This window comes from Arachis ipaensis, chromosome B4, assembly GCF_059453495.1.
Source record: "Arachis ipaensis isolate K30076 ecotype BB chromosome B4, ASM5945349v1, whole genome shotgun sequence".
Lineage (NCBI taxonomy): Eukaryota > Viridiplantae > Streptophyta > Magnoliopsida > Fabales > Fabaceae > Arachis > Arachis ipaensis.
The window spans coordinates 135,366,109-135,436,190 of record NC_142439.1 but is presented as its reverse complement, the minus strand read 5'-3'; the positions used below and the strand labels follow the sequence as shown (position 1 = coordinate 135,436,190).

The following is a 70,082-nucleotide window of genomic DNA, read 5'->3' as shown; positions in this document are numbered from 1 at the left end:
ACTGAGCTTGTCTTCAACCTTGTCAATCACCGGTTTCCATGTCTTTACCAGCCTCGGATTTGCTCCCAGGGGAATACCCAAATATCTTACTGGCAGTGATGCCTCCTTGCACCCCAACAACCGACACATCCTCCGGACCCACATCCGATCACAATTAATCGGAATAAGGTTGGACTTTTCACAATTAATGTTTCTTATTTTTAATTTTTTATATTTAATAGCAATTTATTATATTATTGTTAAATAATGAATGGGTACCTGAAAGATGATGATATTGATAAAATCTATTCTTAATATATAAAAGTAGATACATAAGTTTACCCACATTATTTTTAAGCTTTTTTTTTTATTATTAACGTTATGTCAGCAGCATCGCTTACTTGGCAAAATTTTAGAATCAACTACTTAAATCTTGTCAAATTAACTATTATTTCTAAATCAGCAAAAAAATAAAGGGGCCTGCTACACATATAACCAAAAAGGCCTTACAAGTGATACAAGCCCCCAGCCTACAAACCTTCAACACGCGCAGTGAATAACATTGAATGGAGCGTCATTTACACGCGCTCTACTCAAACAGTTGCACTTTGCGTAAACCGCTCCTTAATGGCGCACTCTTCCACTTCTCAAAGCCATTCAAAGAAAACACAACCGTTCCATTTTCAAGCAACATTCGAAAGCGAAGATATACAACTCGTCGCTAACATTCGAAAATTCCATCAACACAACATAGAACTCTCGATCGAGAATCACCAGAAAAAATGAAGTTATAATACTGAAGGTACATTACGTTACTATTTTAGTCATCCTGTATATTTTTCACATTTCGAAATAGAAGAACTAGGTTTTACTGTTCTTCTACGTTGTTGTACGTTTTACTGTTCTTCTTGTTCTACGTCTCATTTTACAGTTTATAATGTTCTACTTGTTCTAGGTTTTACTGTTATTCTTGGTTCTATGTTACACTATTCTTCTTAGTTCTTCTAATTGTTACTGTTCTTGTTGTTGTAGTTATTCTGGTAACTGATTTTTGGGGGTATATTCCGTAGTTTGGTGGGTGTATATGGAGTAATCTGTTGGGTATATATGGCATAAATTGTTGAGTGTATATTTCTGAACTGATATATTGTAATAGTCAGCAGTTGCAACTGTTCTTATATTTGCTTGTCCATGGGTGTATATTGCTTGACCTTGTAATGTTGCTTGACCTTGTAATGTTGCTTGACATTGTATATTAATGCATGTTTGAGTGATATCTGACTGATATATATGGGTGTATCTGAATCATATCTATGGGTGTATCTTACTGATATCTATGGGTGTATCTGACTCATATCTATGGGTGTATCTTACTGATATCTATGGGTGTATTTTTTATTTCAGAAAAAATGGCAGCGAGAAATCAAGCTGGAAAAAATGTAAGAACAAATATATGTCTTAGATGAAATCAGTTTTATATAATAGAAATATATCTGACTATAATTTTGTTTTTGTTTACAGCAAACCAAAGACCTTAAATGTGCAACACATTTACTAAGTGAGAAATTCATAAACATGAGTGAGAAGAAGAAAACGATTGTGAGGGATTTGGGATTCGGTGGCTTGATGCACATCCCAGCACTAAGGGTGCATCACCAACTATTAAGGGAATTGGCTAACAACTTCAAATTAGGGGAGAACATACTGGAAACCGGATACGGTTCTTTTAAAATAAAACTAAAAACAATAGGTGATGCGCTTGGCATCAATGCATCAGGTAACTCGCTAAAAATTATAGGTGTATATTAACTGATGATTGGGTGTATTTATGTTGATGCTTGGGTGTATTTGAACTGATTTTCATACTCTGTTGTTATCCTTTTTGTAGGAGATCTATTTCCTCAAAAAGTCAATTATAAGAAACTTTCTGAGGATGATAAAGAAATTTTTAGAAGATTCCAGGGTAAGACCCTGAAAAATCTTACAGATGAGATGATGGATATTGGCGTTGGTAACGAAGAGGATCGCCTAATATTCAAGAGGATTTTCATCCTCTATATACAGATGACTTCCTTTTACCAACGACAATAAACAAAATCTCACCTGTGCACCTGGCCCCAATTTTTGAGATGGACACCATAACAGAGCGAAACTGGGGAGGGCATGTTTTGAGTTTTATCATCAAGGGCATAACCGATTATAAGGAGAAAAAGAAAAAGGCAATTGATGGCTGCCTCTTTGCCCCGATGATAATTTACTTTCATCTTTCTAAAAATAAAGACAAGAAGAGGGCAGAAAGACCTCCAAAACCATGGATTGCCAACTGGAGTAAGGAGCAGTTGATCGAAAGAATGAGTGCGGAAATAGAGGAAAATATGGTAAGTGAACATAATATGTTGGGTGTATTTTATTTACCTGAATGCTGCTAACTAAAATTTCTAATGTTTCAGGGGATTGTAAAGATGGCACAAACAAGAGAAAAAATGAAAAAAATAGAGAAAAAAGAAAAAAAAGAAATAAAAAAAACAAAAAAAGGAAGGCAAGTTCAACATCGTCTTCGGAGACGGAAACAACTGATAGTGACAGTTCTACCTCTGAGTCTGAGACTCAAGAAGACTCAGAGGATTCACCAAGAAAACAACCCAGTAAAAAAGGAAAAAAGTAAGTACCATACTTGGGTGTATTTTCTTCATCAAGTTCGGTGTATTTTGTTGAACCATTTGGGTGTATTTTGTTTATATAGTTGGGTGTATGTTGTTTATTAAGTTGGGTTTATTTTGTTTATTGTGTTGAATGTATATTGTACATTCAGTTGGGTGTATCTTGTGCATTCATTTGGGTGTATTTTATATCTTTAGTATGTTTTAAATAATGATTGTTTGCCTTCCAGAATGGACTCCAAAAAAAGAAAGAAGAGTCAAGAGGATTCTAATTCAGAATTTGAATCAACTGATGAGTAATGTTCTTGAATTATTACTCCTTTCTTTTGGCTTTATTTATTATCAAGATTTCATGTATTAACAGAAGTGTCTCTTATTAACTTATAGAAGTGAAGAATCATCATCGGTGAAGAAGCAAAAAAAAAAAAAAAGAAAGAAAAAGACACAAAGAACACCAAAAAAGTAAGCACTTCTTTCGATAATATTTTGTGATAAAATTAATTTTTTATTTCTGATTCATACTTGTTTTTTTCACCCAAAACACAATCCAAAAAGAAAAAGGTTGTTGTTAAGCATTCATCTCCTGAAGAAGATCAATCCTATCATGGGTACAGTACTTTGTAAGTTGTATTACCGTCTATCATCAAGATTATTTTTGTTAACATCTTTTATGAATGTAGTGACAGATATGAAATAGGAAGTGAAGATCTAGATGAATTGTTAAGGGAAAACAATGAAAATTCTGCTGCACAGGGGTATGTCTTGTTGGGGTGTATATTTCAGATTTTAGGGTGTTTTCTTTGCTAATAATTGTTTCTTGTTTCGCAGGGAGAAGGAAGCTGACCTGCCATCGACGGAAGGTCACTATGTCTCCTCTGAAACGTAAGAAGCTTTATTTGATAAAATCTTGTTATAATGATTTAACTGTATGATATTTTGTCTAAATAACATGAACTCTGTTTAGAATGCCGGACGTAAACTTGGGAAGTAATGATCCTTCCTCTCAAGGACACAGAACAAAGTAGCGTAAACAGACCAGCTGAGAGCATGTAATTTCTCTTTCAAAATAACCATTACCTTTGTTCTTTTATTAACTTCTACTTCTAATTCTGTATATATTTTTTTTTAGAAAAAAAGCCCTTTATTGTTTTATTCGAGAAAAAAAAGGCAGGAAAAAAAAAAGCAAAAACTGCAAGTATGTAAGTTCTCAAAAAAGCAAAGCCTGTCTTTCTTTTAAATTGTTCGGGTGTATTTTTGACTTCGTTTGGGTGTATTTTAGGTTGAGTCTCGTTGAAGAGTCAGCCAGTGAGCCGGCTGATTCAAATATGATGGTTGTGAGGAAAGAGACACCGTCCGAAGGGCTTGCAATGTGAGTTTTTCAAGAATATTTCAACCTTATAACCTTTTTATTTTCAAAAGCATTGTTAACCTTTCATTTTTCTTCTTGTTTAGAGTTCCGATTCAAGTTTGTCTGCCAGTGTCCCAAACAACAACTGTTCCGGAATTTGAAGAAACACCTGAGACAGAATATGAACCAACCCCTCTGCTACAAATTGAAGGACCTAGAATAACGTAAGAAATAGTATTGGGTGTATATTTTATTACAGTATGGGTGTATATTGGGTTACACTTTGGGTGTATATTGGCTTACATTTTTGGTGTATATTGCCCCTGAATAGTTTTTTTTCGTTATGATTAATTTTATGTGCCGTGCAGCACTCCTGAACCCCCCCCCCCAACAACTTGAAGAAAGCATAGCCACACTTCCCCCAACTCCATCTAAAATGTAAGTTCATTAGAGTAAAATCAATGTACGGGTGTATATTGGGTTACCCTTTGGGTGTATATTGCCCCTGAATAGTTTTTTTTATGTCATGATTAATTTTATGTGCCGTGCAGTACTCCTGAAACCCCCCAACAACTTAAAGAAAGCACACCCACACTTCCCCCAGCTCCATCTAAAACGTAAGTTCATCAGAGTAAAATCAATGTTTCGGTTATCATCCGTATATTCTTATTGTTATAATATGTTATATATGATCACGCAGTAATCCAGCCCCAAAAGACGCTGCTGCGTTGATGATGATGGCACGGACAGCATTGTACGTTCCTAAAAAAGATCTGATGCCATCATTCAGCCTTGGCTTTACTGATTCCAGCCAAGAAGAAACAACAACGCAGGAGGGACCGTCAACGCAAGATGAACAAAGGGCAAAAACTCCAGAAACCCCAAAACTGCTGGAACAGTTAGAGGATCTGGTACATAAAATTGCAAGTGGTGGGGTGACAAAAAAAGAAAAAAGTCCGCCGATTCCAAAGGAGAGTGGGGCAGAGAGTTTCGAGGAGTTTGAAACTCCTGTCAGGCCGAATTTAAATACTACTGACATGAAACAGAAATGCTACCACTGGGCTATACGAGTGAAGACCTACTCAAATGGGCGAACTAATGAGTTTGACGACGTCTGTAAACTCCAAGCCCAAGATATATACACTCTGTGAAAATTCCACCTTGCATCACTCGCGCCTAAATCGCATATAGAAGCTGAGGTAATATTACAACAACATTAAGTTTTTTATCACCAAAATTAACTACAATCCTGATTGATGTAAAATTGATTTCGGCATCTTTTTCTAGATTGTCACTGTCATGTGCTTTATCATAAACCAACAAAATATTCCAAGGTTTCAAGAAGAAGTATACTGTCTCCCCCCTGATATTGTGGTAAGGGTTGCTTCAACGAATTTTGGGTGTATTTTCTTCATATCTTTGGGTGTATTTTTTTTCTTTCATTGGGTGTATTCTGTTTATTCATTTAGGTGTATTTTCTGTATTTATTTGGTTGTTCTCAATTTTTGCAGAACATGGCCCTTTCAAATCATCCAGACGGCGTATTCTTACAGCCTAAAAACAACAAGCCATTCAGGGTGGAAGACTACCCAATGTTCATACCCTTCTTGGACCTTCAAAAATTAAAATCACATCGTTATGTGAGTTTTCATTTCTAAAACTACTCATTACCATTTTTTACTTATGTGCCAAATAAACTAAAACAGTGTTCAATCTGAACATATTTTAGATATTTGCACTTGTTTGCCATTCACAACATCGGTGGTTATGGTTCACTGATACAAGAAAGAGGAAATTTTATATAGTCGACCCATATCACACAAAATCTCCTTCCGATGAGAGAACTGCGCTGAATACATTTGTTGTAAGTTGGTTCTATATTCTGTATATATATATAGTTGGGTGTGTTTCTGTTTAATATAAGGTGTAACTGTTAACTCCTTTGGGTGTATCCTTTTATTGAAATTTTGTTTTGTATTTTAAGGGATACGTAATTTCACGAATTAAAGTATATGCTGGGGGCACCACTGAAATCAAAGGACAAGGACAGGGAAATTGTAGCACCATACCTTCACATCTCGGGCCAAAAGACAAGGTATAAATCTTTCAATTTGAAAATTAAAATTTCCTATATGTTGTTTATTAAGTTGGGTGTATGTTGTTTATTAAGTTGGGTGTATGTTTTTTATCAAGTTTGGGTGTATTCTGTTTTCAGCTATGACTGTGCTATCTATGTAATGAAGTGGCTTGAGATATTTGAGCCCGCAAACCATAAGAGGCGGAAGTATGAGTGGGACAATTGGACTCAGGTAAATATGTTTAAAACTAAATAACTCTGTATTACATTACTCAATTAACATGGTTGATTAAACAGAATATTCTTTTTTACTGTAGGACGAGGTGGACCACTTTAGGGTAGAATATGCTTTCCGGATTCTATTTCATGACATGAATTTAGACAAAGATGAAGCCATTAGGGGAAGTAATGCAATCAGACTGTCCAAGCCATCCTCGTTGTTATTGAGTCCATATTGTCAGATAAATTCTCAGGATGTTGACACTGCTTAATGTAAATGTATGACAAATGGAAGACATGTTGTAACAAATCGAAGACATGTTGTAAATATTTGACAATTATAATACAGTTTATTGTGAAATTTCTTTCAATAATTAAACTCTGTCTGCTGTATTTAAAATGTATGAATTACAGGTACTTTAATATGAAGGAAAACATCAAATCAAATATACACCCATAACTTGCCATTTTTTACACCCAAAGAAAGTTGATTATACACCCTGAAATCTATCACCCCTGATACTTTATCCCTAAAACTCTGAACCTTAAACACTTAATACCATCCATATGCAAACTGTATTTTATAACATAAAACCCATAAAACGTTGTAAAAAAAAAACAGTATTTTATAACATAAAAATAAGGTTCTGAAGTATAGATATGTATATATATGTAAAATGTGAAATACAAGAAAATTCAGAAATACACCCAAACGAACAGTATTTTTACACCCATATTCTATAACTATATACCCAAAGAGTTATCCCCTGCTGCTGGTACCCTGAACTGATAAATTCATAACATGTCCTTGATATTGGCTGGAATTTGAATACACCACTGATGCAGCATCAAACAGGTTTATCTAAATATAACAAACTCACATTTTAGCTAAACTATTAACAAGAAAAATAAACTCAATCACCACAAATTTAAAGAACATCACTTTTACCTCGGTTAAAACTTTTGTTTTCTTCTTCTTTGTGGCATTTGCAATCTGTTTGTCCAATTTTGAACCTAGCCTATTTTTTGGACGTCCTCTTGTTCAAATCTTTGGGGGGCTTTGAAGCTCGTTAACGGATTCCAAGTTGGCGTCTTCGTGAGATAAAGAATATGTGCCCTTCCTTTTGGCTTTGAATGATTCCATCTCAGCCATTACGTTATCGTACGCACGGTGCAGAATTGCAGTCAGCTCCTCAGATTCGGATGCAAATTCACAAATATTTTGCGAACGAAAAACAAATTGGTCAAACCTCTTGCTTCTTGGCTCCAACAGTGGCTCGTCATGGCTGCTTTTGATGTGTGTGTGTCGCCTCTTTACCTTCTTGCTCCATCGTTCCAGTATATATCTCGGTGACACTTGGCTTACTCGTTCAAAGCTTAACACGCTTAGTGCGTGACGGCACAGTATCCCTCTCAACTCGAATAATAAGCATTGGCATTTTACCTCAGCTACTACTGAGTCGTAAGTAACCACAAACTTGTTGAATATTGAGCTGGAAACTTGTTCTCCGACTTCGTATACTGAATAGCCTAGAGCGGAATTCATTAATCTAGTGATACAATTCACCTTTCCTCTGAATTGTGCTTGCACTTCCCTAAACTTTTGATGAGTGTACACATCTTGAAACTGAGCTTCAACAGAGGATTTGGTTGCACACGGTATGACCGTATGGAAATCTGCAGCATCTGATTCTCTCTCTGCTTGCTCCCTGCTTCCGAGGCAATTATCGTATTGTTTGACGAATTGAATAAGCGAGCTGTTCCGGGTAATAAACTTGTTAAAAAATGAATGCATGCTCTCGCTCCTTTGTGTGCTTCTCATCCCTGCCCAGAAGTGGAGATCCAGATAGATTGGAACCCATATATGACGGTCTTCATAGAGATCTGCAGAATACACCCAAACATACACTATGAATACACCCCAAAAAACATGCAATTTACACCTCTGCTGCATATTTTAAACAAACATTACCTGAAAGCCACTTGTTGTCCACAAGACCAAAATTCAGCAGAAAATCATTCCAATTCCTATCAAATGAGTCTTTGCTATGAGAGTTCCAAACAACTTGGCCCATTTCTTGTTCGATTTCTGCATGTCCCTTGTACCTGTTTAATTTGCTTGGAATCTTCTTCATGATGTGCCAAATACACCAACGGTGAATTGTTGTTGGCATACAGGCCTCTAAAGCCCTTTTCATTGATGCGCATTGATTGGTGAGAAACCCTTTCGGAGCATTTCCTCCTAGGGGTATACATGGGCCGGGCCACACCGGGTTTGGCCTGACCCAGACCCGGCCCGAAATATAGACCGAGCCTAATTTCATGACCCTAACCCGACTTTAAACCCGATGAAACCTATGCATCTTCGGGCCAGGTGAAAATCGGGTAAAAACCGGATGAAAACCGGGTCTTCAACATGTAAAAATCACCTAATGTCCAATCATTATTTCACAATTCACATAGTAAAATTCACTTAAAAAATTATAACAAGAACCAACCATTTTCTAAAATTAAAATATAACCACAATCAATACTAATATTGTCTAATAACACCAAATATTTAAATCAATACAAATAAGACAATATTATGAATTAGTCTAAAGTCTTATGCATTTTAAACATAAAACATTAACTTATAGTCTTATAATGACTAATAACACAAAATATTAAGGTTTACAATACTTAAATTTTACATAAAAATAATCATCATCCATCACTAATAACACAAAATATTAATTGTGTACGATAACCGGGCCACCGGGCCGAGTTCGGGTGACCCGAGCTATGACCTGGACCCGACCCGAAATAATGACCGGGTCTATTTTTGAGACCCTTACCCGACCCTAGACCTGATGAAATCACACTAAATTAGCCCCTAAAAGGTTCGGGACCAGGCCGGGTCTTCGGGCCGGGCCGGGCCATGAACACCCCTATTTCCTCCCATGCAACGAAGCCAACATTGAAATAACCATTTGAATGATTCAATTTCTTCGTTTTTCATCAAAGAGCATCCGAGAAGTGTTGACTGACCGTGGTGATTCACCCCGACAAAAGAACCACAAACCAAGTTATACCTGAAACAAATTAACATAGTGCAGAATGGAAAATCAATAGATACACCCAAAAACACCCAATATACACCTCTGCCGTGGATTCATAAAAATACATTAATTTAGCATCATAAACAGCAACGGTTTGTCACCTGTTTGTATTGTAGGTGGTGTCAAATGAAATAACATCTCCGAAATACTCAAATGCAGCTCTACTTCTTGCATCGGCCCAAAAACCCAGCTTAATCGATTGATCCTCCTCGAGTTCAAGCTCAAAAAAGAAATTCTGATTCTTCTCTTTCATTCTTAACAAATATTTCCCGAATTCCTTTGCATCTTCTTGTTCGGAAATATTCTGCACTTCTTTCGTAATGTAATTCCTCACGTCCTTTTCAATAAAATTTAACTCACGGTGACCCCCGGTAGCCGCAACAAATGATTGGTAGGTTTTGCTTGGTCTAATACCGGCCTCCTCGTTATTCTCTATTGTACGACGAATGGACATGCTTAGTTCCCTGTGCTGTTTGAGCATCTCTGCTTTACTTGGACAGCAAGGGTGTGAATGATCCAGCACAACCTTTGAAATGATCCAAGCACTAACATCCTTCAATGTGTGTATATAAATTCTTGCAGGACAGTTTAAACCGGCTGTCGGATTGGTCTTCTCGGTCGGAGATATTTTAGATTTCCATTTTCTCTCTCTGCTACATGTAATCAATTGATTCTTAATGTCGTTTCCCTCCCTATTTTTGCTTCGAACTCTTGTAGAAAAACTTGCAGTCTTGGCGTAGTTCCTGTAAAATTTTCCAGCATCTTCAAGGGTGGTAAAGGTCATTCCAACCTTCGGAACAAATTGGTCATCAACAACAGAGAGAGGCTGCAGAATACACCATGTCAAAAACTAAAAATACACCCAATCATTGATGATATAATACACTCGAACCGCAACAACTCAACTAAAATAATAAAAAAAACCATAAACTGTAAATACAAAGGCTGCAGAATACACCATGTCAAAAACTAAAAACACACCCAGTCATGTCTGATATAATACACCCGAACGACAACAACTCAGCTAACATAACAGAAAAAGCCATAAACTGTAAATACACCCACATTTCTCGCAAAAATACACCGAAAAAAGTTCTAATCTACACCCGAGCGTCTGCTATAAATTCCAGATAATTAATCAAAACTAACACAGATTCATGTTAACGTGTTAGTTTCACAGTCAATGTTCACGAATTATTCAGCTACACAATGCTATTCAAATGACTGCAACAGAATTCAGAGTAATCGTATGTAAACCAAATCTCAGGAACTTCGTTAGATTCAAATTCATAATCCACTTTGCCCTGATTCAGCTGACAATCTGAGGTTGAATCATCCACAATCTTCAAAAACGAGTTCAAACTTTGATTTCAGAAAACAACAAATCGAATAGAAAACGAAGCTGGAGTTGCAGAGAGAGGAACTAACGTAAATGACAAAGAACATACCAGTGAGAAATGAGGGGAAAAGAACGATCGAGAAGAAGGAGGGAAGACGCGCGAGAAGAAGAACGAGCAAATATGAAAATAAGGAGAACGAAGAAGGAAACAAATCTTTTAAATTTGGTAGTTATATATACGCGGGATCTTTATATAGCGCGTGTATTGGACGTATGTGTAGCAGCGCATTTTTTGGGTTTATTCCTTAATGAACTTGTAAAGCATACAAGCCCTAATGGCTTGTATGCAGAGCTTTTCTGAAAAATAAAATATACAAAAAAAAAAAAATACAAATGATAAAAATATATGCAAATTAGGCTGCAAAATTATCAATGACAATAATTAGAAATTAATAGTGTCTAACCAAATTTGTAACCTACAAGAATTTATTTTCCTATATTTATTATATCTTACCATTATAAACAATCTATTCTTAATAAATATCCATATTACAAATGCTATAATAATCTATTAATCATAATAAATTTTACCTTACAAATATTCAAATTCCATACTATTTGAACTACTTATATAAGTTTCTTATCACTATTTCTTCCGATAACATCAAATTTAGCACAAGAAATTTATTTTCGCTCTCAAACTTACTCAATAGAGCATTATTTTTTGGATAATATCACCAAACAAACAGACAATTGGTTTATCAAAGTTTGCGTGGTTTGTCTATAAAATACATTAACACCCACAAATGAAGAAGAGTCTCTTTGCTTAGAAGTTAGAAATGATTATATTGAATGAAAAGGTACAAAGCAAACATATTTATTGTATTTTTAAATTAAATTTACAAAAAAAAATACTTTAATTATTTTTATTTTTTATACTTTTTATATTATTTTATAATACTTTATATATAATTATATTTTAATATCATTAAAATTATACTTCTTTCAATATACTATTCATTGTTCCTTTTTAACTAATTATTAACTATGATTTACTAACACTGCAAAGAATACATCTTCATGTAATTGTGAAGACAAATATGATAAACAAATTCAAACATTTGTTACAAAAAGGAAAAATCTATACTATAAAAATTTAAAAATAAATAATTTGTATAGACCAATTAAAAGTATAATGAAAGCAAATTTTTTACTTACAACTGTTGTGAAAGAAATTAAAGATCCAATTTCAAATATTTTTCAATACTATTTTGAATTTGCATCACTTGAGACATTGTCTGAGAGAGTGGGTCAAAGAAAAATACTAACAGGTAATTTTACTTTATACTATTTCAATTGTTCTTATTAAAAATAACTTATTCAAAAAAAAATCTACACATTTTTGTTCTTTTTATTGTAGATATCATTGAAAAACTACATCAAGAAATTAAGGAAAAAAAATCATACAAATTCAAGACACATCTTCGGAAAAAGAACATACATGCAAAGATGGAACAAACAACATAATAGAAAGTGCATACAACACAACCATTCATAAAGAACATGCCTTCACAGGAACCTACGACAGAAAGAAGAAAACAACTCTAACAATAACCAATAAAGAAAAAGGATGACAAACGTCACATAAAAAGACTAAGTCCATCAACTAAAACAAATACGTACAAAAATCAAACCACCAAATAAAAATATCACTTTGTACAATTCCAACATCCAAAATTTTTGTACGACAAATTATTTTTAAAAAAAAAATTTTAAAATTTAATTTTAGTTTACATATATTTAATTTAATTCTACAAAATATAATCATTTTTAATATTTATTATATACTATCATTAATTTACCGTCTGCGCATTGCGCAGGTCTCATTCTAATAATATTTCATTTTTGTTATTAACAAAATGATATCTAAATAATTTTAAAATTTAATAAAGGTACCCCTGATTTTACTGGAATATTTCTCTAATCAACATGATATTGATGTGGCCACCATATTTTGCTCATTTAGCTATTTTGTTAATCTAATTACTTAGCTATAATTAACATGTAAATTAAACTAAAAGTCAATATGAAAAATTCCTAATCACACCAAATGTTGTCCTAATTTCATACTTAGAATTATTAAGTTATCCTTATTAATACTTACTGTTTCTAATTCACTTCATTTTTTTATTGAGAGTTAAATTCAATGGTCACAGAGGTGGAGAAATGTTGCTCTCAAAGTGAATTTTGGCACCAACGGTAACCAATCAATGTGGAAGACATTGTTGATTGGCGATCTTCGAGTGCAAGGGCTTGCAAGGAGCATCGAGCATCATCGCGACGCCATTGACGAGAGGTAGGTTTCACTTCTTGTCTTTGTTGTATGAAGGTTGCTTTTGATAGTGAATGAGTCCTTACATTGAGGGTTTTGTGTTAAGTTGTTCTTTTTTGGCCAAATTTCTTTCCGTAACAATTATAGTGTATTTCGAATCGGAAATGTTTGGTAACCAAAGAAAATCAACCAAAAACAGCCATAACTTGCCTTATTTAGCATTCATTAATTGTTGCAACAATTAATGAATGCTAAATAAGGCAAGTTCTGGCTATTTTTTTTGTCTCCCTAGCAATACCCATTTTTCGAATATTGTCTGTTAGAAAATTCTGAAAATTGACTATTTCATTACTAGTGCTTTCGTCGTGGTTCATAGTCCACATCTTAGCTTGACATTTCTTCATACATTAAGGGTTTGATATCAGTTGTACTGTTATTCTTTAAATTCACACATCATGATCTAAGTACAATCTATTTTAAATTGTTGTATTAACCATTTTTCTTCCAAAGATATATAGGCTTTGCAAAGCTCTTAACATGATCGAATTTTTGAGGCAATTATATTGATTCATTTGTCCGTTGCTTAATTGATCCTATGCTATATGACCTTTTTGAGACATCACCTTGCTGGTTTCAAGTTGCTCAGCATTGCAACTAATTAGAATATGTTGTTGCCTTATCGATATTCGTGAGCTTCACTAAATCTGTGGTTCTATTGCTCCTTGAGTGCCCTGCATTGTAATGGTGATTGAGTAATGATATTCGAAATTTCGCTAAATTGGTGGTATTGTTTCCCAATTAATGAGATTCTGTTTGTTTAGCTGGTTGATGATGAACCACTTTGTGTCTTTAGTTTATCAGTTGGTGTATATGTAGCACATTTGTTAGTTTATTATCTGAGATTGTCAATTGCTAACCTGAAGGATGACTAGGGCTAATGTTATATTTGAGTAAACGGAACTGTTCATCCTAATATGATGTTCTCACAATGTCCTTAAAGAGCCTTGTAGATCGATTAAATTTCTTTCGTCTGTTTAACCTTCCTATCCCTTATCACTTGACATTTAAGGTTAATATGTATAATATGATTTGAAAATGTTTTATTGGCTATATCCTGCATGCTTGGTTTGATGTGTTGGTTATGTTTGTCCCTAAATCTAGAATCTGGCTATGTATATTCTGCTTAATTCTTCACCTTGCCTCTCTCCTTTGTCATCCTTATCCACCACATAATTGCACTCGAACTCTTGGAATCTCATATGACCGTGTTTTTTAATTATTATTTTATGTTTTGGGTGTATTGTTGGAATTTGTGTTACTCTATATGTTTTACACTTTTGGCTATGTTATTTGGTCTTTAATTTGAGTTTGTAGTGTGCTTTTGAGATTTTTCATATCAATCTAATTATGCCATCTGTTCTTTGAGATAGATGGTGCTTCATATCGATTCCTTTTGCTACATTGTATATGTGAATATTAAGAAAATGTCTAACATTTGATCGTTGCACAATATCCGCAAAATGTTTTTCTTTATGCATTGAGTTCAATTTGTATCTAGATGTAATATTATATAGTTGAAGTGCTTAAGTTTTTTCCTGCAACTTTGCTTAGATAGCTTGATTTTTAGCCTTATTCTTACTAACTATTCGTGCAAATTATTAAACTTATAGTATCATGATGTGGTTATATTTCTTTTGATTAAGGTTGTTTCAATGTTGTTTTCTTTCCTTATTCCTAAAGAGTAAACTACCATTTCTATCCATAAAAGTTGAAAACGCTGACATATTTACCTATAAAAGATTAAAATTACCATTTGTACCCATAAAAGATTGACTTTCGCAGCAAAATTATCCAGACCCTAAATAATTACATAAAATCCCCAAACTACCCCCTTCTCTTCTCTCACACACCCACCCTCACTCGCTATCTGCAGCACCTAAACCACCATTACGGTAGCATCATCTCCCTTCTTACTCTCTCTCTCTCTCTCTATCACTCACTCACTCACTTTTTCTCTCTCATCTCTTGAACATCAACATAATCCAGTCACTATCCTCTTCAAAATCACAAAAAAACAAACTCAAATCAAATTGAAGAATAGAACATGCACAGATTCAAAAATAAAACCCTAATTTCTTAGAACTTTCACAAAAAATTGACAGTTTCTCAGATTTCAGATCACCATTTTCATTACAAATAACATAGAACACTAATTTGATTTTGGCGACACTGGGAGGAGATGACGAAGACGCATTGCTAGGAGGAGAAGAGAAAAGTGATTCTGAGAGAAGGAAAAGACGAAGATACCACATTTGGAAAAGGAAGGAACTCAACGCTGAAGAAGTTGGGGTTGCAGAAAATAGAGAATTCAAAATTGCTGCTTCCTGAAGTCAGAAACCTCCCGAAGGAGGAGGAGGGGAGGAGAAGATGGAGCTCACGATGGCAAAAGGAGGAACCACCATTAATGCACAAAAGAGAGAGAAGAACAACAGAGAAGAGAGAATCATCAATAGAAAAAGAAGAGGAAGGAGAAAAGTGCGAAGAGGGGGGAGAGAAAGAGAGAAAGAACGATTGAAGAAGATGAAGGAGAAGGAAGAGAGAGAGAGAGTGGAAAGGGGATGGTGTTTCAGCAGCACTGCTGCAGATAGTGAGTGAGGGTGGGTGTGTGAGAGAAGAGAAGAGGGTAGTTTGGGAATTTTATGTAATTATTTAGGGTTTGGATAATTTTGCTGCAAAAGTCAATCTTTTGTGGATACAAATGGTAATTTTAATCTTTTATGGATAAATATGTCAGCGTTTTTAACTTTTTTGGGTAGAAATGGTAGTTTACTCATTCCTAAATGCATCATTTCTTGCATCAGGGTCTAGTTGTATGAAATAGATGTGACTTGTACTGCCAAAGAGATAATATAAATAGTAAGTTGGTTTGAAATTCGGAAACCGAATTTCTAAAGGAGGGAAGAATGTAATAACTCAAAAAAAAAAGAAAAAGATATGCAAATAAATAAAACAAAATTGTGGGCCACTCTTCTTTTTCTTTTTCCCTAGCCCTAATCACACACAAACACTCTCTCTCAACCTTCAGTCTCTCACTAGCCGTCACCCTCCCCAAACCCCCCTTCCTCACTCACACATGGACACAAACTCACAACACACACACAAATCACATGAACAAAGAAGAGAAGAATGGAGGGAGAGCTGCGCTGCGAGGGAGAAGAGAGGACCGCCACTGCGTGTCCTGCCGCTGTCCTCCCACTGAGCCGCCGAACCCGCCACACCTCGCTACCAGTTGCCGCCGTCATCAGCAACGATGGAGGAGAGAGAAAGAGGCGAACGCGAGAAGAGAGAGGGAAGCCTTTGTGTTGTTGTCGTCGTGCTGGAGGGCTGGCTGTCGGGGGAGCTGCTGCGATGAGCTCACCGCCGCCGAAGGCCCGTCGTCGTCTGGGTCACTGCCAGAGGAAGAGAGCTTGCACAAGGGGTTGCTGGAGTGGCTCGCCGCTGCCGCAAGCGCCACCGCACCTCTGGCCGCCGAGAAGTCACATTGAGGTCGCTGTTCTTCTGCCGCTGCCGCTGCCGGGGTTTCTGGTCAATGGGCATGGCGCTGTTGTTGCCAGAACCACCACCGGTGCTGCCGCTACTTGTTTCCCTTAAGTCCGAGTCGTTGTGGTTGCTAAGAAAGTGGTTTGAAGCTGATGTTGCGGCTGCCGCAGTTTCGGGTTGAGAGGAAAGGTTCCGTTGATGCGTTTGGATTATAGTTTCAACAATCGAGAACTATCGCCAGCTCCATCTTCTCGCTTCTCCGATCCAAATTCTACGCTCATTCATTCCATTCCAATTCAATCCTCCTTACCTTGAATTTGGCACTTTGGGTTTGGTATCTTCGGTCCCTTGGGACCACGTTGTGGGTAGGCTTTACATTTATAATTATTTGACTCTGCATCTATAATTATTTTGACATATATCTATTATGATCTTTGAATTATACTCACTATATTTGCCTTGAACGGTTTTAAATTGATTAGAATAATTAATTTATTAAAATTAAATAATTTGTTTTTATGAAGTTTATACTTTCGGAACTATACATGAGACCATATATATTTTTGATGAAGTTTTGCATTGTTTTAAAATGTTTGATCTTACTTGAATATCTGTTTTTGAAGCATTGAAGTATTTATTGGTATTCACTTAGTTTAAAGATTGTGAAATATGTTTCAAATGTCTTATGATTGAAAAAGTATGATTGGAAGAGATTCTGATAAAAAAGTATAATATGATTTTATTTGATTCAATACCTTATATATTTGAAAGATCAAAGATTTGTTATATTTGAAATTATATGTTTTGAATTGGTTTGGGAGGCTCGTATTAGAAAACCGTAGTTAACGGCGGTTATGACGTTAACTTATATGCATCCAATTCAGGCCCAGCTAGCAGGGGTGTTGCTAGCCTAACATGTAGGTCACGCGTTAGATCTGTTATTTTGTTAGGACACACAAGCAGTGGTGGAGCTTAGTTCAGACAAGGGGTGGCCATGGCCCCCCCAAATTTTTTATAAAAAATTTAGTAGTATTTTTTCAAAAGATAAAAAATAGTTCACTTGACTTAAATACTTTACTATGATTTAAAGTATCTAATAAGTTCAATAAACAACACTCTCTCTATCTTTAGGTTCAAATATAAAAAATTAGATATCTTTTATTTATTTAATTTAATATTATTTTATATTTTACTATTTATTTAATTTAATTTTTTATATGATAAAAAATAATAGAATATTCAATAAGTATTAATATTATTGAATTTGTATAAATTGATAAAAAAATTCAATAAATATTATAAATTTTAATATTTATCCTTCTAACTTCTTCTTTATATATTTTACAGGATATATATTCAAATTTTTATATAAAATAATAATGAAAAATCAAAGAATTGATACATTTTTTAAGAGGAAGGCTAATATTTAAGAAGGAGAACATATAACTTTTACAATATCAACACATGTAGATAGTTCTTCTACTTTAATGAATCACGAAAAAAGTGAGATATAACCTTCAAAAGTTCAAAAAGTTATATCTGTTGACTTTAACTTTAACTTTTTGGAACGAAATCTTGAAAAAAGGCTTTAAATTTGACAGTATCACCCAAATCAAAGAGATGAGATTAGACGAGCTTATCTTAAATGAGATCTATATAAAAAAATATTTTGACAATTATTTTCTATTTGGCCCCCCCAAAATTTTGTTTCAAGTTCCGCCACTGCACACAAGAGGAGAGGGCTACCCATAGAGGTGGAGCCGCCTAAATGTGAACTTTTGATTTGATTTCTGTATGAGAACTTCCTTATTGATTCACTTATTCATATAAATGATTATGTTCTAAATAAAATTATTTTTATGATAATATTTATATGGTCTCATGTGAATTATAGATGTACTGTCTAGTCACTGAGTTGCAAAGCTCACTCCTTTTTTTTGAAAAAATAATTTTCAGGAATAAATACTTAAATATGTGAGTCTTTCTATTAAAGACTAATGATCTGCAATGGGTACTTATTCCTTGTTAAGTTCTTAGACGTTATTTGCTCCATATATCACAAGCAGAATCTTTCTATGTTTATTTATTTTATTTTTTATTAAAAATATGTAATTATTTATTTTAGAACTTGTAAATTTAAAAGAAAAATAATAATATTTGTAACCTTATTTATCTCATATTCCAATATGTTAGGGTTGTTAGGAGATTATTTCCCGAAGCGCCAGTCATGACTATTTTGGGCCGTGACAGAAATGCTATATGCATGTATGCAATATTGCAATGCAAACCTCGGAACATCTTAATAGGGTAGCAAGGACAACTATCCATTCTTTGAACTTCATGTTAATTATATAACACCCTAAGAGAGAAAATTGCAGTGTATAAAGAAAAGGTAATAAACACAAAAACAGGAACAGATCTCACTTTGTTGCTTCCAGCACAATGAATGTGTATAGATGGAACTGTTTGAGCTGTTAAACAAAATGTGAATTTAACATACATATGCACCTGCCATCACCACCTAAACGAGTTTCTGTTGTGTGCAATGTGCATAATCAAATACAGAGGAAAAGTCCTCATAGCACAAGTGTATTCATGTGGACCAGGGTGAAGTCCTATCAAGCATTGGAAAGTAATGTGTCACACTTTCTTTCATTCATCGTTGACATTTACAACAGATGAAAGTACTACTTTCTATTCCAACAAATCTTGATATTCAGCAATGCTGGGTGAATCTGTATCCGCACTGAACAGGGGTAATTTTTTTCCTACTTACATCATTGAATAGCCTTTTAAGTATATGGACAAACTAAGCCGCTACATGGATTAATTAACAAGCAGCAAATTAGATAACATGCGTATCTTGTTCCAAAACCTTAGGGCAACAAGTTAATGGATCCTTCTATTAAATACTCAATTCTTGATTGACGGGAGATTTTTTACCACTTAAACTTGAATCCCAACAGAATTTAACTATAAAGTATAAACAGAATTTATTTATCGACTCATAGATCCCACTGATCTTATGTTATTAGTTTCAGTGACAGGTTGCTATAAACCATCCTGACTAAGATGGATTGAAAACCAAAGGATCAAAATGATTACTCACATTTAAGATGATGGATCAAAATGCTATCAAGTTATACAGTAATTTTTAGTGGAATATGATGGATTTACACATCCTTTTAAGGAAAGAGACAGCATATTAAAGGCTTATCAAGTAAGAACTTTAAAGAATGTGTGATTAAAAATTAGCTGTTCATCAAACATGAGTAATCAAAGTTCTAATGAGGTACATCAAAGACATAGCCCACAGAACTAGTTAACATAGAGGTTATTCCTTATTAATAATTGCATATCAAAGCAACTGGAAACTTGCAAGAATGGCAACTAAGTTGACATTGGTACTCACCATGGTCTGCAGATTTTCTCCTTCACTCTGTAATGAATCTGAATCTGTCACATTATGCTTGCCAATCTCACTCTATGCTGCAGCAACGAAAAAACATTGTCAATCTCAAGCACCATCTTCCTAAAACCCTCCAACCCAATAAAAGAATCGCTATAACCTCATTGCAACAATTTACACATGAAACCAAGATTAAATTTTTTTTTCTCAGGATATTCAATAAAAAGAAAAACAAAAGTAGAAAAGCCATCAGACGTGAACTCAAATACAACCTCCAAATGCTCAATTCATATTCTTCCCCATCCCCCTTTTTCTCATATCCACAATTTGAAACACGCAATTCAACACAGGTGCACATTCCCCAGTAATCACAGAATACAAATTCTCCTCTATCAGAACCCAACATATTTTTTACAAAAGTTGAAAGAAAAAGAATTACAAACTAAATAACAAACTTCAAATGCCCATATTTATACAAACTGAATTGATCTTGGGCTTGAATAATTTCAACTAAATGAAGCCAAGCGAGATAGATCCATAAAAAATAGAATCAATTACCTGATTTTTGAGGGCTAACTGAAGCAACATGAAAAGTGAAAGGAGAGCTTCAGTAGATATAATTCTCCATCAAAAACAAATGCCCGAATGTCATAAGCACAAGAACCTGTCTGCATTTGTGACACCCCCTAAAGAACAACCAATATCATCCCCAAATATATATATATTCCCTTTGCTTGTTCTAATTGTGCCCAAGATTTACATTCCTTTCTGGGGTTCACATGGCAGTTGGATGGATGCAATGAGCTCTGTCAAAAGCTTCGAATCTGGGGAACCATTTAGCTGAAGAGATCTAAATTTTGCAATCATACAAGTAATATATTGAGAAAGCTGTGTCATGAGCTATGAGAACCAAGTGCTGTGGGAATGCAAAGGGAAGAAAGGTAAGAGTTCAGGTGGGTCAGAGCTTCTACGAGATGCCAAACTGCTTGAAATGTTGAATGTCTTGCTTGCACACCCAACGTGCTCCAGATCTTTGTACTCGGATTCCACGATAATCACTGGGAAATTGCAGTTGGAAGCGATTGTCTTGGCATAACATGTTACTAAAATAGTAACCATTCACGCAGACAATGCACAAATACTTAGATTTGAGAGGCAAAACCACATGAAATACACTCTTGTTGATGAATTCTTTACCATTGCAGATAACCGATGGCTGTTCCGGCAAGTCCATGATGACACCTTGTAATAGGAAACAGAGAGCAAGTGCGATGGTTTCAGTTGAAGGGCAATTATGGGGGAATGAGACTGATATTCCGTTATCTTTTTTCTGATCCTTAAACCATGCTGGCATTTCCTTCCCACTGATCCACATTTGCAAGAGGTCTTCACGATCTTGGCTAGCTGATTCTGCAAAGCCACAACACGCTTTTGATATAGCAGCATTTACATTGGATGCAACCAGTGGTTCAAAGCCCTTTACCTGTAATTCTCTTAGACTTGATGGAAGCTCTGGCAAAACCTCCAAATTATAGCAATAACATAGATCCAGACGTGTAAGTCTGGGAAGTGCATGGATACATATTGGAACTCTTAAAAAATCACTGTACCCTAAATCCAAATCCGTCAACGACGTTAAGTGGCCAAGATCATAGTAAAGGGTCGACACTTCTCTAGATCTGCTATACTCTCCATGTAATTTTAGGCTACTCAAAGAGGTCAGGCGAGAGAGAGAACACAAAAGTCCAACAAAAATTGGGCTGTTAGAAAAATCCCAAGCCTCGAGGGACTCTAACCCATGAGTGGTGTATGGAACACAACTAAGCTCCACGAATCTACTCAACTTCAACTTCTTTAGGCCAACGAAACATCCAAGTGGGAAGGGAAGACTAGTAAGCTTGTGGCACCCAGTTAAGTCCAACTCAGACACGCCAGCCAACTTTCCAAGCGTTGGGGGTAGCTCTTCTATACCTGTTTTTTCCAGATCAAGAATCGATAACTGTTTCATGCATTCCCCAAATTCTGGCAGTCTTCTCAAACTACGGCACTCATATAGATTTAGTTTCTCGAGTGAACTTATCTCCAATTTATCTCCAAGTGTTTCAAGACTCCTACATCTACCTAAATTCAATTCAACAAGCCTCTTGTGGTGTGCAAGAGATGGATTAATATAATTCAGCTCCTTACATCCATGAAGATTAAGTGTTTTAAGATTGGGAGCCCCAGAAAGATCTGGCGTTTGCTTCAGCTTCTCACAGAAGTACAGATTCAAGTGTTCTAACTTTTTCAGAACCTGAAAAAACATAGAGAAATATCACGTGGTTACTATTTTTGTTGGAAATGCTATTGTAATAAAATTTGATAGAACTATCGATGAAAAGGTCTACCTTCTTTCCATCCCATAACTCTACAATTTTGCCATGAGATAAATCAATTTCAACAAGTTCATAGCATTGATCTGTAAAGGGTAGAGTTTCCATTGGACAACCTTCCCAGTGCAAAACCTTTAATGTACAAGGAATATCACAGAGAATGGGAGCATTCACGCCATCTAAAATGAGAAGTTTTAGCTGGCATATATTTGAGAAAGATAAATCTCTCCAATTCTCTTTAATCTCCCGATACTCTCTCCATTCCTCTTCTGTCTCGCAATAATACACCTTACTTACGATGCTATGAGTTGCTTCACTTTCCTACGAATACACATAAATAAATAAACAATTAAAAAAAAAACAAGGAAAAAACTATACTGATTGAGATAACCATAAAAGCAAAAATAAGTTTTTAGTTACTTGGATAAAATTTTAAATACATTGTCAAATTCTTATTTTAATTCTATGCATCCTATAGTTGAGAAAAAACGAGGCATACCTTCTTTTGAGTAAGTACAAAATCAACATCCTCATAACACCACAATCTGCTACGCTTACTAGCATCATTTGGAGATTCTTGAATTACAATTTGTTTGCCCATTTCTTCAAGCAGATCATGCATCCCCAGAGTAACCATCCCGAGTATCTTAACCTCCTCTAATGTGACCAATGATCTATTAATCAAAATATCAAGACCGATTTCAGCCTGATAACCACATCTTTTTAACATCTCTGTTACATGATGTTTCTGCCTTCCTTTAAAGAAACAAGCAATATCTAGAAAAATATCCTTTTCTGTATCTTCTAAACCCTCATAGCTTATTTTCAATACATCAATAATTTCAGAATGTGAAGTCTTCTTTATTCTTTCAATAGCACTATACCAAACCGCAATAGTAGGTCTACCATTAAGATAGGAACCCAATACTTTAAGTGCCAATGGAAGACCACCACTGTACTTGACCACTTCTTTAGACAAATCCAAAAACCCTTCTGTAGGCTCCTGCTGTTTAAAGGCTTTCAGACAAAAGAGGTTAAGGGCTTCACTTTCCACTAACCCTTCAACCTTATAAATTTCATGCACCTCTGGTCCCTTTAGCACCTCTACGTCTCTAGTTGTAATTATTATTCTGCTTCCAGGACCAAACCAATCTTTTTCCCCAGCCAAATCTTCTAATTGTTTTTCATGATTTACATCATCAAGAACAAGAAGTACCTTTTTGAGACATAAAGAGTTTTGAATTATTCTCCTCCCGTCATACTTGTTATAAACAGCATATGAACTTATATTCATTTGATCAAGCAGCTGCTTTTGAATGTGGACAGTATCTTTTTTCTCACAATGCTCCCTTACATCGGCAAGAAAGCAACTAACTTCAAATCTACTTCGAATGGTTTCAAAGACAGCTCTAGCAATAGTCGTTTTACCTATGCCTCCCATTCCCCATATAACCATATAGCGAACATCATTCAACCCAAGACCTATGAGATTAATCACTCCTTCGACTCTTGAATCAATTCCTACAAGATTCTTCATTGAAGGGGGCAACTTCGGAATCAATATTTCATGGATATGTTGAGCAATTTTTTCCACAAGTACTGCCTCATCTCTATTCAGGGAAAAATAATTTCTTTGTAAGTCTAGCAAGACAAAAGAAAAATAAAGCAAAACAACTAATTTTATTAAAATAAATTAAAAAATTATTGGAGAAAGAAAAACTATACAAAAGAGAACAAGGCAATTGATGAGTTTGGAAAACTCTAAATTAATATTTATGATGACTAAACATTATTAATTAAATTAATTATAAAATTATTAATTCGATTTTCATTTAACATATGTTAATTAATAATGTTGTAATGCAGGTTTTCTTATTAGGCCGAACAGGAAAAGAATTATTGCTAGCCCAATATGCTTAAAAACATTCAGCCTTGTTTAATGATTCCTATATTATGTGGCTGAAGTAATTTGTGATTATTTGGGCCAGAATTCAAATATCATCATAAGCCCAAATTAAAGCTAACATTCAGCATTGATACAAAAATCTTTTTGATCCACATTGTTGAATTAATGGTAACTTTACTTGGCCAAAATTGAATTATTATTCCTACAAACTCAAATTAATAATTGTTGCTACATGACCCAATGCTTGATACGAAACTTATTATAAAAGGAAGTAAAATTGCTTCATGCCTCCAACGGATCCCAATCCTTCTCTTGGAATGGATTTCAAAATTTAATTTGCTAGCATTGGAAATATGAGAGAGAATGTCATTGATATGATTGATGGCATTAAGGCTACACGCTACTCAGGGAAGGAAAAGCAACTTCTATTCAATTAATTTGTTTAATTCATTTAATTGCTTCTCATCCAATTGTTTCTTCTCTCTCATTCTTTCTTTCTTCTTTTGCGGATATTACCCAGCAAACCATAGAAGCTACATTGAGCTACCGAAAAGAAGGAAAGACACACCAAAAGACCATCACAATGATGGCAAGAAAAAGCAAACTAAAAGTATGTAGTGGCTGATATTATCACCAAGAATGGTAAGATTTGGTGAGGTAATCTCGGGCTCCTCATACCCAAAAACAAGAAGAAGATCTCGGCCAGCTAGGAGAAGATCTTGGAGAAGATGGCTTGTCTCTGATTCTGCTCTAACATCACAGGAAGTAACTAGAGTGGCTACGTGATGGAAGAGGCAGAGATTGGATCAGATGAAGCTATCATCATCATGAAGCATCAACGGCCAGAAGTTCATCTTGGAGAGCAAGGAAGAGATGAAGGGCTCGGATTGATGAAGAGTGGTGACCAAGGAAGGACTAGAGGTAATTGCATGTTGGGTTTGCATGATTTATCTTTTTTCTCTCTCTGGCCGAATCGGTTATGACTTGAAGAAGAAGAAGAAGATTGGCTTGGTTTGTTTGGTTTCAACCTTGAAGGGTTCTTCCTATAAGTATGGGTGAACAGTTAGGGTTGATTCAAGGAGTGAGAGTGCAAGGCACAGAGTTCTCATAGCAGCACAAGCTGACAGAATTTCTTCTCCTTCAATGTTTTCATTTTGTAATTTTTCTGTTTAATTTTGTCATGTCTTGAGTCTCATGGAAAAAGGCAAACAGTGAGGTTTGTAATGAAAAAGCCATAGAGCGGAAAAAGGCAGAGAGTGCAAAATTAAAAGAAAAAGCCATAGATGTCCTTAGAGTTCCTTTGTACATCTGTGTTGTGTATCATGATTCTGTGAGAATCTTCTTGTAAGTTGGGTTAGCACTTTACCAGTTGAAAGCTTGGCAGTAACCAAGTCTGTAACATCTCAAGTTTTTTTGAAACATTTTACATATACCTTCTAATTTTATCAAAATACCTAAACTACCATTTACCCCTTTTCTAAACCCTAACCCTCTCCGAACACACACACCCCCTGCTGAGAATGAAAGAAAGAAAAATAGCGAGGGAAAACAGAGAGGGAGAAGAAAGGAAGAAGGAGTTGACACCGGTGAAGCTGGACGTCGCCGTCGTTGCTGCGGATCAAGTAGGGAGAGAGAGAAGGAGTTCGAAACAGGGAATGGAGGAAGGAGAAAGGAAGAGGAGCGAGAGAGGAGGTGCTGTCCTCGCCATCGCCCCTGGAGACCGTCCCTGCCGCTGGAAGGGGAGCTTCGTTGTTACTGTTGCGGCTGCAGGTATGGGGCTTCGAAGAGAGAGAGAAGCTCGCAGAGGAGAGAGAAACACAATGGCTAGAGAGAGGAGAGTCTCGCGAGGAGGGAGAGCTGGTACGCCTCTGCCGTTGTCGCAAGCTGCACCACCGCGCCTCCGGTCACTGGGAATCGCGCTGACGTCGCCAGAAGCTGCTGTTGGAAACTCTACAAGTTTGCCCTAGCTCAACTTTGCTTCTGCCTGTTCTGTCCTTGCCGGTGGGGGGTCACCGGAGCTGCTGATGCTCCATCCTCTTATTTCCTTTGGTTGCTGCAGTGAGAAATCGAAGTTATTGCTACTACCTCGGTCCAAATTTCGTGCTCTTTCATTCCATTCTACTTCAACCTTCCTTGGCACTCTGGTTTGGTTTCTTTGGTCCCTTGGGACCAATTTGTGAGTAGGCTTTATATTTATAATTATTTGGCTTTACAGATAATTATTTTGATATATGCTGCTTGAATTTATGACTATACTTACAAGTTACCAACAAAGGATTTGAATTTGATTTTAATAATGGATTTATTAGTACTAAATATTTATTTTTGTGAAATTCAAAATTTCAATCTGCACATGAGACTGTATACATGTTTGATAAAGTTTTGTATTATTTTAGAATATTCGATTTTATCTGAATATGTTTCTAGAACATTGAGATATTGTTGATACTCACTTATATATTCTGAATTTGTAAAGTATATTCGACATTTCATATGATTGAAAATGATTTTGATGAGAAAGTATTATTTGATTCGATACTGTATATATTTGAAAGATCAAAGATTGGTTGTATTTGAAATTATATGTTTTGAATTGGTTTGGGAGGCTCGTATTAGAAAACCGTAGTTAACGGCGGTTATGACGTTAACTTAGATGCATCTAACTCAGACTCCAGCTAGCAGGGGTGTTGCTAGCCTAACGTGTAGGCCACACGTTAGATCTGATATTCCGTTAGGACACACAAGAGGAAAGGACTACCCATAGAGGTGGAGCCACCCAAGTGTAGACTTTTGATTTGATTTCTGTATGAGAACTCCCTTATTAATTCACTTATTTACATAAATTATTATCTTTTAACTAAAATTATGTTTATATGGTCTCATGTGAATTATAGATGTACTGCCTAGTCACTGGGTTGCAAAACTCACTCTGTTTTTCTAAAAATATTTTTCAGGAATAAATATTTGATTATGTGAGCCTTTCTATTCAAGAGTAATGATCTGCAATGAGTATCTATTCGTTGTTGAGTTCTTAGACGTCATCTGCTTCATATGTCACAGGCAGGATCCACTCATATTTATTTTATTTTTTATTTGCTAAAAATATGTAATTATTCATTTTAGACATTGTAAATTTATTTAAAATATTTGTAATTTTCTTATTCAACTTATGTTTGAGTCGGTTAGGCTTGCTTGGGATTATTTTCCTTAGCACCGATCATGGCTCATTTTGGGCCGTGACAAAGTCAAGTTCAGTTTGGGTTTAGATTCTGGACTTATCCCGGATAGGAAGGTAGTTCCTAGGGAGAATTGGTGTTTGTAATCAAGGATGATTATAGTGAAATTCCATCATTGTTGTGATGGAGATTGGATGTAGGCTGCACTGCACTTAGCAGCTAAATCAGGATATATCTGGGTGTAATATTCTCTTCCTTCTACTCCATTTCTGTTTCTGTTGCAACAGGAGATAAAACTAAAAATATCTTGTGCTGATTGACGAGACAAAAAGAAAAGTCTCATGGCTGGGGATGAGACAAAATAAAAAGTCTCGTGACTAGTGACGAGATAAAAAGACAAAAAGTCTCCAGAAACAATATTTAAGGCCAACAAGTGTTATCAAGCGAAAATGGGCTAAAATTCAACCTCCCTTCTCTTAGCCACTGATAACCATCAGCAATTTAATAATAATAAAAAAAAAAGTCTCTTCTCCCCACGAACTAGAAAACTGTGGATCACGTAATCACACCAATACAATTACTTAGATTAGAAGTAATACATATACACACAAAATGACTCTATACTGCATTAGGTATAAAGTGGAGCATTGCTGCATTAGCATCAAGTCAAAAGGGTTTATAAAGGACGATCTGAGGCATTTCAGTTTGTTGACTGACATTTCAATTTGTTGTGTAAGCTACGGTAGTCTTTCTTTTTAATTTGATGAAAATACATGTATACCCAACGGTTTATTTGTTTCAATTTATCACATGTAAAATTAATGTGTTATTTAGATCAAATAATTAAAATAATTCTTTAAATTTTTCTATTATTTTAATTTGACATTGATTAAATTTTAATTTTTTTTTAGTTCTGCCAAACTTTTCCACTTTTCCATTTTGGATGAATTTGATCTTGATCAAACTGGTACTCTATTAAAGTAGTCTCCCTAATACCTAATATGAATTATATTAGTACTTGACCTATAGATTTTGTCTTCAAACAATTGTTAATTAATAAGTGATTAATTGGCATATCCAAATTATCTAATAATCTTATAATCTAATTGTAAAGTTACAAAGTTACCCCTCTACGCTCTTCTCCTCCCACTTCTTATTCTTACAAAATTTGAATCAAGAGGAAGTATGAATGAGAGGATGACGTTCTGATAGTTAGATTAGAACTTAGAACACAACGACTTCAATTTTTTTTTAAAAGAAAGAAGCTCAACACATCAAGTGGAGCGAAAAAATAATAAAAAAAATAATAAAAAGAACCAGTGTAAACCATAAAGTAAGTTATCCAACTCTAAATAACACTAATGTTTATTCTATTGTCATTTTTGGCATTACTATCAATAACAAGAAGGATTCACACCTAACCATTTTTTATAGTTCATGAAGGACATATGAATAATCTCATCAACCCCTTTTTCTTCTGTTCAATTTAAAGTTCGAAGAGACTAATTTGATTAGCTAGTGAAATTTGACGAACCATTTTGCCTATTGACTTATTCTATCTGTATCAGTTTTTGTTCTTCTAAATATAAAAGAGATAAATGCTCTATAATTATTTTCTATCATAATTTTTTATTTTTGTGAAAACACTTTATATTCAGTGTGAAAGAAGAAGAGTAATTCTTCTTATCGTTATATTCTTGTAAATTTTTATAGTATACTATCATTGAGAAGTTAAAAAAAAAAAATTAGAAAACAAATTATACCACACTGAACTCCACACTACTAATTTTCTTTTTTAAATAATTTTTCTAACAAATGGCATTTTAAGAATACTAACTAGGTGTCTAATAATATGTTTTAAATATTGCGGTCTATTAGGTATAAAAAATATTTAAACTTTAGTATTAAAAAATAAAATAACTTAAGTTAATAAAATAAATAAATTTCATATTAAGATGTTAATTGAGTATAGTAATAGAATAAACTAAAACAGATAATAAATTAATCATATTAATAAAATAATAATAGCAATAATAAAAGTTTAACTAACATATTTGCTAAAGACATATTATTAAAATTTCTACAAAAATATTATTTGCATATCAAAAATTAGCTACTAAATCAGTTTTTTTTCTATATATATATATTATTTAACTCATTTTAATATATATTTTATATTTTAACATATATTTTATACTAATCACTAATTTGATGGGTAATATTTTATGTATATCTAATAAAATTGAGTTATTAATTAAGAAAGTTTTATGAAAAACACACAAAATTTTAAATTTTTAATATATTTATTATGAATTTATTAAAACAAAAATTTTAAAAACTTCTTATAATAAATTTACAAAAACATTATGTGTACAAAAAAAAAATGAAACACAATTTATATATTTGTGAATAAATTAAATAGATATATTACTTCACAAAAATACTATATTTCAATATATATTTCATACAAATAATTTTTTTTACGTATACTTAACATATTTGATAACTTTAAATTATGAGACAGGTTAACTCATCTATAATAATACTATTTTATTATTATAATCTAATAATAAAAGGTAGATCTAAAATTTAGTCTATACAATTTGTTAAAAATGAGATATAATCCCAATCTAATAGTACAAATTATTTTTAGTTTTGATTAGATTATTAATTTAAAAGTTTGAACGGTGTATAGCAGATAAATTGTAGTAATAACAAGCGTAAGTTAATGATTAGTTAGCTTACTGATTTTCTGAGGTCCATCCAGAATAATCAGCAACTTGTTTTAACGCTTCCCTCCATCTTTGAACCTTCTCACGGTCGTGTCTCTTTTTGTGCTTCTTGAAAGCTTTCTGAAAGGTTCCTATTTGGTGCCTCACAACAGAAGGTTCCACACCGTAGAACACTGTCACCATTTGTAGCCCCAGCTTGTTCTTGCAATCAAGGATCTTGCAGAGCTCATCCAAGCACCATGTGGATGAAGCGTAGTTTGGTGACAGAACTATGATTGCAAACATAGACTCTTCAATTGCTTTGAGGAGTTCATCTGAAATAACATTACCCTTGCGAAGATTGTTATCATCTCTGTAGGTTGTGATTCCCTTTCTGTTGAGGGCGTCATAGAGATGGCTAGTGAATCGTCCGCGAGCATCTTCACCCCTGAAACTCAAGAACACGTGATAGGTGCATGCTCTTGGTGGTGGTGGAATTGAACCAGAAGAGGACTTGGATGCCATCTGTTAGAAGCTTCAAGAATTGAATTCTATGTGCACAGAAGATCCAAGGGTTGTGTTTGGTTGAAGACTGATTCAGAGAGTTAACGAGATCACTTAAAAAAGTTGTGTGCAAGAGAGAAAGGAAAGTGAGGTGGACGTAAGCAATGACCTAACCGTATAATGGACTAAATCAGGGATAATAACCATATGTTATAAAAAGTTGATTTTGGGTTCCTCAAGGTTTGAACTCTTAATTTTTCGGATCTGAAACTTTTTATACCATATCATCAAACCACTCATCCAAAAAATGTAACTTAATAGTTGATAGGACAATGTAATACTAACAGTAATATCTCTAATACTTTTTAAACCTCCATTATACACATTGTACGCTTAGATCATTGACTCTCTATACTTTCTCTTTAATTATATTATTATCATAATTTATAATTTAAGTGTATACTAAAATCAACCATCAATATAATATATATTACAAATTTCTCTCGCAGATAATTTTGAGAGTTGAGTTAAATCTATTTAATTTTAATTTTAATATCATATTAAAATTTATTCGATTTAATTTTATTGAATTATTTATTTTTAAATATTCACATTTTAGATTATTATTGCTAGACATAAAAAAATTGTATTATAAATCTTACAATTTTTGTGAATAAAGTTTCTAAATAATTTATAAGTATGAGGCATCTTTTATCTTATAAATTTTTAGAGTTAAATTAAATTGACTCGATCTCATTTTTAATAATGTAAAAAATAAACTACAATCATCACATATCTATCATATAATATAACGGTGTTTGTTATAGTATTTAAAAATGATTATTTAATTGTTAAAAAAATTAAATATTTAATATTTAATTTAAAAATAAAAAAAATTAAAATATTTAAAATTTATCATAAAAATAAATTAAACAAAAATTAAACACCAAATTAAAAACATTATAAAATTGACTTAATATAATACTGAATATAACAAAAAGTTTCTTTTTTTCTTGTTTCCACAATTCAAGTTGTGAAAACTGAAGAGCAAAGGAAATTTCGTATAGGAAGTGCCTTCATCACTGCCAACAGAGAGCGCGTGGAAATTAATTTGGTTGGACATCAGATATAGAGTATAGACCCCTTTATTTTTTCTTAGCAAGACATGATTTATTTTACACTTCCAGTTCTTTCTTTATTCACTAAAAAGTAAAAACTAATGACTCGAAGGTCGTGAAAGGATCTTGCAATCACTGAACAGAAGATAATTAATGGTGGCAAGTTAATTATAAGTCAGTTATTTTAGAAATCTGTTATGCGGTAAGTGCCGTGTATATACTCCGTAATGAATGAGAAAATCATACTCATTTCAACATGAGTCACCTTCTCTAAGCAAAGTGATTAATTCACATGAAATAACACTGTAAATGAGAAAGCCTTTCCAATTCAAAATGGTAGCTTACAGGGGAAAAGTACCAAACATGAAAGCAGCAAAAATTCCATGGTACTCTCACACAAGGGAGAAAAGTACAAGTTGTAGAATCAATAAATTCCACTATGAATGTTGACCTATCAAAATTCAGAAGCATAACTAATATATATATACAGATGGATCAGCTCATGCTTTTACAATAAAAGACATATTACAAGATGTGTATTAAAAAGTTAAAAAGAATAATGAAATCCTCAAACATGCACAACCCTCCCTGCAAATACTTCTAACCTCTATCTACGCGCACTACTCCAGATTCAATGTACAACCACCAATATGATTTGTAAACAAGATCATGGTAAACCAGCACGGACACGACATTTTCCAGTCCTCTCAATCAAGTGATTCCAAGGCAAATGATGCATGGTCTTTAATTGGGGTGCATGATTTGTTGGACAATCATGTGGGGAACGATGAAACCCACTCAGCAATTTACTTCAACAGGGAACCAACCCATTCCATATGTGAAATGTAGAGATTCGATTCCATTATTCTTCCTTATTTGAAATTGATGATAGTTTATGTTCAAGGTCTTCAAGTAAATCTTGATATTCAACAAATTTTAGGTGCGACTGTAAAGCACAGATAACATATGCTATATTGATTATTATTGAGTGAACATAATGGCATACTATAATTTCCAACAGTAATCTAAATCAGATATACCTGCAGCGTGGTGCTGTATGCTTTCCATAGCCGAACATCATGTGGGAACAAGTCGAAAAGCACCTATAAAATCTCATCAGAAGAATGCACTTGCCAACAAAGTGAACCTTTGCTAAAATGGGAAAAGATGCCAAAACCATGTCTAAATGCCTCCCTTTACAAAAGAAAAAGCACAATGGGAGTAAAGAAAATGCTATATGCATGTAAGCAATATCACAATGCAATACTTCAGAACGTCTTAATAGGGTAGCAAGGACAACTATCCATTCTTTGAACTTTACAGAGCACATGTGAGCAAGGAGAAAGTCTGCATCCAACCGGCTCTGTAACGTTTCCATCTGAAGCTGAATGCCTTTTACAAATGCAAGATCATGTTACCACTAAATCAAACTGAGTTCCTTTTACAAATGCAACAAGCTTGGAGAGCTCTTTCCCGGACATCAGGTAACTAGCATGGTTTTCTAAAATATTCTTAACAGAGGTGCGACAGTTAAAACAATTCACTAACTTATTGAAATGCACACAAACCTTTTATCCAATAACTGCCTCCTCTCACTAGAACGAAAAAGAAAACATCCTAAAAATCTGGGGGATAATTTATCTGAATCACTTGATGTCTGGTCGTATTCCCTACCGGATCTGAGCAAGAACCTCACCTGAGCACCCAACACAGAATGTTAAGAAAAACATCACAATCGCCAGTGTAATACTACTTGACCAACTAAAGGGGAACAATGTAAGTGTTTCTGATAGAGAGACGCCTTCTACTAAAAGGTTGGGCTGTGTTACAAAAGGAGAGGTAAGTAGCCGTTAAGTGCTAGTTTTAGGAGTTGTTAGCATGGTCTAGCTGGCTGATAGATTAGTTAGACTCTATTTCTCACTGCCTATAATAATTAAGTTATAGTTAGTTTAGTTTACTATGCATTTTCTGTTGTGAATTCTGTTAGGAACTGGAGAGACTTCCTCTCCCTGAGTTGGTAGTTCTCACTGTGTAGAATCTTTTAGGAAGTGCTAATTGGCAATCCCTGTGCAGCAATAAAGTCTACATGTTCTGCTAGTGCTGATTCTATCAGTTTCAAAACGATACCAGTTCCCCCAGCAAGCTCATACAAAGATTCATCATGTGTTGCCTGTGTATGACAAACCACATCAATGATATCACTTATGTGTGTGTTTCTGTGTGTGTGTGTGTGTGTGTGTGTCTCTGAGAGAGAGAGTATATTATTAGAAGCAAACTATCCCAAACCTGTAATAACCGCAAAGCACAGTACCCACTAACAGCAGGACCCTCATGTTTAGCAATCACATGTAATAATGTAATATTTTACATAAAATAAATATGATTATATTTGATAATAAAAAGTTAAAAACATCATACAGACACATACATTTCTTTCAAGAGGGAATGACACTTCCGCAAGTTCCATGGACTCCATGCATATCTAGCAAGTGCATATCTCTGGCTGTGATTATTATTCTACTTCCTGGTCCAAACCAATCTTGATTCTCGCCTAAATTCTCTAAACAATTCACCTCATTTACATCATCAAGGACAAGAAGAACCCCTAATTTCACAAAGCATGTTTGATCATATTTTTTCCGTCTTCTGTGGCATGAAAATGACTAGTTATGTTCAAAGATGCAAGAAGGCCTCTTTGTAAGTGAACAAAACCATTTTTTGCAGACAACTCTCGGACATTTCTCATGAAGCAACAAACTTTGAACTCTCCTCGGATGGCTTCATATACTGTTCTAGCGATAGTTGTCTTACCTATGCCACCCATGCCCCATATCCCTACAAAGCAAACATCATTCAACCCAATGCCTATGAGTTTTATCGCTTCCTGCAACCTTGAAGTAATCCCAACATGATTTTTCGTGCAAGATGGCAATTTTGGAATTAGCTTTCTGTGTATGTGTTCAGCAATGCTTTCCACAAATCTTGCCTCATGTCTGAAAAATCATAAAGCGAATAAAAGTCATACTTATTGTTTGTCGACCAAGAAAACATTAGCAAAATAGTTTAACCAGATTTCTCGTTATAAAAAATAAGCAAAGATATCATTTTTCTAGCATGAAACTATGTAGTATAAATATTAGCGTAAAACCCCTCCCCGGTTCCTAACCATTTACGAAATTGACCTGACGCCCCCCTCACCATTGGAAATTAACAACGCGATCCTTAACCATTCTCTCCGTGTGACCAAAAGAACCCTCTTACCGGTTCTTCCGGTTACTTTTTACCCGAAAACCGACAAGAGGGTATTTTCGGTCACACGAGAGAATGGATAAGGACCGTGTTGTTATTTTCTAATGGTATAGTCTCCCCATACTCAATTAAGAGGTTGCGGGTTCGAGTCTTCTATTTTGGAAAAAAAAAAGTAAGAACTTTAAAGAAGGTGTAATTAAAAATTAGCTGTTAAACATTAGTAAACAAAATTCTAATTTGGTACGTCAAGACATATAGCCCATAGAACTAAACATTAAACAACACATAGGTTATTCTTTATCTTAATCACAGATCAAAACAACTGAAAACTTAAAAAAATGGAAACTAAGTTGACATTGGTACTCACTATGGCGTGCAGATTTTCTCCTTCACTCTGTAATGAATCTGAATCTGTCTTGTCATGCTTGCCAAATCTCTTGTGTTGCTGCTGCAACAAAAGATTCAAAACATGACATCTCAAGCCATCTTCCTAAAAACCCTCTAACCCATTAAAAAATTCGCTATAACCTCATTGCAACAATTTACACATGAAACCAAAATTATCATTTTTTTTCTCAAGATATTTTATGGAAAAAAAAAAAAGTAGAAAGCCATCACACATGAATTCAAATACAACCTCCAAATGCTGAATTCATATTCTTCCTCATCCCCCTTTTTCCATATTTAGATAAACACAAGATTTTCATTTCTTTCTGGGATCACATGGCAGTTGGATGGGCAATGAGCTGTGTCAAAAGCTTCAAATATGTGGAACCATTTAGCTGAAGAGATCTAAGCTAGGCAATCATACATGTGTAGAGCAACCACGAGGATGTTATTCCTACAAGGTGAAAAATCTGAGATCATTCCATATCCAGTTCAAGAGTTGCTTTTCTTTTCCCTGTTTCAGATTTTGGTTTCTTGAAATCTTGAATGTCTTGCTTACGCACCCAACGTGCACTAGATCTCCGTACTTGGATATTAATACTAGGAGTACCGGGAAATAGCATTTGGAAGCAATTGTGTTGGCATAACAGCTTACTAAGATAGTAACCGTTCACGTAGACAATGTACACATTCTCAGAAGATATACCCGACGACGCCTTCAACAAACTCTTGTTGATGAATTCTTTACCGTTGCAGATCACCGATGGTTTTTCCGATGAGAACAAAAAACCTTGTAATAGGAAGCAGAGAGCAAGTGCGATGGTTTCAGTTGAAGGGCAATTATGCGAGAATGAGACTGATACTCCGTTACCTTCTTCGTGATGCTCAAACCATGCTGGAATTTTCTTCCTACTGAACCACATTTGAAAGAGGTCTTCACGATCTTGACTAGCTGATTCTGCAAAGCCACAACACGCCTTTAATATAACATCATTCGCATTGGATGCATCCAGTGAATCACAATCCCGTGCTTGTAGTTCTCTTAGACTTAATGGAAGCTCTGGCAAAACCTTCAAGCGACGGCAATTATTTAGCTTTAGACGTGTAAGTCTGGGAAGTTCATGGATACTTATTGGAACCCTTAAAAAATTGTTCTCCGATAAATCCAAATCAGTCAAGGACGCTAAGCGGCCAAAATCGGTCGACTCTTCTCTAGATGTGCTAAAACATCCTTGTAATTTCAGGCTACTCAAAGAGGTCAAGTGAGAGAGAGAACACAAAAGTCCAACAATATTTGGGCTGCCAGAATAATCCTTAACTGTGAGGGACTCTAACCCATGAGTGCTGTATGGAACACAACTAAGCTCCACCAATCTACTCAACCTCAACTTCTTTAGGCCAACGAAACATCCAAGTGGGAAGGGAAGACTAGTAAGCTTGTAGCATCCAGTTAAGTCCAACTCAGACATGCCAGCCAAATTTCCAAGCGTGGTGGGTAGCTCTTCTATACCTGTACGTTTCAAAATAAGAATCGACAACTGTTTCATACATTTTCCAAACTCTGGCAGTCTTCTCAAACTACTGCAACATTCTAGATCTAGTCTCTCGAGTGAACTCATCTCTAATTTATCTCCAAGTGTTTCAAGTCTCTCACATCCCCTTAAATTCAATTCAACAAGGCTCTTGTGGTGTGCCAGAGATGGGTGAAAATAATTCAGCTCCTCACATCCATCAAGATCAAGCGTTTTAAGATTGGGAGCCCCAGAAAGATCTGGCATTTCCTTCAGCTCCTTGCAGTAGGAGAGATTCAAGTGCACTAACTTTTTTAGAACCTGAAAAAACATAAAGAAATATCACTTGGTTACTATTTTTGCTGGAAATGTTAATGTCATAACATTTGATAGAGCTCTTCATGAAAAGGTCTACCTTCTTTCCATCCCATAACTGTACAATTTTACTATGAGACAGATCAATTTCCACAAGTTCATAGCGTTGATGATCTCTAAAGGGCAGAGTTTCCATCGGACAATCTGTCCAGTGCAAAACCTTTAATGCACAAGGAATATCGTAGAGAAGAATGGGAAATCTCTCACCATCTAAAATGAGAAGGTTTAACTTGCATATATTTGAGAAAGATAAATATCTTATATCCAAGTCTCTCCAATTTTCTTCAATCTCACAGTACATATCATGTAGAACGATGCTATGAGTTGCTTCAATTTCCTATAGACACACAAAACTAAGTAAATAAACAAACAATTAAAAAAACTAATGAAAAAACTATACTGATTGAGATAACCATAAAAACAAAACATAGTTTTAGTTATCTGGATAGAATATTAAATACATTGTCAAATTCTTATTTTAATTCTATTCATCCTATAGTTGAGAAAAAACGACACTTACCTTCTTTTGAGTAAGTACAAAATCAACATCCTCGTAACACCACAATCTGCTACGCTTACTAGCATCATTTGGAGATTCTTGAATTACAATAAGTTTGCCCATTTCTTCAAGCAGATCATGCATCCCCAAACTCATATTCGTTTATAGTGACCAATGATCTATTAATCAAAATATCAAGACCAATTACAGCATGATGACCACATCCTTCTAATATCTTTCTTACATAATCTTGCGGATGTCCTTTAAAGAAACAAGCAATATCTAGAAAAATATCCTTTTCCATAGAATCTAAACCATCATAGCTTATTTTCAGTACGTCAATAATTTCAGAATGTGAAGACTTCTTTATTTTTTCAATGGCACTATGCCAAACCGCAATAGGTCTACCATTAAGATAGGAACCCAACACTTTAAGTGCCAATGGAAGACCACCACTGTACTTGACCACTTCTTCGGACAAATCCAAAAACCCTTCTGTAGGTTCTGCTGCTTGTTTAAAAGCTTTCAGACAAAAGAGGTTAAAGGCTTCACTTTCCACTAACCCTTCAACCATATAAGTTTCAAGCACCGCTTGTTCCTTTAGCACCTCTACGTCTCTAGTTGTGATTATTATTCTACTTCCAGGACCAAACCAATCTTGCTCCCCAGCCAAATTCTCTAATTGTTTTTCATGATTTACATCATCAAGAACAAGAAGTACCTTTTTAAGACGTAGAGAGTTTTGAATTATTGTCCTCCCATCATACTTGTTATGAACAGCATTTGAATTTATATTCACCTGATCAAGAAGTTGTTTTTGTATACGGACAATATCTTTTTTCTCACATTGCTCTCTTACGTCTGCAAGAAAGCAAGTAACTTCAAATCTACTTCGAACGGTTTCAAAAACTGCTCTAGCAATAGTTGTCTTACCAATCCCGCCCATTCCCAATAGGCCTATATAGCGAACATCATTCAATCCAAGGCCTATTTGACTAATCACTCGTTCGACTCTTGAATCAATCCCTACAAGATTCTTCATTGAAGAGGACAACTTCGGAATCAATATTTCATGGATATGCTGAGCAATGTTTTCCACAAGTACTGCCTCATCTCTATTCAGGGAATGATAATTTTTGTTAGTCTCGCAAAACTGCAAAACATTAGAAGAATCATAAAGCAACAACTTCTATTTTAAAAATTATTATTAGAGAACGAAAAACAATATACATATTGCTAAAGTAATTTTGACAATTCACACATGGGTCTCTCTAATATAAAAAATTAAGCCACATATCACACCAATCCAATTACTTAAAAACAATATACATATTGCTAAAGTATTTTTGACAATTCTTATTTATTGAGTTAAAATAAATGCCTTTACCGTTTTTTCTGAGTTAAAAAATAAATAAATAATAAAAAATAGAAAGAAAGTAATAAACATTATCCTTATTATGCAATTTGCTATAGTTAAAGCCCTTAAGCATATTTTACTTCTTTTCTATGATTAATCTATTATAGAAGTTTTTTGGAAAAAAAATTGACACAGTGATTCAAAATGACTTTATAAAATTGACCCTGCATTCGTTATCAAGTGGAGCATTGCTGCATTAGCATCAAAATGGTTATATAAAGGACGATATAGAGCATTTGAATTTGTTGTGTAAAGATGTAAAATTTTTTATTTGTAAATATGGACAATACGGTGCCGTAGGCTTTTTTTTTTTTAATCCCATGCATATCAAATCAGTCATTAGACAATCCAACATTTGTGTATAAATTAAACATGTTATTTTACAGATTTATATACTTTATACTTTAATATATATTTTATTCAATAATTATTTTTTTATGAATATATAACATAGTTGATGACTTTGAGATAAGAAGTGAGATCTAATCTATAGTTTTGTTGGATTATGGATTTAAAAGTTTGAACGTGAATAGTTCATAAATTGTAGAAATAACAAATGAAGTCAAGGATTAGTTAGCTTACTGATTTTTTGAGCTCCAACCAGAATAAGCAGCAACTTGAGATAACGCATCTCTCCATCTTTGAACCTTCTCACCGTCATGTCTCTGTTCGTGTTTTTTGAAAGCTTCCTCAAAGGTACCTATCTGATACCTCACATCACAAGGCTTCACATGGTAGAACACTGTCTCGATCTGTAGCCCCAATTTGTTGTTGCAATCAAGGATTTTGCATAGTTCATCCAAGCACCATGTGGATGAAGCGTAGTTTGGTGAGAAAACTATGACTGCAAACATAGACTCTTCAATTGCTTTGAGGAGTTCATCTGAAATAACATCGCCTTTGTGAAGGTTGTTATCATCTTTGTAGGTTGTGATTCCCTTTCTGTTGAGGGCGGCATATAGATGGCTAGTAAATCCTCTGCGAGTGTCTTCACCCCTGAAACTCAAGAACACGTGATAGGTGCATGCTCTTGTTGGTGGTGGAATTGAACCAGAAGAGGAGCCGGATGCCATATGTTAGAGCTTAGAAGCTTCAAGAACTGAATTGTATGAGTAGCAGAAGATCCAAGAGTTGTGTGTGGTTGAAGACGGAATCAGAGTTAACGAGATCACTCAAGAAAGACTTGTGTGCAAGAGAGAAAGGAAAGTGAGGTGGAGGTTGCTTTCTGCTTGGTGCGAATAAATAATATATTAATGAATGAGACACGAAACAGTGAAGACACGAGTCAACACTTTTTAACTTTAATATTGAAGAAATGGTTCTGCTTTGAGTTGTTATTGAAAGTTGGTGTATTTCACCTAGCTCTGCAGGTTACATTCCAAGAGATTGGAGGGTCAGTTTTCGTTCAGATGAAATTAGAGGGTCAATTTTTTAATTTTCAATTTAAATTTTTTTTATTTGTAAATCTGACCCATTAATTTGTCGTATGATAAAAATAAAAAAAATTAACCACCCACAAATTGAATTCGAACTTATCATTTTAGAAATTTGACTAAGATTTTAAAACACCTAGCTTTCCCATGACTGAAAATAACGACAATTTCCGTTACTTAAAAAATGATCCAAGCTCAATTCGTTTTTTTTTCCCCTTATTTTTATACTGACTAGTCACTAGCAATTTATTATATTATTATTATTATCATAACGATATTAGGCTTAGTACACGTTGTAATAAAATATATATTAGAATACAAAATATATAATAAAAACAAATTAAATAATATATGTATTTATATATAAATATATAATAACTGATTTTAGTAGTTAATTTAGTATTTTTTATTATCATAATATATAGAATTTAGCAAATTTATACTCTAAAAATACATTTTAAAATAATAATAAAAATTTTTAATAACGAGTATCTATTACTACATCTAACTAATAACGAAAATTTAATTTGGACCGATTTGAGATAGGACACGTAAATTTTATCTGCGTCGGATTTAAGACAATAAAACTAATTCGAATTTAGGATCCTAACAATAGACCTAGGTTGATCTTACTCACTTAACTTAATATTTTGAGTCATTACTGTAATAAATACTATACTATTAAATATGATTATATTTAGTATATATAAAAGTTAGGTATACTTACAATAGATTTTATAATCAAACTAAAAAAATTTCTAATTATCTTTTTTATTTTATTTTAAATATTATTTACTATTTTATTGAAAAAGTGAATAATAATAATAATTATTTACATAATTAAAATAGATCATCCTAATATATACATAACACTACATATATCAAAGATTATTATATGTGATAAATTATTTCTTTATTTTTCTAAAAATAATTTATATGTAAATTAACTAATCTTTATAACATACGATCTATTGCATAATTTTTCTCCTCTTAATATGGATAAATTGATGAATTTAATATATAAAATATAATTTATATTATTTAACATACGAAATAAGTAACTTAAGCCATTATCTAAGATAATAAATATAATAGTATAAATACCTACATATTTATTAGTATTAAAAAAAATACAAATAATATAAACATGATTTTTTTGGTAGAAAAATAATAATAAAGGTTATTAATTAAGTTAATTACATAATAAAAAATTATGAATAATTTTTTAAATAATAAAAAATAATATCACTATTTTCACATATTAAAAGTTTATAAAAAAATTTAGACAATAAATCAATCCTCAATAAATTATACATTAGCTCTGTTAAAAAAAATTAACTAATACATTAGATATTATTATTTGTGTACTAATATATATATATATATATATATATATATATATATATATATATATATATATATTATCAATTATTAAGTTATAATTAATTTCTAACTCAATTTTTGGTAATTAAAATTTAAATGATTGAAATTATTAAATACTGAATATTTTGCAGCTAACTAATTTTGTTTTTGTTATTAAAATTTTAAAAAAGGTGAGTTGTTAATCAATTCTGAATTCAAATTTAAATTTGTTTAAGAAAATATTTTGAATTTTTTTCACTAACCAAAATTAATTTTAAAATGAAAAAATATCTTATACATCATATTATAAAATAGTGTAGTCATTCATTTTTTTCTTTAATGGCAATTATTGTCAAATAAAATGATATAAAAATAGAAAAAAATATATTCCAATCTAGGAATAATAATTCATTTTTCAATAGAATAAATTATATATTGAATAACAAAAGTTATTATAGTTTCTTTTTACACAAATTAATATACTCAACTATGGTGTTTTGGTAATATTACCAAAAAATATTAATTAATCTAATAGTTTTTGTAATGACATAAGTAAGTTTAGAAGCTTAAAAATTATGTCATAAAATATAAAATTTTAACCGGTAATAACGTTGATCATATTGTTTGACTTCCTGAATGAATATGATAGTAATAAATAAAATTATCACAGTTCAATTTTAACAAAGGCAAATCTCCACATGTATTGCTATCATCAATGACAATTGTTCTATTTTCAAGACAAATACTATTTTCTTTTACTGTATTTTCTAACTTGGCAGGTCGAGAACTAATCCTCCACGGATTGAAGCTCCATTTATTAAGGATCTGCCGCTAGCCAATGAGTTATTACATATACAAGGCGAAATTCGAAACTCTAATACTTACTTAGGTAGACGAGTGAAATGACCACTAAATCAATTCAAATCGATTAAGACAAATACTAATTATTTTTAATATTTTTAACATTAAAAATAATTAAACTTTGATTTTAATTATAATTTTGTAAAATATTTATAGTAATAATTATTATATATATTTTTTGTTTAATCTCTTTTAATAAAAAAAATTTATATATTTTTATTAATTATCCCATAAAGTGTACACTAGTTAATTAATAATAATTGAGTTGTAAATTATTTGGATTATACTTTCCACATGCAAGGGTTATTCAGTTGTTACACAATAAAAACCAGTTCAATTTTTACTAGCAGACTAGCAGATGCACTATAAATAACTACCTTTAACGTAAACTACGTTCGGAAAAAGAAAAAGGAGACAACGATGGTTAAATACAACTACAGTTTAAAGCAAGCAAACCAGAAGTCAGATGCACAAGTACAGCCTTAACCAAACATACACATACCAATACAAATACTTCAGAAGCAGTACTTAATTTTGAAAGTTACTTAAATGATATAACAAGAAATCAACAATAGGCGTTAAATCTAATAGTACCTGCTCATCTTCAACCTACTACGCTGCTCTCTTTAGGATAGGATCACTACTGAAGCCGCTTCCTTCTCTTTGCCACCTCATCTCTAGGAATGGCACAAAATTAAAGCCGACACATGTCACATTTCCGAGGTTTGATTACTGATTTGTCACACTTCCTAGACAACTGCTCAAAGAAGAAAAGAAAATGTAGAAGGAACAAGGTTATTCGATTTGCAAGAATATCAATGATAAGAGTAGTGCATTTCTTTTCTTAATGTCCTTTTTATCCAAATTATCTAGGCTTTGATTTCGATAAGGTCAACTTAGCAACAGTGTAAATGTGTAATACAATGTTGGTACACAAAGGGAACATTAAGCAAAATTCACATTGTCGATAAAAACATGTTTTACTAAATAAAAAATAAGAACTATGCTTCTCAGTAAAATAGTGGTTTGTAGTCTTGTTTTTTGGATCCATATTACAAAATAGATGATTTTTTCATTTATTTATGATGAAATTATGAAATAAGCACCAACAAAAGAAGAATAATGCACACTAGGATGGTAAATGCAAGTGTTCTCATACCAACTAGAAGGTCACATGAACATGTACACTCTGCTCCCCTTCTCGATTTGGTATCTGAGTTCCTACGCCATTGCTTTCCTTCTTCAGTAAGGCTGACATTGCACTAAATCGTTCTGCATACTCTAACATCAATGATATTTCTATATCACATCTATTCTCCAATGCAAGAAAGAATCTGGACTCTACTTTTGCATATCTCTGCATAATATCCAAGACCAATCCCAACTTCTTTCCCAACTCCAATGTCAACTCCTCCTTCAATCCCTGAGACAGTAAACAACTGTCTAAGTCTGAGATGCGTATCGGCTGGACCCCGCACTCTTTGACACTACTCAATCCAACAAGGTTATCCCCATTATCAGTTGTTTCACAGAATTGAAAACGAAGTTGAACTTCATGATTTTCAAGAATGCTGCGACAATGGAACGCATCATACCATACATAAACATGATCCGCCGAATCACTGATAATATTGCCATCTAATATACCACTGCATCCTACCTTTCTGCTATCTGCCGAGTAGCATTGACATCGGATGTTAACATTACTCTTCCCCTTTGAAAGAACCACACAGTAAATGAAACCCAGACAGTTGGAAGGCTCAGGAAGTTGAATGGTTATGGAGGATGACTCAGTTCTTCGATATGCGAACTCCCTTGGGACTCTGCTTCCTGCAAAACAAACCCCAACTCTTGTATTGTATTTATAGCAGTTTGATGCATTAAAAAATGCATCGTTCATCATTATTAACTGGGCGCATTCCTCAATGATCTCAACTGAATTTTCACTCAGTTTCGTGCATTTTTTTAATGAAATGAGTGTGTCCTTTCCTTTCATTTTCCCTAAAAAACTCATCAAAGTCGATACCGACTCCAAGGATGTGCAATTATCTGCCCAAAACTCTTTGATTAATGGTGGGAGCTCTGGTAGAGACCGAATCTTGCAGCAATTCTTTAAGGACAGAATCTCCAACTCCTTAAGATTCTTGATGCTTGCCGGCAGCTTCTCCACACTGCTTCCATCTAGCCTTAATTCATTAAGCTGAGATAAGAAACTGATGTTGTCAGGGAGTTCACAGAGTTTATCACATTGCTTCAAATGTAGTATTTTTAAAGCCTGTAGGCCGCTGCATAGGACATGTAGCTTCTGTTTGTTAATCGATTCATTGCTAGATATTTTAAGCTCCTCAAGAGATTTCAGGGAAGATAATTCATCTGGAAGATTCTCAAGTCCTAAACCTTCAAGATTGAGCCACACAAGCTTGTGAAGACGCCCAATTGATGAGCACAATTTCTTGATTCCTGTATTGCTTAAATCCAACCTTTCAAGTAAATCTGATGTCACTGAAAATTCCTCAAGACTTAAGCAGCCATCAAGATTGATTTCCTTCAAAGATGGTAAATGCTTCTTACATTCAAGTCTCTCTAGTTTTTTGCACCCATCCATCTTCAAAGTAACAAGTTTATCCACAGATAAATCAGATACATGTATGGCACATAAACTTTCACAACCTGAGAGATACACCCATTTAAGTTTAGGCGCCTTAGACAAATTTGGAAGCTTCATCAACTTTTTACATCCACTTAGGTCAATTTTCTCTAAATTCTCAAGATCCTGTGACAATGCAAAATAAAATTCACAATGTGAAACTCTCTTAAGTAACGCCAAAAATATATGCATACATTCATGTGCATGTACGAGAAAGAGTGTGTGTATGTATACACAAACATACGCGCACACATTTCGTATTTACATACCTGCACTTGCTGCCAAAGTTCTTCAACATTGCTGTCCCGCAAGTGAATCTCAAAGAGCAGCTTAGCACCAAATTTTGGTGGAAGAGACTTAAAAGGGTATCCATTCCATTCAAAGTACACCAACTTATTGGAAATGGACTTGAGAAGTTCAAGATGGGACACATTCCATGATATTGATTTACCGAATCTAAGAAATCTTAAATTGATCATCTTGTTGAATGCATTAGCACTCAAGTCGAAATCAATTTCAAATGAGTTTAATGTTATGCCTTTAACCATTGGAGCCTCCTGATACATGAAAGTCAAAAACTCTAAATTAGCCATAATTTCCATCTAAAAACATGAATTTAAAAAAAAAAAAAAGTCAGGGTATCTCTTACTTTTTCAGATTGCAGCGCATCAGAAACGTCTTCCCTATCCCTTAGTCGACTTCGTCCACTGGGGTCCTCACATTCTTCACTAACTATCTTCCAACCCACTTGTTGCAACAAGTCATGCATCCGTATTTTATTGTTGGATGATATTGTTATTAGAGCTTTATTGACAAGCGTGTCTATTCCACATTCTGCATTCAAACCACTAGCGCTAAGCATCCTTTTGGTAAGGTCCGCATCTTCTCCCTTGAAAAAGAATGCAATGTCTAAAAATATGTCCTTCTCTTGTTTATCCAATCCGTCAAAACTCACTTGTAACACCCTCTGAACTCCATCAAGGGGATACTTCTCGATTTTTCTCAATGCATCTTCCCAAAACTTGAGATTTTTTGTATGCAGAAATCTTCCAAAAACTTTTAAAGCTAATGGAAGCCCGCCAGCATAACGAACTGCTTTTTCTGAGAGATCCTTAAATTTCTCTTCAGGAAGTTCTTTCTCAAAGGCATGTAAGCTAAAAAGATTTAGAGAATCAGAGTCATTCAACACCTTGAGCTCATATATTTCATTAACTTTCCATCCTTGAAGTATGTCCCTATCTCTTGTCGTTATAATGAGTCTGCTACGTTGGTGTATGTCACCGACCTCTTGAAGTAAAACTTCTAATTGGTCAACACAACTCACATCATCAAGTACAATGAAAACGTTCGAACTCCTGATCTTTTTCTTAATTGAGGAGGATTTTTCAAAATCACACGAATGAATTGGTTCATTTAGCAAACTGAGAAGCTTGTCAAGTAAGTATGTCTTCCCACGTCTGTCAAATTTTTCTCTTACACCTTCCAAGAAGCATGAACTGTCATATCGGGGAAAGTGTTTGGCAAACAGAGCTCTAGCAATGGTTGTCTTACCTACTCCACCCATGCCCCAAATTCCAATTACTGAATGCTGTTTCAGCAATGACTCAAGTTCTTCAAAGACTTCATCATTTCCAATGACACCTTCTATTTTATTGGGGCATTTCTGGTACAGCTTTGTCCTAATATCCTTAACAATATCCTCGACAAGTTGAGACTCGTCCTCCCTAACATATAAATAAGAGAAATGTTAACTGTTAAGGGTCAATATTTTGTATTAATATTAGTTAATATTTTTTACTAATATTTTATTTTATATTATTAAAATTTAATATTTAATATTCAAAATTAATTAAATATTATGAAAATCATAAATTTTATTAGTGATGTAATATTATTATATAAATAATAAACAAAAAAATATAAGGATGTAAATATCAACAGGAAAAGGCTATAAAGGATTGAGTGCTTTCCTTCAAAGAAATATGCCAATGATGGAGGTATAAAAAGTTAAAAACACTAAAGTGACTAATTTAAAATATTTAAAAAATAAATTTTAAAGAAAGATAATCTTTTAAAAATAAATTTATTAACAATAACAATAACAATAACAATAATAATAATAATAATAATAATAATAATAATAATAATAATAGCCAAAGTAGTAATTATTATAAATTTTATCGTAATAATAATAGCCAAACATGCATACATAATTTATTATATTTTGTAACTTTGTTTTATGCGTGTTGGATGGATATATGTTGGATTGTTGGCCAAAAGCCCAAAACATTGTTGACTTTCTTTTCTTGTTATCGTGCGGGTGTGCATGAGTCGGGTAAAATCGGGTTTGATGTGATCCAGATCTGATCCGAAATATATATCGGGCTTATTTGTTGGATCCGAACCTGATCCAAGACCCGATAAAACCTATACATTTTCGGACCACGATTATACCGAGTAAAAACCAAGTGAAAATTGGGTCGTTAACATTATATTACCTTGATACCTTCGTGTAAGTTAGCATGTAAAAATATCAAAATTCCAAGACTCCAACCATTATTTGACATGGTAAAATTCACTTTAGAAAAATATAACAAAAACCAACTCTTCTCTAAAATTAAAGTATAACTATAATCAATACTAATATTGCCTAATAACACTAAATATTTAAATCAATACAAATAACACAATATTATGCATTAGTCTAAAGTCTTATGCATTTTAAACATAAAACATTAACTTATAGTCTTATATATAATTACTAATAACACAAAATATTAAGGTTTACAATACTTAAATTCCATATAATAATAGCCATCATCCATCACTAATAATATAAAATATTAATTGTATATGATGACCGAGCCACCGGACCGATTTCGGGTGACCCTGAACTATGGCACGGACCCGACCCGAAATAATGATCGGGTCTATTTTTGAGACCCTTACCCGATTCTAAACCTGATAAAATCACACTAAATTAGTCCCTAAAGTATTCGGGATCGGATCGGGTCTTCGGACCGAGCTGGGCCATGCACACCCGTATGTCTGACCATTTAACATGACTCATAAAATAATATTAACACACAAACTGATCTGAAATGCACTAATTTAAGAGATCGAGTTCTTTGAAATTTGAATACATGAAAATTGATTAGAAATGCTCTGGGTTACTTTTGTAAATAATTTTTTTTATGTATCTCCCTCACCGCCGCTTCCATTGCCACCCTTCTTAAACAGTGAAAACTCACTCTATCAGTGAGCAGAGAAAGCTCACAACAAAGTATCCGATTGCAAAGCTTCAATGGGGATACTGCAAAAGCTAGAAAGCCAAATTAAAGTCTTTTTATATTCTTTGCTTTGTAAAAACTTTGGCATAAAGTAGAGAGCAGAATTCTATAGTTTCCGCAGATCTTCGGATCAAACTTCAAAAAGAAATTGCCGTGCAGCCAAAGGGGGATGGGCTCACTCGCGCACCCATCCTTAACAATAAGCATCGACCAGGTTACTCACAAATTCTAATTAAACTTAGAATGTTACCATATATATCGTTCTTCCGCAAATTAAATTATAAATAATCAACTTAAAAAAAAAAGTTAGGTGAGAGTTACCTGTACTTATTAGAGTCCCATCCAGATAAATTGGCAGCTTTGTTGAGAGCCTTTTTCCAACTAGACACCTCCACCTGGAAGGGCACATCTTTCCTTAGATCTGGCTCAAGGTTCGCAAGTGCTTCCCCATAACTCCCTGTCTGCTTCCGTACGTGTGACGGATCTGTCTTATAGAACACAGGTATAACTACCTGCTCCTGTTTGCTTCTGCATTCCATTATTTTGACCAGCTCTCTCAGGCACCATTTTGAAGAAGCATAGTTTTCGGAGAAAACCACGATGGACATGTGTGAGTTCTTGATTGCTTGGGAGAGTTCGGGCCAAACCTCTTCTCCTCTCTTCATCTTGGTATCTATGTATATTTCTATCTTCTGTCGCTCAAGAGCAGAGCGTAGATGGCTTGTGAAGCCGGTACGGGTGTCCTCGCCTCTGAAGCTAATGAAAACATCGTACTTCTTGCCAGAGGAAGACGTCGACATGGTGCCGATTAGCTCGTTTTCGCTAATTAACACGGAGAAAATTGTAAAACGAAATTGTGAGATGTGAAAAGGGAAAACTTGGTAGGACTGAGAGATAATGACGAGATGAAAGATTCATCGTCAACGGCGACTTGGCTTTAGAAATTAATATTAATAATTCTTAATATATAAAAGTAAATCTACCATACTTTTTAAGACATCTTTTTCATGTCAACAACTTTATTCTCTGGTTAGTAGATGTATATGATGAAACATAAACAAAAAAATATAGACATTAAAGATATGGACATAAAATATTTGTATTGATATATTGTGTTTGATAAAAATAAAAAACAAGACACACATATTTAAAAAAGATTAAATTATCCTTCGTTCAACTATAAATTTTACTATTATTACTGTACATCCATTACTCTAAACATTGCATGTTATTACCATTGAATTTTTATCTCTTTTAATATTTTTTATTTCTTCTAATATCATCTTAAATTATCATTTAAATATTAAATATATATTTTTTTCTAAAAAAAATAGAAAACTAAAATTTAGAATTTATCAAAGATTAATCAAAATTTAAATAAATAAAAAATTAAATGTACAATTTTTTTTCTTGAAGAAAATAAAAAGATAAATTTAGTTGTAGAATCTAAAAGAGAAAGAGAAAAAAGAAAGGTTTAGGGAGATAAGAGGAAAAATTTTAAAATTTCAATAAGGGTAAAAGAGTAAAAAATTAGTGTCTCACAAGTTGTGCCTTAGTGTCTCACTAAATTGGAGGTACACAAATTTAGTGTCTCCGTGTTCTTCCGTGTTTTTCAAAAATCTGTGTCCAACTCAAAACTCTAAGGTGTAAGGGGAAAAGAGTAAAAAATTAGTGTCTCACAAGTTGTGCCTTAGTGTCTCACCAAATTGGAGGTACACAAATTTAGGCTTAGTTTGGTAAAGCTTTTGCTTTTTAAAAGTAGCTTATGAAAGCTGTCTTTTAAAAGACAACTTTTTAAAAGCTGCAGCACTTACGTTTGGTAAAATCAAATTAAAAATGGCTTTTAATAAGTACAAGCACCATAATTGTGTTTGGTAAAACAGCTTTTAAAAGTTGAAAAAATTATAATAAACATGTTTATAACAAAAAAATAATTTCTTTTTTCAAATTCTTTAAAATTTTATATAATATTTTAAAATAAAATAATGTTAAAATAAAAAATTCATAATAAACATAAATATAATAAATAAATTCTTCTATTTTTTAACTTTAAAATTTTATATAAGTATCATAAAAATTTATTTTATCCTAAACATCATTACTAAAAATATTAAATTACCTAAATTACTATAATCTAATTTTTTCCACCAATCAAACTTGATGCTATATTATTTCGAACCATCTCCATAGTTCCAAGAAACTCATCTCCAACTTTTTCAACTCCATTTTCAGCTTCACCTTCATAGCTATATCCATCTTCTTCTTCAAGCTCAACGTCCATCTGATCATATTTTTTAAACTTACGATCACTTGTAGAATAACGTCTAATGTAGTTATGCAGAGCCATTGTTGCAATAACAATTTGAATTTGTTTTTTATAGCTAAAACTAGGCATATCTCGTAAAATTTTCCATCTCTTTTTCCAAACTCCAAATGTACGTTCTATCACGCTTCTAAGTGAAGAATGAGCATAGTTATATATTTCGTAGTATCCAGAAGGTCCATTAACACGACGAAATTCTGGCAAATGATATGTTGCTCCTTTGTATGGTCCTAGATAACCTTTCTTTTCTGGATAGCCTGCATCTACTAAATAGTATTTACCTGTATATTATTAAATGAAAGAAAACATGATAAGAAATTAAATCTATATATGGAGTATATAATTTAATCTTAAAGATAATCAAGTATTATCTGGTGGAGGTTTTGGAAAGTTCAACTCAGATGTACCAATTGCATATAAAAATACTCTTGTGTCATGAGCTGTCCCTTCCCAACCGGCCAAAGCAAAAATAAATTCCATATCAAAATTACATGCAGCCATAACATTTTGGGTTGGAATTCCTTTTCTACCAATAAATCGAATTTGGTCTTCAGTAGACACAATCATTGGCACATGAGTTCCATCTATAGCACCAATTGCATCCTATGATTAACATGATTAGAACATTAATTTTACAAATACTATAAAGCAAATTTAATACCAACACATGCAATGAAAGATAATACTTTTTTTGGTAATTATTTATAATATTTTTTAAAATAAATAATATATAAATTACCTTAAAGTGAGGCTAATATCTATCATCATTCTTTAATTTTGTAGGCACTTCTTTAAAATCACGATCCTTTGGTTGTATAATGTCTATGGCCATTTTGCACACAACTTGTAGCACTTCTTCAAATTTTCGACTTATTGTTTCACCGGAATGTTGAAACCACTCCTTAGTTGACTTATTTGAGTTTCCACCTCCTAGTACAAATAGGAACATTGCTAGCATTTCTGCAGCACTTATTCTCCTTGAGGCACATAAACCATAGTTTGTTTTCAAATCATAGCATAGTCTTTTGAAAACATCTTTTTCCATCCTAAACATGCTGCAACAACGGCTATTATTCCCTTCTAATATCTCTTTAAGCCATTTGTTTCCTGTTTGTGTAGAAGTCATGCATGATCTTTTATAGATATACTTATTATAATATTGGAAGACCAAACATGCTGTGGAAGTTAAAACTCGATCAAATTCTTCCTCTTCCTCTTCATCATAATCAATTTCCATATTCCAATACACCGTATAATAATTATATTAAAAGAAAGAACACAAAGATTAAAAAAAATAGAATAATATATCAAGAAAGAAAAGTATTGTAATTTTTATTTGCAATAAAGAAGATCAAATAAAATAAACAAATCCAAGCAAATGAATGTAAACAGCAGACACAACTCATGGTCTATAAAATGAATGTAAACAAATCTTAAAAAAGCTTTGTAAATAAATTATTCTCCTTCTCCTCTTGGACATTCTTTTCGTTCATTAACCACGCAATTTTGACTTCTTTATGCTTTAAGGCAACGAACAGCTCTCTTTTATCTTTATCCAAGAAGAGTCGAGTTGCAAACATATAAATTTGTCCAAGTGGATCTATATCCGGTATAGCATCCAATTCTTCTATTGCTTGAGTTATACTAGGTCCCAAAGTATCATTTTTATTGGAGCTCCTACGTTCCACAGCCTCACAAAGTCTATCAATTTGGTGTGATAATTTCTGAGCACCTCCAACTTTTTTTGCTTTCTTGTAAGTATTAGCATTAGTGAAATTTTTCATTTTTCTTTTAATGTTTATAACACTAGACTCAGGCTCTATATCAGAATCTTCACTATCTTCAAGTTGTGTATCTTTCTTAATTGAAGAAGGAACTATTCCGGAAGATGGAGTCCAAGCGTCTTCTCCTGTTGCAGCTGTTCTTTGAAACATCCTATCCAATGTTGCCTCAAAATCTGGATGAATCCCTTCTTTTCTAAATTTTTTAGCCTTTGGAATAACCTACATAAAATATTGATACTTAGTACTAATTATATATATCAATATGTATGCTACTATGCTTACTAAACTAAGCTTAAGAATACTAACCGCTAATTTTTTAGCCCACCACTCTTCACTTGCATCAATTGTCTTTTTAGCAGAATCCCATCCAAGTCCAGTCTCGTTCCCTTTCAATTGCTTCCAATTCTTCCAATCTACTTTCAACTGATCCCATTTGTTTCTCAATTGTTTTCTATTATATTCTTTTCCCGTAGCTTTTGTGAATTCAGCTATCAATTGTTTCCAACCTTTGGTATCAAAATGTGTGCCCGGTTTGCTACCAGCTTCAATACTTTTCACACACAAAACACAAAAGATGTCTACTAGATTTTTGTTCCATTGTGCAATTTCTTTTCCATCATTTTTCTCTTCAGATGTGATCAAATTCATTGTTGTATCCATCAAACTTATCATATGATAACAAAAATTATTCCATAAGTTCATACAAAAATTGAAAGATTGAAAACAAAGTAAATCATAAAATTTTAAGTCAGGTATACCTAAATACTTGTTATGTGGTACACAATAATAAATTTTATAAAGTATTATTATCAATTAATAAGACTAATAAACATACAATATTATTCTATTCTAGTAGGCCAATAATAACACAGGAACCAGATATATTATAAAAACAAAAGAATCATAGAATAATTAATTAACATTACTTGAAAAAAAAATCACAAGAAACAATAAACTGATAATATGATTCATGAATCAAATTTTGGAGTTCTAATTGAATCAATTAACACTTTATTTTGATACTAACTCAAATTTTAGAGACTAATAATTAACATATTTACTTGATTTATTCTCTGTACTAATATAAATAGATTTATCATTAGTCAATAATAAAATTTGTATGTAATCCAATGTTAGTACTGGGTACGTCCATTACCCACCTATGTATATTGGCTCACCTTTACAGATCATAAAAAATGGGACACATATCTCAAATAAACTACTCTTATGATTATATATCTATATTTACATATGTATATACATGTTGTTATTATAATTTGGACTAATGCTCATGCAAAAAAAATTTTATGATTGGTTTTCATAAACCATGTCAACCTCTTTCCGTTTCAAAGAACAGAAAAAAACAAACAAACATAATAGATCTACTGAAAAAATACAAAATTAACACAAAAAAAATAATATAAATAGATAGAAGTTCATACCTAATATGTGATAGAAATGTATTTGTGTTGAAATTTGTGAAGATTAGGTTGAAAAATAAAAAAATATATGAAGATTGTGTTAGATTTTATGAAGGTTAGGAAGAGAAGTTAGAAATATATGAAGATTTTAATGGCAATATAATAGCGGGAAATATGTGCGGGAAAATGAAAAAAATTTGGTAAGCATAAGCCAGCTTTGAAAAGCTCCCTCCTAAGTGCTTTCAAAAGCACCCCTAACTTTTAAAAGCCGCAAGTACAAGCACTTGAGCTTTTTAATTTACCAAACGCAAAATGACGTGCTTGTGCTTTTTAAAAGCACAAGCACCTCCTGAAAAAGCTTTACCAAACCAGTATTAGTGTCTCCGTGTCCTTCCGTATTTTTCAAAAATCTGAGCTCTCGACAACTAGAGAGACTTCGGGAAGGAATTAAGTGAGAGAACATAAGATGAGAAGACACCATATCTAACTCAAAACCTTAAGGTGTCAAGTAAATGGGTCTCTCATCTTATAAACTCCCAACTCTTCCATGCTTTCTTTGATGTGGGACTAACTTCAACACTTCTCACAGTTGCAACATTAACATATGTCTCAGTGTCTATGTCTCTCAAACCAAACGCTGCCTTAGTGACTTAACAAAATTTTAGAATCAACCACTTAATTTTTATCAAATCAATTATTATTTCTAAATTAACAGAAAAATACAAAATAATAATTTAAAATTAATAGTGCCTAACTAAATTTGTAAACTAAAAAGACATTGAATCCATATCTCTATATTTATTATATCTTACAGTTATAAACAATATAAAAAATTTTATAACTCCAATAATTAATTTATTAATTTTTATAAATAATTCATTAAATATAATAAATATCCATATTATAAATGTCATAATAATATTATTAATCAAAATAAATTTTACGTTACAAATATTCAAATTTCATAATATTTGAACTACTTATATTAGTCTCTTATCACTATTCTTTCAAGCAACATCAAATTTAACACAAAAAATTTATTTTCGAACTACACAATATCTCAAACTTACTCAATGGAGCATCATTCTTTAGACAATATCACTAAACAAACAGACAATTGGTTTATCAAAGTTCGCATGGTTCATCTATGAAAAACATTAACACATACAAATAAAGAGGAGCATCTTTATTTAGAAATGATTATATTAGATGAAAATGTACAAAATAAACATATTTATTATATTTTTAAATTGAATTTATCAAAAAAATACTTTAATTATTTTTATTTTTTATACTTTTTATATTATTTTATAATACTTTATATATAATTGTATTTTAATATCGTTAAAATTATATTTCTTTCAATATGCTATTCATTGTTCCTTTTCTAATAACTTAAAAAAATATATGTAATCAATTTTTTTAATTAATTATTAACTATGATTTACTAACATTGCAGGGAACACTTCTTTATGTAATTGTGAAAAAAAATATGATGAACAAATTCAAATATTTGTTACAAGAAGGAAAAATCTATATTATAAAAAAATCCATAGACTATTTAAAGAAGGATTATAGACTATAGACCAATTAAAGGTACAATGAAAGCAAACTTTTTACTCACAACTATTATGAAAGAAATTAAAGATCCAATTTTGAATATTCTCCAACACTATTTTGAATGTGAATCACTTGAGACATTGTCTGATAGAGTAGGTCAAAGAAAAATATTACCAAGTAATTTTACTTTATACTATTTTAATTATTCTTATTAAAAATAATTTATTCAAAAAAATTTCTACACAATTTTGTTCTTTTTATTGTAGATGTCATTGGAAAACTGCATGCACTAAGAGAAGAAAAATAAGTAGATGTTAAAAAAAAACCCACAAAAATATGAGGAATGGAATTGATACTTAAAGAGTAAAAAAATATACAAACAATTTATTTTTCATTTATATATATAATTATTAATAAAATACTAATAATTTTAGGAACATTGAGCTGAAAGTCACGTTGTGGAGAAATCTTTCAAATCAGATAAATAAAAAAATTACAACACAAATAAAAGGCCAAAAATTATGACACTCACATCAATAATGGTTAGTGAATACAAAGAAACGATCTGTTTCAAAAAATTTAAATATATTATTTTTCTTAGTTCAAAGAATTATATTTTATATAATACATTAAATGAGACAAATACAACACAATCTTATTTTATATAACATATTATATTATAATATTTTAGGTGATTATTCGAATAGTACAATTTCGAATACAAAAAACTACATTAATTCACAAACTGAAGAATCCACACAACTAGCTTATGGGTATTTCATAACTAAAAAGTCTTTCAAAAATTAATTCATTTATTTAATTATTCAATTTAACAAATATAAAAAAAATCCTAAACATAAGTGATCAACATAAAAAAAAGTAATGGAGATACCAAACCAAGACAATGTCAACACAAATTTTCAGAATAGAATGATTAGAAATCGAATAACTATCCAAAATCTAATGGCCATGTAATAGGAATCTGATGATCAGATATTACAAAAAAAACTCACAACATGCATCATACATTCATACTTACTCAAATACCATATACCTAATGATAACATAAATTGAATATGGAAAAGTATATAGAACCAATAGGTTATCAGCCAAAAACTAAACAAAACCACATTAATTTATATTAATAATTAATTTTAAATTTTTTAAATTCAAAATTTAAAAAATTTAAAATTAATTAAGTAAACCTAATTAAAACCTATAAAAGCCTTCGTCTTCTCTCTCACATTAACCTACCCACCTCTAACAATCACACACACTTTTTTCTCTCACCAATGCTGCTCCACATCATCAGTAGAAAGTAGAAACAAGTAGATCAGGAATTCATTCTTGGATCATGGCTGAGACCACACCCAATCCACATCATCAGTAGAAAGTAGAAACAAGTAGATCAGGAATTCATTCTTGGATCATGGCTGAGACCACACCCAATCACACACAAACCGTTTTTGGATGGGCTGCTCATGATTCTTCTGGCAACATAACCCCCTACACTTTCAAAAGAAGGTATATACATATTTAATACATACTTTGAATGTATTTGGATTTGTAGCTTAGTTAGTTTGTTTGCAGGGAGAACGGTGTTAATGACGTGAGCATAGAGATCTTGTACTGCGGGATTTGCCACACGGACATTCACTACGTCAAAAATGAATGGGGAATCACTAGGTACCCGGTTGTTCCGGGGCACGAGATCGTTGGGGTGGTAAGCAAGGTGGGGAGGGAAGTGAATGGATTCAAAGGTGGATGGTGCTATAATGTTAGTGAGAAGGATGGTGGATGATGGAGTTTTTATTTTGTATTTAACATACATGTTTGTAATTAGGGGTTTGTTGCAGACGTTGTTTTCTGCGTTTTGGGATATTAGGTGCTGTTTTGATGATTAAAGAGACTGCAAACTACACAATTACAAAATTATAAAAAAATATTCATTTAATATGAAAAAAAACATCCGAATACTTAACAAAAGAAATATCTAGTTATATTTTAGCAAAAATAATTAAATATCTATAAAATTTAAAAAAAATATGAAATTTTTAAAGAAATAGAGACATTCACATTTGCAATACAAAAAAATTTGAAAAAATATAAAAGAACATCCATTTAGTATGAAAAAGAAACATTCTGATACTTAGCAGAAGAAACATCTATATATATTAACTCGTAGAGATTTTGGATTCACCCAAAGATATTTGGCTGGTTTTTGGCTAATACCCTTTTGGTTCCCTAGCATAGATCATTGAATATTGGAATAGGAAAAGATCTTCACAATTTTAACAACAATAAATGAAATTGATGATAAATTTGGATGAAACTATATTGAATATGAAAAGTGTCAAAAAAAAGCATATAAAAAAGGAGACAACTACATTTGTGGCACATATAATCGAACACCACAATATCCAACAATAAAGTAACTCTATATACTTTTCACAATTCCATCTATCAAATTATCAGTTAATAATTCAATACTTATTTTAGGTTATGTTCTTGTATGGATACCTGGAGGGAGAGCTCGGTCTCTGGGAATCGACACCGAGTTGTTATCTTCGGTGCCGACCTTTGAGCTTTATGATAATCCGAGCTTTACTCCGAGGGGATGTCCAATCGCGTAGAGCTTTGAGCAAGAAACAAGGGGGAGTGTACCTGTAAAGGCACTCCGAAGCTTAAGTCAGTATTGAGAATTCCATGTCCCCTTTGAAGATAAAATATCATACCTTTATAGGTGAGATAAAATAGGTCGATTACGTTTCTATTGATCATCTGAATTGAAGAGCAATTAATAGGTTTTAATAAGTGATAATGTCTGATTGTAATGTATAACGCCGAGTTATAACGTAAAGTTGTAACACCCTAACTTTTAGCATGTCATGATCGTGACAAAAGTAAGGCATTACTAACCTGTTTTCCTTATTAACTATTTAATATTGAGCTTTTAGTTCGATATCGCATTTCAGTTTTATAGAAAATTCCAGAAAATTATTTTTAGTAATTAAAATTACATATCAAAGATTTTCAAATAATATTAATCACATAATTATTAATAATAATAAGTGCTATACAAATAAATTCAATACCTATCCCTCTAGATAAAATAAAACTTAAAGCAACAAGGGCGAGAGAACTCTATAAAAATAACAGGAATCACAAGTAAATCTACTACTCATCCGCAGTTTCATATTGAACCTTCAAGCTTGTCACTGAAAGAGTGGAAGATTTTGGGGTGAGAACAAACCACACGTTCTCAGTAGGGAACGGAAATGCCGTAAAAATAGAAATTAAAATGCAAATAATCCATTTATTTAAGAGAACTATATTTTTACCAACCCCTGAAAATACTTTTAAATTTTACTTTAGATAACTAAATACTTTCTTCTAAATTTCCGAATTTAAAACAAAATCCCATTCACAAAACTTTCATATTAACTATTTCTCAACCACATAATTAAACCTCAACAATCACAACATCAATTCTTAAACACCTCAATACATTCACAATCTAATAGCTCAAGAAAGAGATCCAGACCAACATACAAACAAGTCAAACAACACAATCACAGAGAAGTAATACAAGCAAACACAACCAAATGCAAAGGTTCAAACAAGGATGATGCATGTCTAGTCCTATCGCAGGTAGTTAGCATGGGTATTAAACAGGTGTTATGTAGAATCAGAGTATGAGTTATACCTGGGTGCTCCAGTGCATTTATAATGGTGTGGAGTGACCTTTTTAGATAAGATAAGTTAGTTATCTTATCTTATCTTATCTTATCTTTGGGTGAGGTCAGCTTATCTTCAACGGAACCGCCCCTCTCTCTATAGGCTTGGGCTGCCTTTGGATTGGGCTGTTGTTCCTTGAGTTGGGCCCTTTTTGGGCTTTCTTGTCGATTTGGCCGAGTTCTTCGTAAAGAAGTCGGTCCGCTTGACCTAAACAGGTCGGTCGTTTTGTCTCCAATCATCCCAAGTCGGATAGCTCGACCCAGGGTATGAACAGTGCCCCTGCTTGAGCTCCGTCTTTTTGTTGAGGTCGAGTCCTTGACTTCGGTCTAGCGAAGCGAACTCAAGCATTTTGTCAATTCCTTTCCTTGTAGAGCCCTTTTGAATGTGAAATGTTTTTCTTTAAAAGCGCGCACTTTTATATCAACGCTTTGGGAATATGCGAGGGTTTTAATACCCTCATTAATTGCTTTCAAGTGCTCCGTTTCCTTTGGTTTTTGTTTTGAATTTTGCCAAAACAGTTTCTGTTCCGTCCTTTATTTGAAGGTTGCTTTTATCTGGTTTTGGAAAAAGGTTGTATTTTTAACTATCTCTGTTTGGCGTGGATGATATTTGGGAATGGTTTTTTGCTTGATTTTGAAAAAGTTTGCGCCTTTGCTGTTTTTCCGCTTGGTCCTTTTTGGAATTTCTGATAAACTGTAGAAATAGTGCTTTCCGCTGATAAACTGTAGGAGCAATGCTTTTCCTGATGAACTGTAGGAGGGTGGACCTTTTGCACTTTTGCTTCCTTTGTTTTGATGAGTGTTGGGATGTAGGCTGTATAAATAATTAAAAAGACCTTGCTTGTTTACTGCCTCTCAGGGATGCCCCGAGACTTTTGTCTTGAGTCTTGGGGTTTTCCCTTTTTTTTTGATCCGCCCGTTGAGATGTTTTGCCCCCGGTCCGAGATGTTTTTAAGTAATCTATTCTTCTTTTCTTTTGTAGGATTTAGTTGACCTCATGTCTTCCCGAAATAACGTTGTAGAGATGCCTTCCTAGGTTCCCGCGGGTATGGCCGATTGGGTGGACTCCATGGTTCTCATGTGTGTCTCGCTGGTTGACACTGAATTTTGTGCTCAGCTTAGGCAGTTTCATAGTGTCTGTAGTAATTCTGGTGATGAGAAGAACTATGAACTTGTCCCTCCCTCTTCTGATGAGAGAGTCTGCTTTTCAACTCGGGTTGTTGATGGTCGCCCTTTCTTTTATGCTTATGATTTTTTCTTTGGTCAGCTGGGTATCACTCTTCCTTTTACCCGTTTTGAAACCGACCTGTTATGGTCTTGTAATGTTGCCCCTTCTCAACTTCACCCTAATTCCTGGGATTTTATTAAAATTTTCCAATTGTTGTGCAATGGTTTTGGTATTCCTGCTTCCCAATCTCTCTTTTTCTATCTGTTTGTCTTGACTAAGCCCGGTGTGGTAAAAAAGAAGTCAGCTTGGGTCTCCTTTCGTTCTACCCAAGGAAAGAAGGTTTTTTCCATGTTTGACGAGTCGTTCCGTGATTTTAAAAACTACTTTTTCAAGGTCCGAGCTGTTGAAGAAGCTCGGCCCTTTTTCCTGGATGAGAATGATGAACCTGCTTTTCCCTTGGAATGGCAAAAAGACGTGAGGGTCTCCAGGTATTCGTGGGAGATGTTGGATGATGCTGAGCGACCCTTTGTGACTATCTTGGAAGAACGTTGGGGTCAACCTCCCCATCTTGACACAAAGAAATTTCTAACCAATCTTTCTCTTCTTCAAATTGAACTGGGTATCTTTGTGTTTTCTTTATTATCTGTTTATGTTGCTTGTAGCTGTCTTTCCGACTTGTCCGACTTGTAACTGGATTTCTGTTTTATTTGCAGAGGCAATGAAGAATAGTGAATCCATGAAAGCTTTTAAGAGGGCGCAGAGGGCGACTGCTGCCAGAAATGTTGCTGCCAAGGCGGCTGGGGAGGGATCCTCCCAAGCGCGCGAGAAGCCATCGGTGTAGAGTTCCCCCGGGGTGAAGAAGGTAATCCCTACACCCCGAGTTCGTTTGGTAGATCCTCATGCCACCTCTGCTGCTCCTTCTGTTGCTCCTCCCAATAAAAAACAAAAGACTGCTGAGCCCTTTGACCTCGATGCTCCTGATTTTAATGCCATTGAATTTGTGGATCAACAAATCGGTCCCTACAGCGCTCTCTCCATGGACGATGTGTCTATCCTCCATCACTTGGAATTTATGGCCCGAAATCACGTGAAGATGGTGTATATGTCGGCTTCCCTATATCGGACTGCTCAGAATCTCCCTCTCCACGCTACTAAAGCATTTATGGAGGAGGCAAAACAAGAGTTTGATCGGATGAAAGAGTTGAAGGAGGAACTTGAGATAAAGGTAGCCAAGCTGGAGAAGGACTTGAAGAACGAGGAGGCGAGTTCTCAATCACTGGCGGCTTCTTTGAGGTTGGCTGAGGATGCAGTCCTGATGCACAAGGAGAGTTACGTTTCATCTTATCGGGAGGTGATGCGCCTGATGGGGGAGCTCGACAGTGTTCGGGAAGATTATGCTGAGCTCCAAAGTCATCTCGTTGGCAGCGTGACTGCTGCTTATGAGAACTTGAGGGAGCAAGTTCAGGTCATTGCTCCCGAGGCCGACCTCACCCTTTTTAGCCTGGATAATATTGTCAGGGATGGCAAGATTGTCCCTGATGATGAGGGTGATGATGATGATGTTGTTCCTCCCCCTGTGTCCTCTACCAAAGTACCGACCTCTTTGGTTCCTCCTGCTGTGCCCGACTCGGATTGCCAGATCCTGAATCGGGAGGATGGAACTGTGGATGCTGTGCCGATCCAGACTCGCCCTCCTTCTCCTTGTCCTGATGCTGCCAAGAAGGCTCCTGATGCTTGCTGATCTCTTCTTGAAAATTTGTGTAGTTGGCCCGGCTTGTGGGCTCTTTTAGAACTTTTTTATTTATTTGCTAACGCTTCCTAGTTGCTTATCTATCAACTTTTTATTTTGAAAAATAAAAAGTAACTTGCTATCTCTTCACGGTAGGTTTTGGTGCCCTTCTAGGCCTTATAACTTTATAAAGTAAAAGTAGTTGTTTGACTTGACATCTTTTTTGTTATTGATGTTCGAAATCTTGCTGCTCGACCTCCTTGGATTACTTTGTTTTATTGCTTGTATCTTGGATCCTTTGAGGCTGTGATTGTATAGGTCCAACTTGTTTCTCGGTTTTCTGTATTTGTGACCGATTCCTTTGCGTTGGTCCCCTTCTAAGTTATTTTTGTAATCCTCTTTTTTGGACCTTTGTTAGGTCTCTTTCAGGGATTACTTTGATAACTTTTTAGTAGTAGGAGTCCGACTTGGTTATGTCGGTCTCCGTTAAGTTATGTTTTGTAGTCCTCTTTCTTGGATCTTTGTCAGATCTCTTTCAGGGACTACTTTGATAACTTTTCAGTAGTAGGAGTCCGACTTGGTTATATCGGTCTCCTTTAAGTTATTTTTTATAGTCCTCTTTCTTGGATCTTTGTCAGATCTCTTTCAGGGACTACTTTGATAACTTTTCAGTAGTAGGAGTCCGACTTGGTTATATCGGTCTCCTTTAAGTTATTTTTTATAGTCCTCTTTCTTGGATCTTTGTCAAATCTCTTTCAGGGACTACTTTGATAACTTTTCAGTAGTAGGAGTCCAACTTGGTTATATCGGTCTCCTTTAAGTTATTTTTTGTAGTCCTCTTTCTTGGATCTTTGTCAGATCTCTTTCAGGGACTACTTTGATAACTTTTCAGTAGTAGGAGTCCGACTTGGTTATATCGGTCTCCTTTAAGTTATTTTTTGTAGTCCTCTTTCTTGGATCTTTGTCAGATCTCTTTCAGGGACTACTTTGATAACTTTTCATTTTGGGCTGACTTTGTTATGTCGGGCCCTTCTAAGTTAAAGTAATCCTCTTTAATAGGGTTGACTAGACCTCTTTCCAGGGTTTACTTATAACTTGGGTTGACTTGGTTCGACTTCTTTCGACCAGTCTTTAAGTTATTATTTTAGCGATCCGTAAGACCTCGTCAGGTTCTTTTTTAGATCACTTTCGATAACTTCTTACATTATTCTGTGTTCATCTTTGCCGATTTGTAGAAAGTGGTTGTCATCTCTAGATCGTCCTTTGGGTGAATCGCGTTTTCACCTTTATCGGACGACTTGTCTTTATCGTGATCATGCAGTGAAATTGTTTTTCACTTTCTGCCGATCTGTTGCTTTATAATCGGACGATGAATGTTTCAGATTAATGCATCTTGAAATCTTTGTAGGATATCTAAAATGTATTTTATTTAAAGGAAAAGTGCAAATATATACATATGGGATTGTCTGAGTCTCAACTTGGTGCCTCATTAAAAAACCTTTTCAGGAAAAAGAGTGCATCCAATGATGAGATCTTTTATCTCTTCTAACTGTAGTACCTTCTTAGGTTGCAGGCGTGCCATGACCTGGGAAGCTCTCGCCCATCGAGTTCAGACAATCTGTAGTAGCCCTTTCCAAGTACTTCTACAACTCGGTAGGGTCCTTTCCAGTTTGCTGCCAGCTTTCCTTCTCCTGGTCGAGTTGTTCCGATATCATTTCGGATTAGGATGAGATCATTCTCTGCGAAACTTCTCGGCACTACCTTTTGATTATATTTGGAAGCCATTCGGCGCTTTAGAGCTTCTTCCCTGATCCGAGCTCTTTCCTGGATTTCGGGTAACAAGTCGAGCTCTTCTCTCTGAAGTTGGGAGTTTGCTTCCTCATTGTAGTGAATTACTCTAGGCGACCCTTCCTCAATCTCTACTGGAATCATCACCTCTATTCCGTATGCTAATCGGAAGGGAGATTCCTTCATGGTGGAATGTGGCATTGTTCGATATGCCCATAGGACCTGTGGAAGCTCTTCTGCCCAGGCTCCCTTTGCATCTTGTAATCTCCGTTTTAATCCGGCCAGTATGACTTTGTTAGCGGCTTCGGCCTGTCCATTGGCTTGTGGATGTTCAACGGAGGTGTACTGGTGCCTTATATTCAAGTCGGCTACTAGTTTTCTGAAGCCTGCATCTGTGAATTGAGTGCCATTGTCTGTGGTTATTGAATATGGAACCCCGAACCTCGTGACAATGTTTCTGTATAAGAATTTCTGGCTTCTTTGAGCGGTGGCATTGGCTAGGGGCTCTGCCTCGATCCACTTTGTAAAGTAATCTACCCCTACTATGAGGAATTTAACTTGTCCTGATCCCTGTGGAAAGGGGCCGAGAAGATCGAGTCCCCATTTTGCAAACGCCCAAGGCGAGGTCACGCTGATGAGCTCTTCTGGCGGGGCGATGTGAAAGTTGGCATGTTTCTGACATGGTGGACATGTCTTTATAAATTCTGTAGCTTCTTTCTGTAGAGTTGGCCAATAAAATCCCGCCCAGAGTACTTTTTTGGCGAGAGCTCGTGCTCCAAGATGATTGCCACAAATGCCGCCGTGTATTTCTTCTAGCACTTCCCTTGTGTTGGAGGTCGGCACGCATTTTAGTAAAGGTGTTGATATTCCTCTTCTGTACAGGATGTTGTTTATGATGGTGTAGTACTGTACCTCCCTTTTTAACCTCTTTGCCTCCTTTTCTTCTGTGGGGAGCGTTCCTGTTTTGAGGTAGTTGATTATGGGGGTTATCCATCCTTAGTCCCGACTTGTTATCGTCAGGACTTTTTCCTCTTCCAAGATTGACGGGTTCTGCAACGTTTCCTGGATGGGGCTTCTATTGTTGCCTCCTGGTTTGGTGCTGGCTAGTTTTGAGAGTGCATCAGCTCGGGCATTTTGTTCGCGGGGTATGTGGCAGATTTTATACTCCCCAATTTGTCCGAGCTGTTCCTTGGTTTTATCCATATACTTTTTCATGGTGGGATCTTTGGCCTGGTAGCTTCCTGTTATTTGTGATGTGACCACTTGTGAATCGCTGTAAATGTTGAGTTTTTGAGCTCCGACCTCTTTAGCCAGTTTCAAACTAGCTAATAATGCTTCATATTCCGCTTGGTTGTTTGAGGCCGGGAACCCGGCTTGAGGGAGAGCTCAACTTGGGTTCCTTGGTTGCTTTCTATTATTACACCTGCGCCGCTTCCAGTTTTGTTTGAAGAACCGTCCACGTAAAGATTCCATTCTGTGGGGGTTTCTAGGACATCTGTGAATTCTGCGATAAAGTCGGCCAGATACTGTGATTTGATGGCCGTCCGAGCTTCATATTGGAGGTCAAACTCTGACAACTCGACTGCCAATTGTAGAATTCTGCCCGCTAAATCTATTTTTTGCAATATTCCTTTTATGGGCTGGTTAGTTCGAACTTTAATGGTGTGGGCCTGGAAGTAAGGGCGGAGTCGCCGAGACATTAGAATGAGAGTGTAGGCAAATTTTTCTATTTTCTGATAGTTCAGCTCGTATCCCTGCAGTGCTTTGCTAATGAAGTAGACGGGTTGTTGTCCATTTTCGTCTTCTCTGACTAGTGCTGATGCTACTGCCCTGCTTCCCACTGCGAGATATAATATGAGTGGTTCTCCTACTCGTGGTCGGGATAGGATAGGTGGCTGTCCTAAGAACTTCTTAAAGTCCTGGAAGGCTTGTTCGCACTCTATTGTCCATTCGAACTGTTTTCCCTTTCTTAAAGTAGCATAGAAGGGAAGAGATCTTATCGCGGCTCCTGCTAAGAATTGGGATAGAGCGGCCAATCTCCCGTTGAGTTGCTGTACTTCTTTGACACAGGTTGGGCTCTTCATGTTGAGTATGGCTTGACATTTGTCTGGATTGGCTTCAATTCCTCTTTGGGTGAGCATGAAACCTAAGAATTTGCCCGCTTCTACTGCAAAGGTGCATTTCGCGGGATTGAGTTGCATGTCATGCTTCCTTATGATGTCGAATACTTGAGCCAGGTCGGACAATAATATCTCTTCACTTTGTGTTTTTATTAGCATGTCGTCCACATAGACCTCCATGATCTTTCCGATGTGATCCGAGAAAACTTTATTCATTAGTCTTTGATAAGTAGCTCCTGCGTTCTTGAGACCGAAGGGCATCACGATGTAACAGTAGTTCGCTTTTGGTGTTAAAAACGAGGTCTTTTCTTGATCTGGTGGATACATGGGAATTTGGTTGTATCCCGAATATGCATCCATAAACGAGAGATATTTATATCCAGAGGAAGCATCTACCAGGGCGTCAATACTTGGGAGTGGGTATGGATCTTTTGGACAAGCTTTGTTGAGATCGGTGTAATCGGTGCACATTCGCCACTTCCCATTCGACTTTTTCACCAAGACGACGTTGGCTAGCCATAGTGGGTATTTGACTTCTCTTATAAATCCGGCTTCCAGCAGTGCCTGTACTTGCTCTTCCACAGCCTGGGATCGCTCTGGCCCAAGCTTTCTTCATCTCTGCTGCACCGGTCGAGATCCTGGATAGATTGCCAACTTATGACACATTAGTTTAGGGTCTATGCCTGGCATGTCTGCGGCTTTCCATGCAAAGAGGTCGACGTTATCTCGTAAGAATTGTATTAGCAATTCTTTTAAATCATCTTTGAGGATTGTACCGATATTAGTTGTTTTTTCCGAGGTATCCCCGATCTGAATTTTTTCTATCTCGCCCTCTGGTTGGGGGCGAAGATTTTCCCGTCGTTGAACTCCGCCCAGCTCGATTGTGTGGAACTCTTCTCCTTTTATCGTGGCTATCCCTTTTGGAGTTGGAAATTTCATACATAGGTGTGGGGTCGAGACTATTACTCCGAGTTGGTTGAGTGTTGTCCGACCTATGAGAGCATTGTAAGCTGAACTTACATCGACTACGATGTAGTCTATTTTGAGGGTCCTGGATTGGTCCCCTTTTCTGAAGGTTGTATGTAGTGGTATGTATCCTAGTGGTTGAACTGGGGTATCTCCTAACCCGAACAGACTGTTTGGATATGCTTTAAGTTCTTTTTCTTCTAAGCCGAGTTTATCAAAGGCTGTTTTGAATAAGATGTCGGCAGAACTCCCTTGGTCTATTAAGGTGCGGTGTAGGTTGGCATTTGCTAATATGATGGTGATAACCATGGGATCGTCATGTCCTGTGATGACGCCGGACGCATCCTCCTTAGTGAATGTTATCGCTGGGATGTTGAGTGCTTCCTCCTCTCCTTCGACATGATATACTTCTTTGAGATACCTTTTGCGAGAGGATTTGGAGATCCCTCCTGCTGCAAATCCGCCATGTATCATGTGGACATGTCTTTCTGGTGTCCGAGGTGATCGCTCTGTTCGTTCGGTATCTTCATCCCTTCGTCTCTTTCTTTGATCATCATCTCGGGTGGCCAGGAATCGATCTAATTTTCCTTCCCTCACCAATTTTTCTATGATATTTCTCAAGTCGAAGCATTCGTTGGTAGCGTGTCCTCTGACCCGATGATATTCACAATATTCCTTCCGATTTCCTCCTCCCCTTTTGCCTTTGAGGGGCCATGCTGAGGGAATTTTTTCTGTATGGCAGACCTCTTTGTATATTTCGACTAGGGATGCTCTGAGGGGAGTGTAATTATGGTATTTTTTTATTTTCTCCCCTTGTCGATCTTCTTTTCTTTTAGATTCCTTATCTCTGTCACGGTAGGAGGCCTCCGATTTTGAGGTCTCTCCTAACCGAGCGTTTTCTTCTATGTTGATGTATTTTTCTGCCCATTCCTGTACTTCGTCTAAGGAGGTCGGGTACTTTTTTGATATAGATTGGCTGAAAGGTCCCTCTCGTAGGCCGCTGATGAGTCCCATGATGGCGGCCTCTGTGGATAAACTTTGTATGTCCATGCATGTTTTGTTGAATCTTTCCATGTAGTTGCGGAGGCTCTCCCGATCTCCTTGCTTGATCCCTAGTAGACTGGGGGCATGCTTAGCTTTATCTTTCTGGATGGAGAATCTGGCTAGGAACTTTCTGGCCAGGTCGTCGAAGTTTGAGATGGACTTGGGAGGTAAGTTGTCGAACCATCTGATCGCCGTCTTTGTGAGAGTTGTTGGAAAAGCTTTGCAGCGAACGGCATCTGAGGCGTCGGTAAGGTACATTCTGCTTCTGAAATTGCTGAGGTGATGGTTGGGATCAGTGGTGCCGTCGTACAAAATCATATCCGGGAGTTTGAAGTCTTTTGGAATTTTGGTTTTCATGATCTCCCTGGTGAACGGATCCTGTTCTTTGCGTGAGCTTTCCTCAGGAGTGATCCGAGGGGCTTTTAATTTGAGGTCGGCTTCTAATTGCTGTAATTTGTCTTCCAATTCTCGACGTTGCCGTACTTCTCTTTGTAGATCCTTTTCGGTTTCTTGTTGTTGTTGGGTTTCCTCTTCAAGCTGTTTCAAGCAATCCTGAAGAGCTTCTATTGCTCCCGGTTTAGCTGAATTTTTGTCTCCATTGGATTTCGGGGTGTCTTTTAGTGGGGTGTCCGCATTTTTGTGTGGCGTTCTATTTTCTAGATCTGAATCGTGGTCGTTGCCATGGTTGTCCGCCATGGTGATGGGATGACTTCCAGGTCCCCGGCAACGGCGCCAATGTTCCGAGGGTTACCTGAAACTTGTAGGTCGATCCCGGACGAGATCTTCTGTGCTGGTCGGAACCGACGTGTCTGGCCGGCGAATGATGACCGGAGCTGGTACGTCCGATTTGTTGGGATTTGAACGTACTGCTGATCCTCTGTAACCGAAGGGTGGGGGGGTACCTGCAAGAGACTCCGATGCTTAAGTTAGCATGGGTATTAAACAGGTGTTATGTAGAATCAGAGTATGAGTTATACCTGGGTGCTCCAGTGTATTTATAATGGTGTGGAGTGACCTTTTTAGATAAGATAAGTTAGTTATCTTATCTTATCTTATCTTATCTTTGGGTGAGGTCAGCTTATCTTCAACGGAACTGCCCCTCTCTCTATAGGCTTGGGCTGCCTTTGGATTGGGCTGTTGTTCCTTGAGTTGGGCCCTTTTTGGGCTTTCCTGTTGATTTGGCCGAGTTCTTCGTAAAGAAGTCGGTCCGCTTGACCTAAACAGGTCGGTCGCTTTGTCTCCAATCATCCCAAGTCGGATAGCTCGACCCAGGGTATGAACAATCGGCAAATAGATATAACATGTAGATCTAAAAATCAGATATAGATCGGAAAATAGAGATATCAGATATAAACTGGCAACTAGAGACAACTGATAAAGATCGACAAATAGAGATAACAAATATAAATAAGAAAGTAGAGATGACAGATATAAATCAGAAAAATAGAGATAACAGATGTAGATCGGCAAATAGATATATCAGATATAAATTGAAAAATAGAGATGACAAATATAGAACGGAAAAATAGAGATGACAGATATAAGTTGAAAAATAGAGATAACAGATGTAAATCGGCAAATAGATATATCAAATATAAGTTGAAAAATAGAGATAACAAA

At 34.7% G+C, this 70,082-nt stretch overlaps 4 protein-coding genes and 2 pseudogenes across 10 annotated transcripts; 1 reads left to right on the top strand and 5 right to left on the bottom strand.

Annotated features, from left to right (window-relative positions):
* The first annotated feature begins 16,241 nt into the window (after nucleotides 1-16,241).
* Nucleotides 16,242-16,776, top strand: LOC148569340 (uncharacterized; annotated as a pseudogene).
* Nucleotides 16,777-18,156: 1,380 nt separating this feature from the next.
* LOC107635074 (disease resistance protein Roq1) lies at nucleotides 18,157-30,832 on the bottom strand. Of its 4 annotated transcripts, none has more exons than XM_016338435.3 (6): nucleotides 30,204-30,831; nucleotides 22,876-23,986; nucleotides 22,392-22,697; nucleotides 20,563-22,297; nucleotides 20,008-20,084; nucleotides 18,157-19,363 (listed from the first exon to the last, which is right to left on the bottom strand). In XM_016338435.3, the coding sequence occupies exons 1-4, from the start codon at nucleotides 30,692-30,694 to the stop codon at nucleotides 20,972-20,974; spliced, it is 3,234 nt and encodes a 1,077-aa protein (XP_016193921.1). In that variant the 5' UTR covers nucleotides 30,695-30,831; the 3' UTR covers nucleotides 18,157-19,363; nucleotides 20,008-20,084; nucleotides 20,563-20,971. The 4 variants fall into 4 exon arrangements, with proteins under 4 accessions (XP_016193921.1, XP_088340198.1, XP_016193920.1 ...); XM_088484072.1 differs by lacking the exon at nucleotides 18,157-19,363 and having other exon boundaries at nucleotides 19,817-20,084; nucleotides 20,563-21,414; nucleotides 21,488-22,297; XM_016338434.3 differs by lacking the exon at nucleotides 18,157-19,363 and having other exon boundaries at nucleotides 19,817-20,084; nucleotides 30,204-30,832.
* A 1,259-nt stretch (nucleotides 30,833-32,091) lies between these two features.
* Nucleotides 32,092-40,008, bottom strand: LOC107635077 (disease resistance protein Roq1-like; annotated as a pseudogene). The gene is made up of 7 exons (XR_015880844.1): nucleotides 39,812-40,008; nucleotides 37,834-38,965; nucleotides 37,354-37,650; nucleotides 35,678-37,259; nucleotides 35,408-35,485; nucleotides 32,832-34,784; nucleotides 32,092-32,737 (listed from the first exon to the last, which is right to left on the bottom strand). The product of XR_015880844.1 is annotated as a disease resistance protein Roq1-like (transcript).
* Nucleotides 40,009-40,302: 294 nt separating this feature from the next.
* LOC107635073 (disease resistance-like protein DSC1) lies at nucleotides 40,303-49,773 on the bottom strand. Of its 3 annotated transcripts, none has more exons than XR_001619134.3 (6): nucleotides 49,144-49,773; nucleotides 46,182-47,256; nucleotides 45,802-46,089; nucleotides 44,045-45,658; nucleotides 43,480-43,642; nucleotides 40,303-40,593 (listed from the first exon to the last, which is right to left on the bottom strand). XR_001619134.3 is itself a non-coding variant. In XM_016338432.3 (5 exons), exons 1-4 carry the CDS (start codon nucleotides 49,620-49,622, stop codon nucleotides 44,048-44,050), a joined length of 3,453 nt encoding a protein of 1,150 aa, XP_016193918.1. In that variant the 5' UTR covers nucleotides 49,623-49,773; the 3' UTR covers nucleotides 43,310-43,642; nucleotides 44,045-44,047. The 3 variants fall into 3 exon arrangements, 1 of the variants encoding a protein (XP_016193918.1); XR_001619135.3 differs by having other exon boundaries at nucleotides 40,303-40,454; XM_016338432.3 differs by lacking the exon at nucleotides 40,303-40,593 and having other exon boundaries at nucleotides 43,310-43,642.
* A 1,183-nt stretch (nucleotides 49,774-50,956) lies between these two features.
* Nucleotides 50,957-52,382, bottom strand: LOC107637139 (uncharacterized). The gene is made up of 3 exons (XM_016340583.1): nucleotides 51,933-52,382; nucleotides 51,637-51,748; nucleotides 50,957-51,426 (listed from the first exon to the last, which is right to left on the bottom strand). Exons 1-3 carry the CDS (start codon nucleotides 52,380-52,382, stop codon nucleotides 50,957-50,959), a joined length of 1,032 nt encoding a protein of 343 aa, XP_016196069.1.
* A 196-nt stretch (nucleotides 52,383-52,578) lies between these two features.
* On the bottom strand, nucleotides 52,579-53,577 carry LOC107637140 (L10-interacting MYB domain-containing protein-like). Its single transcript, XM_016340584.1, has 2 exons — nucleotides 53,236-53,577; nucleotides 52,579-53,148 (listed from the first exon to the last, which is right to left on the bottom strand). Exons 1-2 carry the CDS (start codon nucleotides 53,575-53,577, stop codon nucleotides 52,579-52,581), a joined length of 912 nt encoding a protein of 303 aa, XP_016196070.1.
* Nucleotides 53,578-70,082: the final 16,505 nt, after the last annotated feature.

Excerpts from the sequence above, each read along its gene's own strand:
- LOC107635074 (XM_016338434.3), bottom strand. The coding sequence starts at position 30,694 with ATGGCATCCAAGTCCTCTTCTGGTTCAATTCCACCACCACCAAGAGCA. Across the intron at positions 23,987-30,203 it reads GGATGGACCTCAGAAAATCA|AGATGAGGCAGTACTTGTGG; the intron begins GTAAGCTAACTA and ends TTCCCTGAATAG. Across the intron at positions 22,298-22,391 it reads AGTTATGGGATGGAAAGAAG|GTTCTGAAAAAGTTAGAACA; the intron begins GTAGACCTTTTC and ends ATGTTTTTTCAG.
- LOC107637140 (XM_016340584.1), bottom strand. The coding sequence starts at position 53,577 with ATGAATTTGATCACATCTGAAGAGAAAAATGATGGAAAAGAAATTGCA. Across the intron at positions 53,149-53,235 it reads GGTGGGCTAAAAAATTAGCG|GTTATTCCAAAGGCTAAAAA; the intron begins GTTAGTATTCTT and ends TATTTTATGTAG.
- LOC107635073 (XM_016338432.3), bottom strand. The coding sequence starts at position 49,622 with ATGTCGACGTCTTCCTCTGGCAAGAAGTACGATGTTTTCATTAGCTTC. Across the intron at positions 46,090-46,181 it reads ATGCGCTGCAATCTGAAAAA|GAGGCTCCAATGGTTAAAGG; the intron begins GTAAGAGATACC and ends TTCATGTATCAG. Across the intron at positions 45,659-45,801 it reads AACTTTGGCAGCAAGTGCAG|GATCTTGAGAATTTAGAGAA; the intron begins GTATGTAAATAC and ends GCATTGTCACAG.
- LOC107637139 (XM_016340583.1), bottom strand. The coding sequence starts at position 52,382 with ATGGAAATTGATTATGATGAAGAGGAAGAGGAAGAATTTGATCGAGTT. Across the intron at positions 51,749-51,932 it reads AGGATCGTGATTTTAAAGAA|GATGCAATTGGTGCTATAGA; the intron begins GTGCCTACAAAA and ends TGTTAATCATAG. Across the intron at positions 51,427-51,636 it reads CCAAAATGTTATGGCTGCAT|GTAAATACTATTTAGTAGAT; the intron begins GTAATTTTGATA and ends AATAATATACAG.